This window comes from Benincasa hispida, chromosome 9 (assembly GCF_009727055.1).
Source record: "Benincasa hispida cultivar B227 chromosome 9, ASM972705v1, whole genome shotgun sequence".
NCBI lineage: Eukaryota > Viridiplantae > Streptophyta > Magnoliopsida > Cucurbitales > Cucurbitaceae > Benincasa > Benincasa hispida.
This window is the reverse complement of record NC_052357.1, coordinates 17874517-17945944: the sequence shown is the minus strand read 5'-3', so window position 1 is coordinate 17945944 and position 71428 is coordinate 17874517. Positions and strand designations below refer to the sequence as shown.

The following is a 71428-nucleotide window of genomic DNA, read 5'->3' as shown; positions in this document are numbered from 1 at the left end:
ATATCTCATTTATATAAAAATATTACAAAAATCAATGTGTCCCACAAGGCAGACGTCGTTGATTTCGAGCTGGTTGTCGTCGTCGACTTCGAACTTGAGGTTGTTCGGGTTCTTCTTGATGTTGCTCTGGTACCTCTGCAGGCGCTTCATAATATAAATATTCATTATGATCTCCACGACCCCGACCATGTCCATGCAGACGAAGGACCAACCTCTGAGTCATAATGTCCTGAACCAAATGCTGGCATTATCATCATCGGACTAACATAATCAGTTTGACTCTGCGTTGCATCATAGAGAACAACTCTTCCACATTATGAGCAATCTCATCAAACTCATCCTCTTCCCGAACAGGTCCTCTACATCTAGGAGCTGGTGGAGGAACAATAGGTATATCGTATATATAATGATTTCCACTGTATAACTTTTGGTTGTCACTAAATATAGCAAGAACCTGGTCGGATCATTCGTAACCTCACGGAGTCTACTATTGTTCGATCTCTGTGAATTATAAAATAATTAGACAATATTTAAAATAAATTTAAATTAAAAAAAAATTAGATAATATTCATTCATTTACCAGATGACCCACAAGCTGTCCCGGACAAGTGACGTAGCGCCTTGTGATATTATATACCAATGAATATATTCTGGAGTGACATTGTTGTCAAACTGTTCAAGAGAAACCCCATGCAATAAACCTTGCACGATAGTGCCATTGCACTACCAATATGCAACTTTTTCGAACCAATCTCCAGTCTTTAGGTCAATATCATGTGTACGGGTTCAGTATTACAAGGCGATGGGACATCCTGCTGAAACGAATTCCTCGTCTGCATCATTTGTGAGCTCACGGAATTGTGTTCCTAACCATATCAAACTTAACCTCGATCCTTTAATCTTGTCGGTAGTTGGAGTCGCACCGAGGTGCAGTTGACAAACTTATGACCAGTCATCGTACATCACTCCGGTGACCGGCTCACCGTCAACAGGTAACCCAACAACACTTCTATGTCTTGTAGAGTGATAGTGCACTCTAACAGACATATGAAATGTATGCGTCTTGGGCCTTTTAATTTACACTTTTTTATTTTTATGAGATATTATTTTTTTAATTTATTTTTTTAGAGTTTAAATAAAATAATAAAATATTTTTAGAAATTATTTTTATAAATAGAAAATTAAAGAAAAAAAAAGAAATGAAGAAAGAAAGAAGAAGGTGGAATGTGTAATAATTAAAAAAAAAAAAAGATTCGGCAAGGTCGAGGGTTCAGAATTCGACCTACCTTAATTTTGAACCCTCGAGTTATTAAAAAAAAAACAATATTTTTATAAATAGTTTGAAAACAACCCTATTTTTCTAAAACTAAAATATCTTTTTAATTTTCCCCATTTTTGCTTTAGAATGTTTTTTAGGTTTCAAATTTGTTTTCTACGTTTTATATATTTTAAAAAACAAAATCTTCGCTCAATAGTTTCCGTAAATAATTGGAAATTATATTATTTTACATGTTGGATTTTTTTTTTTCTTTTTTCTCTTTTCTTTTTTTTTGAAAAGATATGAGTTGGAAAATTATGAAATATCAATATTGTAAGATTATTCAATTTTAGAATTTTTGTCATGTATCTGAATGTAAATTTTGAGATCTTGAAGTTAAAGTTAAAGTTTTCAAACTTCAAATTCATTACATTTGAAATATTTTGGAACAAACACAATAATTCAAACTATGAAGTTTTTTTTTTCTTCTAGCATAAAAAACAAAGGGGTGAGTTTTAAAATTCAAGACTAAAATGATGGATCATTCCTAAAGAATTAAGGCAAATGATTAAAAAATTAGGGGAAAAAATCAAAGAAAAATATTGGGGGAAGATCAAATCAGATGGATTATAGTAGCGAAAGAGTGGACAATTTTTTTTTGGGTAGTTTGTTGTCAAATGGAATAAGAGAATATATTATTTGTTTTTAATTTAATGCTACCTTGCATTTTAATTTAATTACCCTATTTGACTAGGAAGAAATTTGGATGTAGTTTTAGCTACACTCATCTATTGTGAAGTTTTTATTGCATCGAATTAAAGTCACCATATAATTTAACTACAACTTAGGCTGTACATAAATAATGCTCATTTGACAAGACTTCCTAATTGCCTTTCTCATATTCAGCTCGTTTGTCAATTATATTATATTTGGGAATAGGTTGCATGTTATGTTGTTTGCTTTTTTATTTCTTTTCTTTTTTTTTTTCTTTTTTTTTAACTTTTTCCAAATCTAAAAATTTAGGGAGAGGTTGAGTTTGTAGTTGTTGCAAATGGCAGGACCCTCAGAATGACGAACAGTAAATAGTTAAGGCACGACGGTCAAGCAAAGAGCAAAACCTGTAAAACAAAAACTCGTTATAGGCTGAGTCACGGAGCTCGCTCTCTTTAAGACGTTTTACGGCTCTGCCTAAGTGTGCAAGCAGGTCTGAAAATTGTCACGTCGTCCCCAGGATAAAATAGCCAAGGAAACCCGATCGGACATGCACCATTACCGACCGGAATACACACCCTTTCTAACCCACTGCTCGAAAAACTAAAATGGAAGAGTTAGGAAAGGAAAAATGGAATGAAGTGAAAATTAGTTGTATTTTCGAACGGTTGAGGGCCATGCCTTTAATAGGCCTTCAGCGTAGAACAGTAGAGAGCGAAATAGGCAGTGAGTCTCAGAACGTGCACAGACAAAACGGACGAAGCGCGAACGAGGAGGACCTTTTCTTTTCTTTTTTTTTTTTCTCGATGAAAATAAATAAATATAAAAATAAAAATAAATATATTTTTTATTAAAATTAATAATCACACACACGCGCGCCTCGTTGACATCATTTGACTCAATGATCACTTGGTTCGCTAGATCATAGAACCTGTAGGCTTTACTATTTAAGGCATAACCTATAAAGACACACTTGTAAGCTCTACTGGCCAACTTTCTCCTTTTTGGGTCTGGAATCCTTACAAAGGCTAGACAACCCTATGTAAGTAGGACAAGTTTGGTTTCTTATCTATAGAATTTCGTAAGGTGAAGTTTTGTTTTTAGACTTTGGGATTCTATTTAGGACATAATACATGGTAAGGATGATTTCACCCCATCAATAAGACACGGCTCCTGAACTAAGTAAAATAGCAACTACTAGCTCAGCTAAAGTTCTATTTTTCCTTTCAGGTTTTTGTTCATTTCAGGAGAATGAGGTGCGGTCTTTTCGTGTATTATTCCATGTGAGTTAAAGAACTCATTAAACTGTCCGAGTCATACTCGATTCCCCTATCACTACGAAGTATTTTAACATTTTCTATTAAACTGATTCTCAATTTCAGAAACAAAAAGTTTGAAGGCATAAAAAGCATCACTTTTGTTTTTCAGCAAGTATACAAAAGTAAAATCAGAGCAGTTGTCAATAAAGGTAATGAAATATCTTTTACTGTTCCTACTCGAGATGTCATCAAACTCACATACATCAGAATGAATCAAATCTAGAGGCTCAGAATTCCTAAGTACAGATTTATGCGGAGTTTTAGTAATTTTAGCCTGACTACTATACTGGCATTTATCAAAATCATTCGTGGATAACTTAGGTATCATTTCCAGCTTAATCATGTTACTAATTAAGTTCTTATTCACATGACAGAGTCTAGCATGCCAAATATTCATAGAACACAACATATACACAGAAGATTTTATTTTGTTAAGTTCTAAATTTAATTTGAACATTCCTTCAGTTGCATACCATTTCCCTAAAAATATATTATTTTCTGTAAGGGTATATAGGTTTGCCCCTATAGTTTGAGTAAACCCAACTTTGTTGAGGAGATAGCCCGAAACCAAATTCTTTCTTATCTTCAAAGTGTGCAGAACGTCCTTCAACGTGAGGGTTTTCCCATAAGTAAACTTCAATTCCATCTTATCGGTTCCAGCAAATTTGTGGAGTGGTGATCTCTCAACAGAATATTCTCATCCTTAGATTCAGTATAAGTTTTAAATAGACTAAGGTCGTGACAGACGTGGCGCATAGCGCCAATGTCTATCCATCACCCTTCACAACCACCGATCACATTTACTTTTGTGATCATGACGACTAACGGTTCTTCTGTCAGGTTCGCCTGACCAGCAGGACGACGCCTGTTCCTACAGTTCCTAGCCATGTGCCCAGGTTTATTACAATTAAAGCAGAGAAACTGTACCGTTTCTCCTGAAGGAGCTTCTGTTTTTTCTGTTGATTCTAGTTGTTGGAGCCACGGTTCTGACCTTTCCTCTTTGTCCTTTTAGATTTTTTGTCAAGTTTTACCACGGTAGAGGTGGGTTTCCTAGGTACTGCATTCACCTTTTCCCTCTGGTCCTTCTTCCGAGCTTCCTCCTCGATCCTTAGTCGGGTTATAAGATCTCCAAGGATAACTCCTTGGTCTCTTGCCTCAAAGTGTTCTTAAAGTCCTTCCACAAAGGGGGCAGTTTATCAATAATAACAGTAACTTGGAATTGTTCATCTAGCGGAATATCTTCAGTAATTATCTCATGTGCTATCTTTTGGAGTTCATGGGATTGGGCATCCACGGATTTGTCATCCGTCATTTAAAACTTGAGATAATGGCTAACAACATATTTCTTCGACCTGGCCTCCTCGGTGTCGTACTTCTTTTGCAGGGCATCCCAGACCTCTTTTGCTTTCTTCATTGTACTGTAGTAGTTATACAGATCATCAGTCAAACCATTTAAAATAAAATTCTTATAAAGAAAGTCTTTCTCCTCCGAGTCAGCAGCTTCTTTTACTTGTTGTTCAGTTGGTTCTTCTAAAGGGACGATCGGCTTAGCTCTGGTACAAGTTTTGGCAACTTTCTTGACGGTGAGAAAAAACATCTTTTGCTTCCACCGTTTGAAGTTCGCTCCTTCGAACTGGAATGGACGGTTGAGGTCAGATATCATAATGTCGGTGTTGCTACTGAGGACCATTGATGATGTGGCAGAAACATCTTAAAATTGTTGGAAACGGCAGGACCCTCAAAATGATGAACAGTAAATGGTCAAGGCACGACAGTCAAGCAAAGAGCAAAACCTGCAAAACAGAAACTCGTTATAGGCTGAGTCGCGAGCTCGCTCTCTTTAAGACGTTTCGTGGCTCTGCCCAAGAGTGCAAGCATGTCTGAAAATTGTCACGTCTTCCCCAGAATAAAACAGCCAATGAAACCCGATTGGAAATGTACCGTTACCGACCGGAACACACACCCTTTCTAACCCACTGCTTGAAAAACTAAAATGGAAGAGTTAGGAGAGGAAAAATGGAATGAAGTGAAAATGAGTTGTATTTTCGAACTGCTGAAGGCCACATCTTTTATAGGCCTTCAGCATGAAACGGTAGGGAGCGAAATAGCGGTGAGCCTTAGAACGTGCGGACGAAACGGACGAATCGCGAACGGGGAGGACTTTTTCTTTTTTTTTTCTCGGTTAAAAAAATAAATAAATAATAATATTTTTTATTAAAATTAATAATCACACACACACGCACCTTGCCGACATCATTTGACTCAATAATCACTTGGTTCACTAGATCATAGAACTTGTAGCCTTTACTATGTAAGGCATAATCTATAAAGAAACACTCGTAAGCTCTACTAGCCAACTTTCTTCTTTTTGGGTTTGGAATCCTTACAAATGCTAGACAACCCCATGTTCTAAAGTAGGACAAGTTTGGTTTCTTATTCTTGAGAATTTCGTAAGGTGAAGTTTTGTTTTTAGACTTTGGAATTCTATTTAGGACATAACACACGATAAGGATGATTTCACCCCACCAATAAGAAGTGGCTCCTGAACTAAGTAAAATAGCAACTACTAGCTCAGCTAAAGTTCTATTTTTTCTTTTGGCTTTTTCGTTCATTTCAGGAGAATAAGGTGTGGTCTTTTCGTGTATTATTCCATGTGAGTTAAAGAACTCATTAAAATTGTCCGAGTCGTACTTGATTCCCCTATCACTACGAAGTCTTTTAACCTTTCTATTAAACTGATTCTCTATTTCATAAACAAAAAGTTTTGAAGGCATCAAAAGCACCACTTTTGTTTTTCAGCAAGTATACAAAAGTAAAATCAGAACAGTCGTTAATAAAGGTAATGAAATATCTTTTACTGTTTCTAGTCGAGATGCCATCAAATTCACATACATCAGAATGAATCAAATCTAGAGGCTCAGAATTCCTAAGTACAGATTTATGCGGAGTTTTAGTAATTTTAGCTTGACTACAATACTCACATTCCCTCAGTTGCATACTGTTCGCGTGTCAAATGCTTGTTGCTTTGCGGCGGATGTAATGCCATCGCAAAGACTGATGATGTGTATGATATGTGTTGCGTTGTCTTAATCACACTTCTAGATAACGTATGTGATGCTACAAAATACTATAGAATGCGTTCATGTAGTGTATGTGTGTCACAAGTTTTCTTGCGTTGGAACCAAGTATAATTCCACCGCAAGTTTCTTAGAGTGATCTGAGGTCGAACACGGGGATTGCGATGCTAGATGCGATATTGATGTGATACATGCGACCAAAATCAAAATAATAGTGTGTTGTGTTTAAAAAGTAAAATGCAGCGACAAACAAATAAACAAACAAATAAATGAATAAATGTAAAGTTGTGCAAGTGTATGAGGGAATGCGATGACAAGTCTTGTGAAATTTATCAAAATGAGAATGGGTTGGGGGAAAGGATATCACAAGTTTGTCAATCCTTTTGAGGACGCAACTAAGGTTCCGTCTTTCCTTGGCTTACACCTCTCAGTGATTGGCCGCGTTCCCATATCTCTATGGTGAGCAGGGATGAACGTTACAAATGCAAGGTTGTTTTCATCTCTAGAAATACTTCTTGCTTTAGTTAACACATTCTATCAACCTTCTTTCGAGAGGTGGATTAACATCTTCACTTCTGCTCTCACAGGTGAAGATTCTTTGAGCATGCGTTAGCTAAACTTAGCTGACTTCTTCAACATGGATTAACTTACTTGCTTAATCCTTCCCCCTTACCTTGGAGGATTAGTTACACATGGTAAGAGAAATGGATGATGAATGTATGGTGGTGAACAGAGAGATGAAGATGAACATGATAATGATATTACGGATAAAGATAAAGCGTTTGTTACATATAGATAAATGAAAGATCAGAAATGAATAATAGTTGATGAACAGAAAGTAAGAACAAATGAGGACAGCGTGTCAATGTCTTGACACGGATCCCGATCAGAGTTGTTTTGCTTGCCGGCATGTAGGAGGAGTGAGGTGGAGAACTTCCTTCTCAGGATAATTCCCTAGATAGAAATGACCCTTGCACAAAGCTTCTCTTTAGGATTGTAAATGAATTTCTGGCTCCTGAGACTTCCTTTTGGACTTGTCTCGTCTATCTCCCGGATCTATGAATGTCTCTTTAGACCAACCTCCTTTCTTTTGGTATTTATGTAGCTATTTATAGACCTTAGCACCTTCTTCATTAGTGGTCCCACTCTGAAAAGTTACTTTTTCTACTGAGGCTTGGTGGAAATGTCTACTCTGCTCCTCAATTTGTCAGATCGTACAATAGAAAAGTTGTACAATTTTATAAATCCCCGCGAATGCATCACTCTTTTTATCCACAATCAATCGTTGCATGCGGTGCAATGCATTGCTCTTTCTTTGTCCATAATCAATCGTCACATATGTTGTGAATGCGTTGCTCTTTTTGTCCACGATCGATCGTCGCATGCGGTGCGAATGCATTGCTCTTTTTGTCCACGATCGATCATCGTATGCGGTACGAATGCATTGCTCTTTTTGTCCTTGAGCGATCATCGCATGCGGTGATACCTGTTTCCTGCAAAACAAAGACTTGGACATCCCTTTTTGCCATCGCAATGGGGTCAGCGGGTGTGCTTCCGATATTTTACAACCTTTGCATTTCTAAGTCAATTTCTATATATTTGATGCAACTTTTTCCTTCATTTTGCCACATATTCTAAATAAGATGATATAAACAACTTGTATTTCTATAAGTTATCACATACCCTTTCCCTACAAATACATTATTTTTTGTAAGAGTATATAGGTCTGCTCCTATAGTTTGAGTAAACCCAACTTTGTTGAGGAGATAGCTCGAAACCAAATTCTTTCTTTTCTCTGGAATGTGCAGAACGCCCTTCAACGTGAGTTCCACCTTACTGGTTCCAGCAACTTTTGTGGAGTGGTGATCTCCCAACAGAATATTCTTATCCTTAATTTCAGTATAAGTTTTAAATAGACTAAGGTCGTGACAGACATGGTGCGTAACGCTAGTGTCTATCCACCACCTTTCACAGCCACCGATCACATTTACTTCTGTGATCATGGCAACTAACAGTTCTTCTGTCAGGTTCGTCTGACCAGCAGGACGACGCCTGTTCCTGCAGTTCCTAGCCATATGTCCAGGTTTATTACAATTAAAACAGAGGAACTGTACCATTTCTCTTGAAGGGGGCTTATATTTTTTCTGTTGGTTCTGGGGGAGCCACGGTTCTGACCTTTCCCCTTTTCTCCTTAGATTTTTGGTCAAGCAAAGAGCAAAACCTTCAAAACAAAAACTCGTTATAAACTGAGTCGTGCTCTTTTTAAGACGTTTCGCGGCTCTATCCAAGTGTGCAAGTAGGTCTGAAAATTGCCACATCGTCCCCAGGATAAAACAGCCAAGAAAACCCGATCGGAAATGCACTATTACTGACCAGAACAAACACCCTTTCTAACCCACTGCTCGGAAAACTAAAATGAAGAGTTAGAAAAGCAAAAATAGAACGAAGTGAAAATGAGTTGTATTTTCGAACTGCTGAAGACCATGCCTTTTATAGGCCTTCAACGTGGAATGGTAGGGATCGCAACCCAAATTGGTCTATCTTCTCACTCACTCCCTCCAAAACATGGGTACACCTTGGGGCCCAAACCCAAAACTCAAGATTGGAGTACATAAGGGAGGCTTCCAATACCAAAATTTTCAATGTGGGATTCTCCAATCAAAAGGTTGGTTCCCTCTTCTTTTGAAAGTTAAAATTTCACCCAACAGTAGTATCTAAAATTAGATTCATGAAACCATCATGGATTGGTCTAGTGGTAAAAAAAAAGAGACATGGTCTCAATAAATGACTAAGAGGTGAAAGTTTCAATCTATGGTGATCACCTACCTACGAGTTTCCTTAACACCTAAATGTTGTAGGGTCAGACAAGTTGTCCCGTGAGATTAGTCGAAAGTGCGCATAAATTGGTCTGGACACTCACGGATATAAAAAAAATGGTTGGATTCATGATGTGATTTATAGTGATTTTTTTTCTCAATGCCCTCTTGATGTTTTTTTTTCTTTTTTTTTTTTTTTATGTTTATGAAGTTTATTTCCAAAAAAATTAGAAAAATACTTGAATGCGTCTTTTGTTATATCCATCCTTTTGCGCTCCTCACATGTTCAATGGTGTGTGACAATTTTTTTTTAATATCTTTTACTTTTTCTTATTGGGGTAAATCTCAAAAAGATAGATGCAGCTTAAGATATCCAAAATATTGCTCTTACAATTATAATATATCACCCACCCAACCTTTATATTTATTTATTTATTTATGTGATCAGATATTAGTGCCTTTTATTTATAGGTTGTAAATTTGAATATCATCTTTCTCACTTGTGATGCAACATTTTGGAGAAAAGTATGCTGTGATTTTGTTCCTAATACTTCGGTTTTACGTATACATAGTGTTATTTATCAAATTTTAACATGAAAGTTTGATTAGTTTATCAATTTAAGCTTTAAAAATGAGTAGTGCAATAATATTTTAGATTAATTTTTAAACTATCACATCTTTACCTTCGTCATAAGCAATCAAGAAGAAGAAGAAAATTTCTTCACTAAACCATTGTTCAGTTATTTAAAATATTTTTCTGTTGTCATTGTTTTTTTCTTTTTCGAAGTATAGTTATCTATTAAAAAAAATTAAAGACGTTAAAAATATATTTACATCTTTTTTTTTTTCCAAAGAAGAAAAAAACATCTCTACTTATAAGAATTATAAATAAATAAAAAAATAAAGATGATTCATAATTTTTTTACTGAGTTGAGACGAATCATATTTTAGCTAAAGAAAAATATGAATTATTAGTAAATAAAATTTAAAAAAAATGAGAATTGAAATATATATATATATATATATATATAAATATATTATCCAACCGAATCTTTATACACGTCTTTTTGTGAAGATGAATTGAATTCATCTCAAATCTATCTCGATCACAATGATTTTGATCACTTGGAATTAAAGGAAAAAAAAACATTAATTTTTTTTATTTACATATTACTTTATTTTTAGTTTTGTTTCATTTTGAAAATATAAAAATGTTCATTTTGATTCATATATTTTTAATTTTGGTTTATTTTGGTATCTATACTTTAAAATTGTTTATTTTAGTTATTATACTTTTAACTTTGGTTTATTTTGATTTTTATATTTTTAAAAAATTCTTATTTTCGTCCATTCATTTTCACTTTTAAAAAGTAAAAATGGTCACTTTTTATAAAGTTCAAGAACCAAAATAAATCAGAGTTGAAAGTACAAGAACAAAAATGAACATTTTAAAAGTATAACGATCAAAATGAATCAAAATTAAAAATATAAGAACTAAGATGATAATTTAAAAAATAGAGGAATCAAAAGGAATAAAAACAAAAATTACAATGACCACTTTTAATAAAGATTTGAATATCTTTTATATTAAAAAGAAAAAAGATTAAAAAAAAAAAGGATTGAAAGAGATCGTGAAAGATGGGCAGACAATGAAGCAATATCGGGATTGAGAAAAGCAAAGAGGCAAAAAGAAAATAAAGGGAAAAAAAATTATATTTATTATTACGCATGCTGATAAAACGACTCCGTATTTATGATTTCGCCGCATACACTTCACGTGCGTCAAAACCCCGTTCAGACCGACTGGTTACCGGTCCAGTACGACGTTTCACACCTTCTCCTCTGTTCCGTCGGTCCACGTATTTGTTTTCCACTCCCCTTGTCTGGTCCGTACAAAACTATGACCTACAATTGCCGGTCACCTCCCCCTAATAAAAAACAGCCTCCTTTCTCTCCCAATCCCCATTTCCCATTCATTATTCCCATAATCCCATCTCCCAATTTTCCCTCTCTATAAAAGTCCAATTCTTCTTCATTCTCTCTCTCTAGATTTTTTTTTTTTATGATGACGGAGGAGGTGGCAGCAGCTGATTCATTGCGATATCCGTTTCCTGATTATGACGAGAATAAAAGTCGTATAGGATTCATGGAACTTCTCAGTGTCGATCAAGATTTTTCATTGCAATTTGATATGTTTGAAACATCGATGTCTTTATCGTCTTCTTTGATTTCAAATCCTGTCATAAATTCCGAGAATTTGGAGATTTGGAACCAATGGCCGACCACGCCAAATTATTCGTCGTCGATCTCGTCCACTTCGAGCGAGATCGTCAATGGTGAGCCGACCGAGCCAAATTTAGAGGGAGGAGAGAAACAACATCGCCAACCAACTGTAAAAGTTGACAAGCAGTGAGTGTTTTATTTTCTGATTAAAAAAATGGGATTATAATTAAAATTGGATTAATTACACAATATTTAAGCAAGAGAGAAGTTTGGAGTGTTTTTTGTAGTCATAAACGACAGAGATTTTATTGTTTCTGAAAATAATAAGAATCTGGGTTTTTCTGCACTTAATAAGAACTTTTTTTCCCCTCTTTTTATTTAAAAAAAATCTAAAAGCCCTATTTCACATATATATATATTATACTCTTCAGTTTTGAATGATTTTTTTTTGTCTGGTTCCAATAATTAGTTATTGCCAAATTTAGAAGTAGAGTTTGGATACAGCTTTTCAGTTTGATTATTATCAGTCCACTTTTAGTTAATAGATCATCGAGAAATGAAATATTTAGACTATATTTGGTAATGATTTGGTTTTTTAATTATTGTTTTTTATATTAAGTCTATAAACACTAATTCCACTTTCTAATTTTTTTTATTTATTATCTACTTTTTATTAATGGTTTAAAAAATCAAATCAAAATTTGAAAAATAAAAAAATAATTAGTTTTTAAAATTTTTTTGAATTCAACCATTGTACTTAAGAAAATGTAAATCATGATAAAATAGAGAGAAAATATACTTAATTTCTAAAAATAAAAAACGAAAAACGAAATGATTACCAAACGAAGTCTTAATATTTGATAAATTATCATTTCTTTTATATAATGATTTGATATATCTGGTGGGAATAGAATTGAAATGTTGAATGATCATGGACTACTATTGTTTATATATTTATAATCAGATGGTTAATCCATTATTTGGTTTGAAAAATCTTGCTTTTTTTTTTAATTTTATTTTACATGAATTCATTTGAATTTTTAGCAAAATTTGAAATTCGATAAATCTTTTTTAAGAATTCATATGGTCTAAGTTTTGTGTTTTAATTTTATTTTTTGGGTGCTGATTATAGGTTGAAAACAAAGAAGACTAGTCCAAAGAAGAAAGATCAAGAACCACGATTTGCGTTCATGACAAAGAGTGAAGTCGATCATTTAGAAGATGGATATAGATGGAGAAAATATGGTCAAAAAGCAGTAAAAAACAGCCCTCATCCTAGGTAAATTTTCAACACAATTTTCTATTTCCAAATTTTGTTGGCTCTTGATCTCAGGTCGTGAAGTCTCTTATTTTATTGTAATTTCAACCATCTTTGAAAAAAAAAAATATTAATTTGGTTTTGTTGGTTATCTAATTTTCAAAATATTTTCAAATTTTAAGTATATACAGAGTTAATACTTATGTTTCTTAACTATACCATCTTTCTTTTTTTCACACTGCATTCCAAAAAGAAAAAAAAGAAAAGCACGAAAAATACTCAATTATAGCCTAATTCTTTTGAAAAGGGAAAAAAAAGTAATATGATGAAATTATTACATAAGTTTCTTAGATAGGCCAAACTTTAGAAAAGATAGACAAAAAGGAAAAGAAAAAAAATATAGGAATTGCATTTTTCTAAGATCGCATTTGATAACCATTTGATTTTTTTATTTTTGTTTTTGAAAATCAAGCATATTTCATTCACATTTCTTTCAACGATTTTGCATCTGTTTAAGTACGATGGTTGAATTCTTAGGCAAATTCTAAAAACAAAAAAGAAAATACTTTTTAAAAGCTACTTTTGTAGTTCTCAAAATTTGACTTAGTTTTTAAATCATCAGTGAAAAATATATAACGAGTAAAAAATTTAGAGGTGGAAGTAGTATCCATAAGTTTAATTTTTAAAAATAAAAATAAAAAAACAAAATAGTTACTAAACAGAGCTTAAACTTTTAGAATCTTATTAAAAATTTTAGATATAATTTTTATTTTAAAAAAAATTAAAATTTTAAAACATATGAATTGTTAATGAACGAACTTACTATGAGTATAGTTCAACTAACATAAACTGTGAACTATCGACTAAGAGGTTAAAAGTGTGAACTCACAACCCATATATTGTTGAACTAAAAAAACAAAAGTAATAAAAGATTATAAAAAATATATAATAATATTAGAAAAAAATTAAGATATCATTTAATGATCATTCAAAAAAATACATGATCTATTATTATATGAAGAGTGAAGTCCCTTAATTTTTTCAATGTGAAATTCTCAACAAATAGTTATTAAACAATAATTAATAAAATATAATAAAAAATACTGCAAAAGAAATACCATAATATATAGGAATGTTTTCAAATAAAGAAAAATGAACCAACTTTTTTACAAATATAACAATATGTCAATATTTATCAGTGATAGATCGTGATATACATCTATCAGACAATGTCTATCGCGGTCTATCACTGATAGACAATGATCATTGATAGACAGTGACATTTTACTATACTTATAAATATTTTAAACAATTTTACTATTTAAAACAATTATCGTAATGCATGATTTATTTTTTTTTATCAATAGGTTATATTTTTTAAAAATCCTCTTCTCCTAAATTATTGTACTACAAAAACATCTATAATATGAAAGGGAAAATTAACCTCTTTTAAGGGGGAAAAACCTGTCTTCCACACCCAATATTGCCCTTGAAGTAAACAATAAGTTACAAAATCATGCATTTTTTTTTTCTCCAATAAAAGAAATTGCCAAAATTACCAAATTGGTATAGAAATAATATTCTCACCAAACTTGTCATTGTCATTGCATCTACCAATGTACAATATGTTCAATTTTTTTTTTCCTCTTTAGCTAGTTGATCAATTTTTTGGAGCAGTATCAATTTTGGATTAATTAACTTTATTAGTTGGATTGTTTTTAAATATAGAAAAATAAACCAAAATATTTACAAGATATAGCAAAATTTTAGAATTATCAATAATAGATGTTAATAGACATCGATAAACTTTTATCAGAGTGTTTATCATAGATAGTTTAAAATTTTATTATATTTTATAAATATTTTCAACAGTTTTACCATTTGAAATAATTTTTTTTTTATTAATTTATGTAATTAATATTTAGTTATCGACTAAATACTTTCTACATTATTAGATTTAGAATTGCATCTAACTATCGAGAAAATATTTTTGTTTTGTTCATCTTGTTTATGATTGTACCACTTTTACTCAATTGAAAAAAAAAATCTAATACATATGTAAATTTTCAACGTTACACTTTGTTTTTTTAGTACAACTAATGGAGATATAATAAGTTTGAGCCTCCAATTTTGGAGAAAGAATATATATGTTACTTACCATTGAGTTATCTTTATTTTAGTAATGATATATTTTATAATAACTTAATTATTTCTTTTAGAAAAAAATACCTTTTAAATTCCCAAGTTTTGAAGAATATATGCAATCGGTCCCCGAGTTTTAAAAATATATCTTTTTAGTCCCAAAATTTATAAAAATAGGTCTATTTGGTCTTTGAGTTTTCAAAATATATATTTTTAGTCCTTAAGTTTATAAAAATAGGTTTAAAAGGACCTTGAAATATTTTTTGTTTGATCTTTCAAAAAATAATTATATGATATTTAAAATTTTAAAAAAATAGTTTTAAAGAGGATTTGATTTTTAAAAATTATTATTCTAATTTAAAACGTAATAATTGTTCAAAATAATAGTATGAAGTTATTTGAGGGATTTTTTAAACCTATTTTTAAAAACTCATGAACTAAACACAGATATATTTTGAAAAGTCAAAAATCAAGTAGGTCTATTCTTATAAATCTAGGGACTAAAAATGTACATTTTGAAAACTCAGGATCAAACACACATAGTCTTCAAAACTCGAGGACCAAAAGGGTAATTTTCTCAAAATTTTATTATAACACTAGACTATCATGGTCTATAAAGTTTTTTGACATATACATATATATTTTTTTCAATAGGAGCTATTATCGTTGTACTAGTGTAGCATGCAATGTAAAAAAACGAGTGGAAAGATGTTTGAATGATCCAAGCATTGTTGTAACAACCTATGAAGGCCAACACTCACACCCTAGCCCCATCATGGCACGACCAACCTTCTTTCCTCCGCCCATCTCGGTCACCCACTACAATGATCACTTATACCAAAATGGTCATAGTTCAAATATTATCAGCCACCCAAAAGGTTTCCTACCATCATCGTTTTATCAACCGTGTGGCATTGCTTCTTCCAATCGAGCTACTCAATTGCTTGGTACCACCGTTAATCATGGACTACTTCAAGATATCACCCCTTCCCAATATGATGGGTTGGCATGGGGTGATGGTTCGATCTTATCAACTCAACCTAATTCGATTGGTCATGTTTAGAAGAAATTATATATATAGTAGTAAACATGGTTTGTATACTTATTGGACTTGTCCAATGTTTTTTAAATAGTGTGTCAATGGCCATATTATAATTTTTGTAGGTCTTTCCTTTCCTTCTTTGTTAGCTTTTTAGTCTACTTTTAATTGGGATTTACCAGAACGTAAGCTTAGTTTAAATGTTGATTTTTTTTATATAATTAAATTTGACTAGACTTTCTAAAGGTATAAAATGAGTCATTTTAAGTGAAAAAAAAAAAGGTTTTAAACACCTAAGAATAAATCAAAACAAATCTTATGTGTGTTTTTGAAAACGAAAAAGAAAAAAATTATGGGGAAGGTTTCGGTGACCAAGAAATGTCCTAATATTTTGGACATAACTATTTGATTTTTGGTTTTTATTTTTGAAAATTAAGTCTTGCATATTTCTTAACTATAATTGTTGAATTCTTAATCAAATTCTAAAATTAAAAACAACTTTTTGAAAACATTTTTTTTAATTCTCAAAATTTGACTTGAATTTTTAAAAGATTGGTGAAAAGTAGATATCAAAGGAAGAAATTTAGAGATGGAAGAAATGTCCACAAATTTAATTTTTTTAAAAAATAAAATAATTACCAAACAAGACCTTAATTTTTCATTTTAAGTTTTTTTTTCTGACATATTTTTAATCTTTCATTTTTTACTAAATATTATCTTTATAATTCATGATTTTGCAACTTCAAGTTATTGATTACATTGGATACATAATTTTCTTCCTCGAGTATGTTCTTTTTTTTAAAAAAAAAAGGTCAATATGATGTGAGGTTATAGATTCGAATGTCCGTAAATATTTAATATATCATACTTTAATTAATATTGAAAGTAAGTGCGAAAATTCAAACATCTAATCATTAAAATAAATATTAAATTGGACCATATTTATATTTTCCTACTGATATTTTCGTAAAATCGAGGCATTGATATTTCTTTTTTAAGAGTAATGGGGGTGGTGCAACTACAATAGAGAGTCGACAATGGCTGACCATCTTTAATTAAGTTTTGTCGACATGTCGTTTTTCTTTATCTCCCATTTGTGAAGTGAAGTGAGATAATTTGACTTAATACATTGAATTTGGAAGAGCTTTAATTAGCTATGGAAAGTGACATCATCTTTCACATCTCCCATCACTACTACCAACCCATTCACAACTCAACTTCATCTCATCTATCTTTCTACAACTCATAAATAATAAAATTTATCTATTTGGTGAACATTTGAAAGTATTAAAAAAAACTTTATGTTGATATGTTTTGGATTTAATTTTTATTTGGTTTATAAATTTCAAAATTTACTTTTTGTAGTTATTAAGTTGTAAGTTTGATTTCAATTCAATTTGTAGATTTAAGTATATTATAATTTTATCCTTGAGTTTTGAATTTTGTTTTAGTTTGGACTTTACTCTCTATGTTTTATGATTTATACTTTTAACATTGATTTTTCATTAAATACTCATTAAATTTACTCGATATCACAACGTTGGGCACAATCGAAAGACATGTTGAGCTTGGATTGTAGACAATGATCAAAGTCATTTTTCTTGTTATTTTTCGTTTGGACGATGTAAATTTTTATATTTGGATACATTTGGACTATGAATGGTTAGGGTAGTTTATTTATGTATGTGATATGCATTCTTTTTGTTCACTCTCTGTAAATCTTGAGCCACATTAACACCGAGAATAAAAATAGAATGTAAATCTCGAGCATCTCGGGCCAATTGCCTCCCGAGATTTATAAACAAAATGTTCTAAGGTTGAATTCTAGGGCTACACTCGGGACAATAAAGATCCCGAGAATGAAAATAGAATGTAAATCTCGGGGCATTTCGGGCCAACTGTCCCCTGAGATTTACAAACAGAATATTCTAAGGTTAAACTTTCGGGCTGCACTCGGGACAATAAAGATCCCGAGAATGAAAATAGAAGGTAAATCTCGGGGCATCTCGAGCCAACTGCCCCCCGAGATTTACAAAGAGAATGTGCTAAGGTGAACTTTCGGGCTGCACTTGGGATAATAAGGACCCCAAAAATGAAAATAGAAGGTAAATCTTGGGGCATCTCGGGTCAACTGTGTTGGGGTTGATGCCCTAAATCTCGTAGGGTCCTGTAGTTTGTAAACACGTGTATGAACAAACATTTGTGATGTAATAATATGAGATATTTTCTTCACTATTGCCTATGAAACATGAGATATTTTAGTTGCATTAACCACAAACCAATAAACTAAGATCCCTGGTTATCGTTGTAACTTAAGCATGTATGTTGAAACATACAAATGGATCATGCCTTAAGTCTTAACCTAAATGGTCTGTAGTATATAGATAAAGGAGGGAAACCTTATCTTGATGACACTACGGATACGACCCGCTTCATAGATGTTACAAGTATTGTAAAGTGTTATAGATGGTTTGATCCTAATCATTCATGTAGAGACATGCGGGTGAGGGTATCCTACACAAAGAAGTTTGTATAAGACTGAACCACAAAATGTTTAGTCTCGTTATATAACGCCATTCATGACAAAAACTTTCATTTCACTAGGATGACCATAGGTAACATGACCTTAATCCTGAATGAGTTGGGAACTCCTGCCTATGAGGGTGGTTCTTTGATTTGCATGGGTGAGAGTGGTCAGATCGCCGACTCAAACCTACCACTTTGGAGATTCATCTGATTGGGGAGTTGGGAACTCAGCTACACAAGACGGAATTCACTCCTTCCCCGAACCAAGGGTAAGTAGATAAATTTCTCCCTTAAGGGCTGATTATGGGGCTTGAACAATGTGGCGCCACACCTTCTCATGGTCTGAGAAATGTTTACTCATAGTAGGATTATGATGTATTGTTCATTGGTTATATCCAATGGACACAAAATATATCTATAGTGTGAAGAGCGCAGCTGTTGGTCTTTAGTGGAGTGCTCGTCAATTAAAGGATGGTAGATATCGTGACTAAAGAGTTTAGTCAGTTATTCACATACTGTTGGAGTTTCAAACTACAAGTCCATAAGGTTCCCTTGGTAGCTCAATGGATTCAAGTTAAGAATCGGTTAGTTTGAAGTGTTCAAATTAACAAGAGGAAATTTTATTATATATGATATAATTAAATTGATTCAATTATATGTGATATAATTGATTTGATGTATTAGATACATTAATTATGATTTATATTAAATAAAAGATAATAGAACTATGGTTTAAATATTACATATGATGTGATATTAAAACTATAGGTTATAAATATAATATGATAAATTAGTTATTATACTTATTATAATAAAAAAAATTATATGATAATTGTTGGTTGGTTATTCTCTCCATTAACCGATTGCAAGTGGGAAGTTTTTTCAGTTTTAATAACGGAAGAATAAAAGTGAAAATTGTTTTTATTTTTCATAATGGTTGAACATCTTGATCGAGTGAGAAAGAAAGAGCTATACGATAGCCCTCACGGAGTGTGAACGACGAGCGAGTTTACTAGACGACTATCTCTCGTCTGCTAAACGATCAAGTACCCAGTGTTTATACAATAGACTTAAGCCTTTCTCCCACCTACTCGATCGTTTAACTCGATCGTATACTTCCTCCTTCCCTCTACCAAATCCACATAGAGCCAACACCTCCTGGATTCTAACACCGAGAATACCAATACAACCGAGTGGTAGTGTCGAATGTTGCTGTTCGAGAGTCGAGGATTGAGTTTTACTCGATTGGGTTAAAGGATCTAATAGTTCATGAATTGCACTGGTTGTTTGTTGCGTTCGTGTTTGTGATTGAGTTTGCTAGGATACGTGACTGGTGTAGTGGAATTTCTATATCTTCAATAACCTTCATATGAGCACCATCAAAGGCTTTAACCACCCTAGAACTTAAGTTCAAGTAGAAGGGGACTATGGGGAGTTTCATCAAAGTGGATCTCTCTTCGAATTGAGCATTGATGTCGTTAATTTGACTCCAAACCGAAACAAAAGAATATTTGTAAATATCAAACTACTCCTATCACTACAAAGACATAGCAACAGTGGTAAATCCGAGTTGATCCACAGGGAAGCACAATTTGTTTCGTTAAGATAATGTTCTAACTAGAGCGGTAAATGGAGGGGGGGTGTGGAAAAGATATATGCGCGAAATTAAAAATAAAAATGTAAATATAATCTAGAATATGAGTCTATCTAATTTTTAGAGCAAGAGAGAGTTTCCTAGGTAATTTCTTTCATTAGGCATTAATTAGTTACACTGAATCTATCAATCCCTCAATCTATTAGAAAATCTAATAGCACAATTAGCCAAATTCGATATTAAACCAAACTAGCCCTAATTCAATTAACAACTCTTCCTTCTTAGTGACATACAAGTTAAAATCGAATTACATTACGAAAGGGTTCAATTGTTGAGACATACTACAAGCTGAAAAATCTTTATCTTATAGCATGATTTATTTGGAAAGATTATATCAAGGCATTCATGAGTTTGGTTAGAAAAAGTCTAGACTTCATACATGCGATCCGAATTTGCGCAGCTAAATCAATCAATATATGCATAAGCTATGACGATTTTGCAAACAAGAATTTCGATAAACTAAGTTGTCAGATCAATTTATAAAAAATCTATCAAGATTCAATCAAATCATCCTAAAGAGTTCACAACAATTCAGTTAAATTAATTAGAAAAACTTCAAGAAAATAAACATAGGGTTCTTGCTAAAAAAAAATTAAATAGGAGTTACCTCTTAACTCATAGACAAATCCGAGATACACATCCAATCCATCAATTACAACCCAAAATAAAAAAGAAAAACTAACATAAAGATACTAAATTCTAAAGGGAAAGGAAGAAGAATGAAGGTTAACTTCAGCCTCCATCGATTCGGCCTAAAAAATTCAGCATCCTCTTGACCTAAAGATGAAGAGAAGAATTTATAGAAAATGAGGTAGCGTCGCAACACTTGAAATAACGTTACAACGTTGAAGCATTCGATCAGGAGCGTCAAGGAAGAAGTCCAACGCTGGTCCCAACGTTCACTTGCGCGTGCTTTGCTTCTTCATCCATCAAAGATCGTAGCGTTGCAACACTGATGGGTAGCTTTGCAACATTACCCATTCTATCCACAAGTGTTAGGGTTGGAGCGTTGCATGGCATAGTGATGGTGGCGTTGCAAATATTCACAGTGTTGCAACGCTCGAAGCATTGCTGCAATGCTGCTGCACTTCAAGCTACTGCCTCCAAGCATCTGATGAGCATCAGACTTAGGCAAATCACAAGCACTATGACGCTCCGGTAAGGGCATTTTGGTCTTTTTGATTCTTTTAAAGCGAAAATGGTCAAATAAACTCCAAATTGCTTCAAATTAACCCCGATCGACTTTAAATCGCCCACTATACCTCTTGGTTGCTCAATACCTACAAAATAAGGAAAATAAACACATAAAATTCAATAATTAGCCCAAATTAAGCCATGAATAATAGCTCTTTTTGAGAGCTATCAAACACCCCCAATTTAATTCTTGCTCGTCCCGAACAAAATAGGAACACACAATCAAATAGCATATAAAAGAATTAAAAAAATGCTAGCGTAATTTGCAATGTTGTTACTCCAGTCTCAACAGTCAATTTGAATGAAATTTGAAATCAAGAACAAAAATCAAATATGATCAATCAATGAAGCACAAGTTTAAGAATGATTCTCAATCTATTGATGCATGAGTGAGCCTAGAGTTTTGTTAGTTAAACTTGCACAGCCCGGAAAAGTTTTAAAATTTCCTCATCCCATTTTTTCCCTACACTGGTTCGATTATCGACCTTGGACATATCACACTTGCAAAAAAGAGAGCAATGCTAAGACAAGGGTGCCTAAACACACACACGTAAAACATAAAAAGCATTTATTTTACCTAGAGGGCTGCTTTCACACCCCACCGCCGGAAACCTATCACTCTTTACTTTCGGTCCCTAACTAGACACGGCGGAGGTAACTCTTTTCACCTCTATCCATGCACACACATACTTTTTTTTTCTTTTTTTTTTTGCGGGCACGCTAGCATATGTCTCATTTTTTTATGCTTTTTTTCTTTTGTTTTTTTAGCTGACTTTTTCTCTTCTTTTTCTTTTTCTTTATTCACAGTAGACCCTATTTTATCTACTTTGTCTGGTTTTGCTCTAAAACTAGTGTGGTTACTCGTAAGTCAAAGGTGTATCTTTCAGGATGACAAAAAAAAAAAATACAAACTAGACAACCCAATTCTAAGCATGCAATGCTTTAATTTCGCAAAACAATGACTTAAAGATGCATGAGAGATAAGATTTTTTAAAAAAAAAAAATTGGGCTAAAATCATGATCATGATTTTCTTACATTCTTTCATGTAAATTTTATTATAAGAAGAGTGTGCCATAAACTATCATGATAACAATAGAGCAAATAGCAAGCAAGGCAATTAATCACACAACATTGTCCGAGCACAACGCTCAAGGACCCCAAGCTAAAAAAAACTACTCGACGAGTACCCCACCCCCAACTTAAAATAATACATTGTCCCTAATGTATCTTAAGTGAAGCTCAAAAAAGAAAAATTTCAAGGAAACAGAAAACCTCCCTTGAAAATGTGGTCGCACACGGGATGGTGGTGGTCGAGCTCACCTCTCAAAAAGATGTTCATCTCATCTAGGTCGTCCCTACAAAAAAAAAAAAAAAAAAAAAAAAAAAAAAAAAAAAAAACTAATCTAGAAAACAAATAAAAAAGTAGTAAATTTCTTTGGTCCCTTATTGGATGAGTTGATATAGCCCGGTAAGGCTATAAGACTCTTCATCTTTTGAAGAGAACTAACCGGGTCTAATTTCGTATTTTTCGTATTAGACAAAAAAGGTAAAAGGAAAGAATCAAAAGACTCAAGGAATGACTCTACAAAAAATAAAGACTCTGACTGGACTGAGTCAACCGACTCTTGAGAACAAGAAGAACAAAATTAAAAAATACACGATATACCAGACGACAAAATAGGTCGAGGTTTTTCAACCTCTAATTCTATCACCTAGAAATCGACGGTTTAGGCTTAGATTCTCCATAGTCCTCACAAACTGGCTCTAATGGCTTGCTATCCTCCAACTAATCCTCAATGTCGACATATATTACCTTATCGCTGCATGCCTCGGTGATGTCATAAGATGTGTGTAACTGGGGTTCCTATCTTCTCTCAACTGAATCAGAAGATTGAGTGACTGAGTCTCTCAAAATTTGAAGATTAGCTCTAACCTCAGCCTGAAGAATAAAGCTCTCGTGAAGGTCACAGATCTCCTGCTAAAAAACAATATTGTTAATAGCAAGTTGACTAATCACATCTTTTAATGACATACCTGAGTCGGCGGTGTGAGCATGCATCGTCATGTCGGATGTAGCAGGGTGTGAATCATAGTGGAACTGGTCCCATCCTAGGTTTCTATAGCCATAAGACTCCTCCCATCTAGGCCGATGAAAATCGTCATCCATATAACTAGGATACCCTCCCATGGAGTAGTCTCGTGGCATAGTGCTGCACTGTAGACTTGGGCATGCTTGCTTAGGGTGATCAGTCCTACATGCTTGCACTTGTTGTGGGTTACCTATAAATAATTGACTAACCAAAGAAGTTAACTTAGCAAGTTGATCTCGAAGGTCACGAACTTCGTCACTAAGACGAGGTGCTCCACTCGATTGTCCCCATCCTTGTTGATGATATCTGTCCATGCTTAAAATACTGACACAAAAAGGAAAACAAATCAAAAGCAAAAGAATACTCTAACTGAAAATTTAACTAATGAAACGTCAATGGCGTCCCCGAAAATGACACCATTTTTGTTCAACTTTAGAACAGATGTCGTTAATTCGACTCCAAACCGAAACAAAAGAAAATTTGTAAATACCGAACTACTCCTATCACTACAAAGACGTAGCAACAGTGGTAAGTCCGAGTTGATCCGCAGGGAAGCATGGTTTTTTTTGTTAAGTTAATGTTCTAACTAAAGCGGTAAATGGGGTGGAGGGTTGTATGGAAGAGATATATGCATGAAATTAAAAATAAAAAGGTAAATGTAATCTAGAATAGGAGTTTATCTAAATTCTAGAGAAAGAGAGAGTTTCCTATGCAATTTCTTTCATTAGGCATCACTAGATCTATCAACCCCCCAACCTATTAGAAAACCTAATAGCCCAATTAGCCAAATTTGATATTAAACCAAATTAGCCCTAATTCAATATTAAACCAAATTAACCCTAATTTAATTTACAATATTTCATTCTTAGCGAAATACAAGTTAAAATTGAATTGTATTACGAAAGGTTTCAATTGTTGAGACATACTACAAGTTGAACAAGCCATATCTTATAGCATGATTTATTTGGAAAAGATTATATCTGGGCATACATAAGTTTGTCAGAAAAAGTCTAGACTTCTCACATGCGATCCTAATTTGCGTAACTAAATCAATCAATATATGCATAGGCTATGACGATTTTGCAAACAAGAATTTCGATAAACTAATTTGTCAAATCAATTTATAAAAATTCCATTAAGATTCAATCAAATCATCCTAAAGAGTTCACAATAATTCAGTTAAATTAATTAGAAAACCTTTAAGAAAATAAACATAGGGCTCTTGCTCTAAAGAAATTAGATAGGAGTTACCTTTTAATTCATAGAAAAATTTGAGATATACATCCAATCCGCCGATTACAACCCAAAATTAAAAAAAAAAAAAAAAAACTAACCGAAATATACTAAATTCTGAAGGGAAAGGAAGAAGAATGATGGTTAACTTCAGCCTCCAAAATTCAGAATCCTCTTGATCTAAAGATGAAGGTAAGAATTTATAGAAAACGAGGCAGCATCATAATGCTTGAAATAGTGTTGCAACACTGAAGCATTCGATCAAGAGCGTCACGGAAGAAGTCCATCTTTAGCCTCAATGTTTTCTTGCGTATGCTTCACTTCTTCGTTCGTCAAAGATTGTAGCATTGCAACGATGATGGACAGCATTGCAATGCTACCCATTCTGTCCACAAGCGTGAGGGTTGGAGCGTTGTGTGGCGTTGTGATGGTGGCGCTGCAAATATTCGCAGTGTTGCGACGCTCGAAGCAGCATTGCAATGGTGCCCTGCACTTCAAGCTACTGCCTCCAAGTGTTAAGTATGCATCAAACTTTGGAAAATCACAAGCATTCTGACTCTCTTGTAAGGGCATTTTGGTCTTTTTTTTGACTCTTTTGAAGTTTGGATGCTCAAATCAATTCCAAATTGCTTTAAATTAACCACGATCAGCTTCAAATCGCCCATTCTACCTTTTGGTTGCTCGATACCTACAAAATAGGAAAAATAAATACAAAATCCAATAACGAGCCTGAATTAAGTTAGGAATAATATTTCTTTTTTAGAGCTATCAACCTCGACATTATGTTCAAGGATGATAATTATCAACAAGGACCTTGGCTACATGGTGATCCTTACATTTTACCGATATGTGCAAAGCCTTCATGTGCCCCGTACCTTCTAAAGGGATCTCTTCATCTATAAAGAAGATACAATTTGTAGGAGTTATAATCTCCATAGCCTTCATGTGCCCCGTACCTTCTAGAGGGATCTCTTCATCTATAAAGGAGATACAATTTGTAGGAGTTATAATCTGCATAATTTGACTGAGTGCATTCACTGAAATATCATGACCCACATGCGCTTGATTCAAGACATCAAGCAGAATCTTGTGGTGTGGTTCAGAATGCATGGATAATGAAAAAATCCATATATGAGTTGGAGTACATTGTAATTGCTCTATTACTTTGTACTTACTTTGTTTAATAAACTTCAGAAATTCACCCACTTCTTCTTCAGGGATGGGCTTGAGATTCTTTTTCTGCCTAGCTAGTGTGGTGTTTTCTGTAAAAACTTTGCTCAAATCATTTAGATCATCCTCATTCGTCATCTCCACAACTTTACCCTTATGCTGACGGGCCTTATCTTCTTCCGACCCATATATCAAGTTATCTGATGTATAACATCTTTCACTACGAGTCATTCCTCCAACTACTATAGAATTAATACTATTTGTAATGAATTGGCATTCATACCTCCACGGTATAGCTCGATTGTCGTTGTAAGCAAATGGACTTAGTACTTCAAAAGTCATTGCCTTTAGCATCTGGATACATGGATGATGGAATAAACATGCATCATCTTCAATTTCAGAAATTGAAGTATTTATTTAACATAAACATGCAAGCATTAAGTCCTTAAGCCATTTAACACTTCAAATGACATTAACATAGTAGGCTAGGTGTTGATTTTGGGATTAATCCACTAAAAAGTTGAAATCTTGGACAATTCCAATAAACTCATTTTCAAATTTAATTTAATTCAACTTTTCAACTTAATTAAATTAAATTAAAATTCAGTTTATGAAATTGAATTTTCTAATTTAAAATTGATTTAATTTTAATTAATTTAATTAATTAATAATTTAATATCATATATTAAATTAATAAAACACCTAATTCAAACATGAATCCTATTCATGTAATCGATATTTAAATAAATATTTAAATATTTTAAACTCTTAAATTACGTTTCATTATGATAAATTTAAACGTTTAATTATATCGAATATAATTATCCAAGCCCTAAATTGAATTTGAACATTTAACAACATGCATCAACTAGTCGTTAACCACGACGATCTCCTCGTTGTAACATAGGATTTGGAACAACCTAGGCTTCAGTAAAATGAATAGGGTCTTACAGTTCCATGTTGGGCATTGTCTTCTATTTCGGAGGCATACTTATACCGTTATGTAAGATCTGAAAATAGCGAGTCTACACTTACAGAATTATTAAGTGTTAATAATTTCTGACCAATCTAAATGACTATTGGAATATGAGTTATTCTGGAGATACTATTTAGTCAAGAATGTCTTGATGTAGTATCGTTGCAAAAGAATAATCTTGGGTACATTATTAAAATTGCTAAAACTTGATTGGATTTCAAATTTCAGAATGACGAGTTCAATAATACAAGTGTTGGCATTGGATAAACTTATTGGGGATAATTATGTGAATTGAAAATAAAATTTGAACACGATACTTGTGATAGACGATTTGCGGTTTGTTTTAACTGAGGATTGTCCTCCCATTCCTAGCTCTAACACAAACCGAAATGTTCGAGATGTGTTTGACAAATGGGTCAGGGCTAATGATAAAGCCCGTGCTTATATCTGTAGGATTGTATCAACAGCAGCAGAAGCACAAGGATCATCTAAGCATTGAAATTCACTAATTTTGGGAAAATATAAAGCATACTTTTGCAGAAAAAGTGAGTTTCAAGACATACCTCTTGTAAAACTTCTTCAAAGCTCTTTCACCACCTACAATCTTCTTCAAATCTTGTTGTAGACCACCTCAAGATCTTCCCCATTATTCTCTTGGTGCTTTAGATTGAGTTGTGGGACTAAAAAAAAGCTTGAATCAAGAGATGAAGGAGAAAAGCTCATTGCTGCAACCTTGTTGAAGAACCTTTCTTCAAACCAGTTTTTCTTTAAAAAACTCTATAGATTGTATGTCCGATTTTCACTCTCATATCTTCATTATATTGCAGATCAACATGCAAAGAGAAGAATTGCATGAGTTGCAGCTCATGTTTGGAGAAGACAAGGCAATGTTAATGTTTCATGTATAAGCTACTTAGGTGATGGAAAATGGAAAAATGGAAAAAATCCATTTTTCCATTTTCTGTTTTTGTTTTCCAATTTTCTATTTTTATCTAAAAATCAAATTTTGATTTAAAAATCTATTTGATTTTAAAAATGAAAAATTAATTAATTTCATAAATTAATTATTAAATAAAACTTAATTAATTTGATATCAAATATTAAATTAATTTTAACACATATCTATCTTTATATATTTAAATCATATTTTAAATATATAAATTCTCCTATTCCATTTAATTCTAAAATTAAACATAATTATATCTCTTATAATTATTCATTCCCTTAATTCTAATTTGAACGTTTCAAATTAACTTATCACACTATTCTAGAGCCAATCCATTACGAGCTTTGGGGGACCTCACGGAATCTACAGATCATTGGACTCCAACGATATGAGATTAATTGGCTAAACTCATTAGACCAAATTAATCTTCATTCGTTAACTAATGGGTCATTCTACTAAAGCCCATAGTTGCCCTCCCCTCACTGTAGATATATTATGTCTAGATGATTTAACCATAATCAGCAAGTCGACCCTTCACAGGTTGTTTCGTAATAACGGCTAGGTCAAATATCTATTTTACCCCCGAGATTACGTCTTATTCCTCAAGTCCCTACTGATCCTCTAATGAACAACTGGTTTGTGATCCAATCACCAAACCAAACTCTCTCAGCCCAGTGAGAGGGTGGGACCCCTTGTTCAAGACCTAGATTCAGTAGTATTTGCGAGAACAACTTTTCTTCTATCCCTAAATCGGGTAGGCGTGAACTTCGTCTTGCACCCTATGTCCCCAGCTATCTATCCAGTCTTACCCCTGAAATGGGAGTCTTATTAAGCCGGCGCTGTTGAGCCAACCCTCAACTATGCAAATCTAAGGGCAATCCCGAATAAACAGGAGTTCATAGTTAGCTTAGGATTAAGATCGAGTTACCTAGGTCATCTAAGTGAAATAGTCAGTCTTAAATAGTAAACAACGTTATAAAGTAAGAGTGACTTTTTTCTTGGTCCTGATCTTATGTAAACTCATTGCATAGGACACCCCCACTCCTTATGTCATAACATGTATGAATTAGGATCACATCATATGTAGCACTTTACAACTCTTTGTAACACTTACAGAGTAGGCCGCATCCAATGGTATTACCAGAATAAGGTACCCAACCTCATTCATGTACCATTGATCATTTTGACTATTTACTTGAATTCGATCCACTCTTATGTCTCCACATAAAGTTCAAGTACTCATACAATAGTTATGGGGCTTAGTTTATTGGATTTATACTTTCATACAATTTATGAGATCAATAACAAGTATATTGATAATAGAAAATGTTTATCATTTTACATACTGCGGGTTTTAGGGCATAAAACCCAACAATAACCTCGCCAGTGTATCTGATGTGTTGGCAAAGAAACATGAGGATATGAGTACTGCCAAAGAGATTATGGAATCTCTGCAAGGGATGTTTGGACAACTGTCATTTACCCTGAGGCATGATGCCATCAAGTACGTTTACAACAGTCGCATGAAAGAAGGGACAAATGTTCGTGAACAAGTCCTAAACATGATGGTCCATTTAAATGTGGCAAGGGTAAACAATGTTGTCATGGACGAGAGAATTTAAGTTGGTTTTATTCTAAAATTTCTTTCCAAGAGTTTTCTGCAATTCTGTACGAATGCATTGATGAATAAAATTGAATACAGCTGGACTACTCTACTGCATGACCTACAAGCTTACCAGACAATGTTGAGAACAAAGGGTCTGGAGTCAAAATTAAATGTTACTACTGCCGAGAAGAGAGGAATGTCCTCCAAGCCTGATGTTGTCTCATCTTCGAAGAGTAAGAGTATTCCTATGAAAAAGGGCAAAAGGAAAGGGAAAAAGAAGCCTGCTGAAAAGAAAGGCAAGAATAATGTTGTAGATAAAGGAAAATGTTTCCACTGTAATGAAGAAGGGCACTAGAGGAGAAACTACCCTCAGTATCTTTCCGAGAATAGAGCAGAGAAAGGTAACAAGGCTAACTAGTCCCTAGGACCATTTGCCCAGCTCGACCAGTGGGAGAAGTTGCTACTTGATGTTATCAGTTTTTGTAAAGCTTGTAAAGAATAGATTTTATATATTTTTGTGATAAATGAAGTGTTCATTTTGAAAAATTATGATTGTTCAAGCAACTTCTGTTAAGAATCAAACTGTTAAAAGTCATTTGTAATATTCATATATTTAAATGGCTAAGTATAGAAAGTTTAAAGTTCAGACGGTTTGGGTTCGGTTCGAGCGGTGCTAAAGTTGTTTTTGTAATAGTTAGGCTTTTGTTTGCTTGTTTTATCCAAAACTAAAATCATATATGTCCGTGTTTAATTATTTATGCATTGGATATATGTTATAATTAAATAAATCTTGTATGTGCATACAGTATGCCATTTAGATTTAATATCCCACCGTAGGAAGCATGCAACATGCATTGAAAGTTTGTTATAATTTGTTATAATATATAGTATGCATGCTAGGATTTCTTGTATTTAATATAAGTGTTATATTCGATATTGAATGCCTGTATGTGTTTAGCATGTCTATAGTTTTATAAGATGTTATAAAATGGGGTTAGACATTTAAAATCCATAACAAAGAACAGTTGCATGCTCACGTAGGTTAACCACTTGTTTTAATAGTTAAAATAGGTAGTTAAACTTGTAAAACTAGGGTTACAAACTCAACCGGTATATTATCCTATCGAAGGTTGGAGGTATTTAAGTTGACGATCTACGGAACACCTCCTACCTGGGGATTATGGCCGAATAATTGAGCATTTGTAACTGGTATTATGAGTATTTGTGAGTGATGTGAGGTAATAAACGGGTTTATCTCCTAGACATCGTAGGTTTAAGTCCATTTATAAGTATTATACTTGGATAAACCACATAGACTTAGGATTATTTTTATTAGCTGGAAAAGAACCTAAGTATAAATATATCTAAAAATTAGAACACTTCAGTGGTAGTCAATAACTTTTATATGATAAGAGTTATTAGAAAACTTCAGCAGGAGATTAATAACATATACGATACGTTATTCTTAGCTCTCGCATCCTTAGAGTTCACAGTCTGGATTTAAGTGGTACTTCGTGTCATCCTAGAAGTGATCTCCATTCGGAAAGTATTTTTTAGCTTAAATTTAGACTTTGGTGAATAAGGGGAAGTTGTTCGAACAGAAATCTAGTGTACGATTTCAACTGCCATGTCTCCACATAGTTCACACTGCGAGATTCATATGATGCTTCATGTCACTTAGAAGTGACCTCCATTCGAAAAGTGAATGTATGAGTCAATACCAAGGTGAACAGGGGAAGTAGTTTATAGTAAGTGGGTGAAGGAAATGTGTCAACATATTCTACGGTCTCCTCAATTAGTCTGAATCGTGAAATTTTTATATTGTGCCTGTTGGTTAGCTTTTAGCGGCCCTTTGCTAATCATCTAATGATGGCCATCCCCTTGGAGGGTTATAGTTTCGTCTTGGGTATTGTCTTCTATTTCAAAGGCATACTCATACCGTTTTGTAAGATCTGAAAAGGGCGGGTCTACACTTACAGAATTATTAAGTGTTAATAAATTCTTACCAAAAGCGGTACCTAAATGACTATCAGAATATGAGTTATTCTGGAGATAGTATTTAGTCAAGAATGTCTTGTTGTAGTATCGTTGCAAAAGAATAATCTTAGGTACATTATTAAATTTGCTAAAACTTGATTGGCTTTAAACTTTCAGAATGACGAGTTCAATAATACAAGTGTTAGCATCGGATAAACTTATTGGGGATAATTATGTGAATTGGAAATCAAATTTGAATACGATACTTGTGATAGACGATTTGAGGTTTGTCTTAACTGAGGATTGTCCTCCCATTCCTAGCTCTAACACAAACCGAAATATTCGAGATGTTTTTTACAAATGGGACAAGGAAATTCTGTACGAATGCATTGATGAATAAAATTGAATACAACTTGACTACTCTACTGGATGAGCTACAGGCTTACCAGACAATGTTGAGAATAAAGGGTCTGGAGTCAGAAGTAAATGTTAGTACTTCCAAGAAGAGAGGAACATCCTCCAAGCTTGATGTTGCCTCCTCTTCGAAGAGTAAGAGTATTTCGATGAAGAAGAGGAAAGGGAAAGAGAAAAAGAAGCCTGCTGCAAAGAAAGACGAGGATAACGCTGCAGATAATGGGAAATGTTTCCACTGCAACGAAGAAAGGCACTGGAGGAGAAACTGCCGTCAATATTTGTCTGAGAAGAGAGCGAAGAAAGGTAACAAGGCTAACTAGTCCCTGGGACCGTTTGCTCAGCTCGACCAGTGCGAGAAGTCGTTGTTTGATGTTATCTGTTTTTGTAAAGCTTGTAAAGAACAAATTGTATAGATTTTTATGATAAATGAAGTGTTCATTTTCAAAAATTATGATTGTTCAAGCAACTTCTGTTAAGAATCAAACTGTTAAAAGCCATTTGTAAATGTTCAGATATTTAAATTGCTAGATCAAAGTATAGAAAGTTTAAAGATCTCTAGATTTGACTTTTAACAAAGGGTTGTTAAAGATAGGTAAAATGCATCTTACTCAAAGAGTTGAGAGTACCTCAATGTCGTGGAAGGAAAATGTGCTTCTTGGTCATTACTAAGATGCAATCCCCATATAGTTTTTTCAAAAGCCTATTGTATACTAACTTTTTTATAATGATTCTCTCGACTAAAGTGTTTGAGAATTACCTAGTAGGACTATGAATACCAGATTAATAACCAAGGGCAAGTGGGAGAAATATCGGGTTTGGGATACCGAATGGTAAAAGATGGGTATGGGATGCCCTAGTTTATTGTATTTCTCTATAAAACTCATAAACTCAGTCTTATATATTGGATATATAAGTTACCACTGGAGTTTTAGTCCAAGTGGGAGTTTGTTGAGTTTTATGTCCTAAAACTCGTGGTACGTGAACAATAGAACTTATTATGGAAATTCAATAAAGATGTTATTGAATAGATGTTTTGCATAATAGAAATCCAATAAATCTAAAAAGTCCCTTGGCTATTGGATGAGTACTTGAACTTTATGTGGAGACATAAAGGTGGATCATGTTTGAGTAAATAGTCAAAATGATCTATAGTATATGAATAAGGTTGGGTACTTTATTATGGTAACACTATTGAATGCAATCTGCTCTGTAGTTGTTATAAGGAGTTGTAAAGTGCTACAAACGAAGTGATCCTAATTCGTTCATGTCTGGACATAAGGAGTGGGGGTGTCCTTGTGAAAAAGGATTTGTACAAGATCAGACCATGAAATCAGTCACTTTTACTTTATAACACTGTTTACTATTTAAGGATGACTATTTCAAAGCGATGACCTAGGTAACTTGACCTTAATCCTAAGCTAACTATGAACTCCTGTTTATCTGGAATTATCCTTATATTTACATAGGTGAGGGTTGGTTCAACAGCGTCGGCTCAATAAACTTTCCATTTCAGGGGTAAGGCTGAATAGATAGCTAGGGACATAGGTGCAAGATGGAATTCACTCCTACCTACTTTTAAGGATAGTAGAGAGGTTATTCTCTTAAGTGCTGATTTTGGGTCTTGAACAAGGTGTCCCACCCTCTCATTGGACCGAGAGGGGCTCGGTTTTTATTGATTGGATCACAAAACAATTATTCATTAGGGGATTAGTGGGGATTTTAAGGAACAATAGGTAATTTCGGGGGTAAAACAGAGATTCGACCCAGTCGTTATTAGGAACAAACCTGTGAAGGGTTGACTTACTAATCATGGTTATATCAAGTGGACATAATATATCTACAATGAGGTGAGTTTAACTATGGGCTTTAGTGGAGTGACCCATTAGTTAACGAATGAGAGTTAGATTGGTCTAATAAGTTTAGCCGATTAATCTTAGATCATTGGAACCCATGATCTCTAGGTCCACGAGGTCCCCCTACTAGCTCGAAAATGGATTAGCTCTAAAGTAGCGTGACAAGTTAATTTGGGACGTTCAAATTAGAAATCAAACAGAATTGGGAATATATATTTAAATATCATTTAAATTAATAAGAATGGAATTGTGTAAAATTAATTTAATATTGGATATTAAATTAATTAGAATTATTTAAATTGTTTAAATAATTATTTATTAATTTTATTACAAAATCGATTTATGAAATGAATTTGTAATATTAATAAATTTTGATTTTATAAATAAAATATGATTTTAAAATCAATTTTGGATTTTGGAAATAGAAAAACTCAAAAAGGAAAATTGGTTTTTTCCAACTTCATCTTCAACTAGCTCAGAAAGAACCCACCATCTTCAACCTTCAATAACTCCAAGCATGAGCTGCATCCCATACAGCAAATCTCTTTGCATGATAGTCTTCAATATATTGAAGTGATTGGAGTGAAGTTGAAGTGATTGCAACCGATTGAATTTTTCTGAAAATTCGGGTAGAAGAAGGTGTTCTTCTTTAGGTTGCTACAGTGAGCATTCCCCCAGTTCCTTTTGATTCCAGCTTATTTTGAGTCCACAACTCAATCTAGAGCACCAAGAGTATAGTACGGAAGATCTTGTGGTGGTCTGCACAAAGATTTGGAGGAATTAATAGCTGAAAAATCGAGATTTCAACGGTTCTTTAAAGTTATGTCTTGAAACCCATTAAAGTCTATTTAAGCATGTTTTCATTTCTGCCAAAATTAATCAATTAGAGTGTTTATCGATCCTCATCACTTCCGCTGCATACTGCTATCAATCCAACAATAGGTATCAAGCATCAAATAAGCATTCAATAGGTATCAACAATATGAAAATATGAAATTGTTGTACTGATATGGTTTTCTGAAAATATAAACCATAGTGTTTTCTCCTCCACTAGATATAAATCATATTTATATCCATTTTCCTCCAATTAATATATCTCATACATAAAGTCAATCATATCATATATAATTAACTAGTTCAATCATATCACATATAATCAAACTCCCTCTCGTCAATTTGAACATTTCAAACTGACCCAAAAACTGATTCTCAATTTGAATCTATTGAGCCATTAAGGGGATCTTATTGACCTATGGCTCGAAGCTCCAACGGTACATGAATAGCTTACTAAATTCTTTAGCCATGAGATCCACCATCTGTTAATTACTAGGCATTCCACTAAAAACCGACAGCTGAACTCTTCTTACCACAAATATATGTTTGTGTCCATCGAATATAACCAATCAACAGTACGATAATCCTTCACAGATGCTCATTGATGTGTGGAAAATGGAGTAAATAAATATGTGTTCATTGTTCGTTCTCCATTCGTCGCTGGTCATGCGTTAGACTAGGGGATATGCAATATGCATCTGATGACCATGCGTTCTTGTCACAAGTTTTCTTGCTCTCTCGCGAAGTATAACGAGATCGCAAGTTTCTCGGGGTGATCCGAGGTCGAACTAGGGACTGGTAGCCAAATGTTATAAGGTAATGTGTATGCGGTGAAGAATAAAAGACATTGAAGTTTAAAGCTATGTGCTACTCCTACTCCTAACTAAACAGATTAAGCAATGGAAGTATGACTATGAGAGTTAGAGACATGGTATCTGTTAACGCGTAATAAGATGTTTGGGAAAATAGATAAAATGGCGGGGATGACTTCACCACATCATTAAGTTTGATCGCAAGGGTAACCCTAGCCAGTGCAAGCTATGCGATTATTCTATCCACAATTGACGAAGACGCATGCGATGCATATGGGATACTGTCAATAGAGCTTATGCCTAAGTCTCTATTCTTGCTCACGTGCTCCCACACATAAACAAAGTGACCGCATACCACCATATCCTACTTCTGGATGCATGGATGAGACCGCATACTTTCATATCCTATCTATAGGATGCATACGCTGTGTAATAGCAAAAAGAACTTATTCCTAAGCTTCTATTCTTGCTTATTTGTTCCAATCTGACTCTCTCAAGCCTAGATTTGGTTTTTAGTTTACTCTTCCAAGTATGCCCAAATGATGAATGATGCACTCATAAGACAAGGTAAACACATAAAGCATGGTTGACATAAGATTATTCCAATCTCTAGGAACACTGCTTACTTTGCTTAATGCGTTCCACTACTAACCCTCTCAGACAGTTAGTCGCCGTTGATCAGCTCATAGACAAGCGTTGCTATAGCTCACACCAAGCAAATAGGATTTTCTCACAATACCCGTGCAGCACACAGGTCTTGATGGTTTGCTACATGCTTGATATGTTTATGCCGCATGATTAAGTATGGGATACTCTAGCAATCTTACTTAGTCGTTGCACTAAAAGTAAAGGATGATAAGAAGAAGTGAATGAAGATGGAATCGAAGGAAATAGAGAAATGCATTGATCACAATATGTATTAATCTCTTAAGCCATAATGTAATACAACACAGAGATAGAAGAGATATGGAAGGCTAGATGGGCAATGTCTTGTTTCCATCAGATGTGTGTCAAGGCTGCCGGTGGTATCTTGGATGGGCAGTGGATTAGTCTCTCTCGAGATCTATCTCCAGCGGAGCTCCGATCGTCACTCAGAATGGTTGAAGGAATGAAGCACTCTCAAGAATGTCTTCTCACGTTTTCGTCTGGATCACAAGGATCTGCGCTAACGTAGAAGCTCGGATAAATTGAAGTTGGACTCTAAGGCTTTTATTTATAGAGCTTGATGGTCGACAGCATTAATGGTCCTCTTCTGAATTTCTGCTGCTAACGGCGTGATGGACATGCTCTGAATCTCTGCTACTAACAGCATGGTAGGTAAAATGTCAACATCACCTTCTGATGCTCCCAAGGTATGCGTTCATGCTTGTTTTTCGAAGTATCATTGCATTCCACTACCCTTGCGTTTATCCCTCTATTATGGTTATTACTCTGTAGCCGCAACCTTTATGTAGTTAATGGCCGCAACATCCATGCGTCGAACGTATGTGATCGCCTCTGTGATGGTGAGATTCACCGCATGCGATCAATTCCTACATTAGCTACAAAAATAGACAATTGGATGCAAAATAACGCATAATAGTGAGTTAGCGAAGATTTTCATTGTTGATCGATGCAAGCTCACTTTCTCATGAATTCTTAGTATAATCACCGCATATTCTACTTATCAGCCCTCATAATTCTAAATAAAGGACCTATAATAACTTATATTTCTGCCCGTCATCACACCCCCAAACTTAGAATCATGCTTGTCCTCAAGCATGCCTTATACTTAAGAAATTCATAATTCACCCTCTAGCTTTCCTTTGTGATGACCAGCCTCTCAAAATATAATTTACTCATACCTCTAACCTTGGTAGCAACGATATCTTCAACTTCGGTTACTTTTTCAAAGAGATCTTTTCTAAGCTTGAATCTGGCAAGCCTCTGCTCAAAAACTTTTTATTCATATCCCGCAACTTTGCTTTCAGCTTTTAACAATGCGTTTGTTTAAAACAATTCAAAGCTTTGCAATTTCTTAATAGAATGTGGTGTTGAACCTGGTTACGCTCTTCGTTTTGGCTTGCCCCCACGAGTGTCATGCGGACAACCAACTTCGATTGCATGCCATATTCAATTCAACTCTAGCCTTGGCTTAATTTGGCTTGTACCAGACAGAGGAGTTGCTCTTATGCGTTGATCATGGCCACTTACTTTCGTTTTGGCTTACTTGCACGGGTGTCATGTGAAGTATCCAACTACGGGTAAGTGCCTTTCACAACTTAACTCTTATCAGCTTGAGTTTCCCCTTTGCGCTGACAGTGGAGTTTTTATTTACGAACGTTTTTGTTTTAGAGAAGAAACATCGCAATGTGATGAACGCATTTTCCGTGACCACTGTCACCCCCAAACTTAGAGATTAGCAGCGCTCTCGCTGAAAAGCTAAAGACAAACTCATCAGGAATGCGGTACCAAATGTTTGAGCAGAGGTTTATATATAACAAAACTTACACTGCCAAACCTTGAATAAGCTATTAAAAGTGAGGTGAGCCTTGCGATTTTTAGTTAGTAGATGTAGTGAAGTATATGTACCATCATAGATGCAACGCAAAGGTAGGCGAGCGAGCAAAAGAAAATTTCAAAAGGATAATGCGTACAAGATAACGAGAAAAGAACCTTCGAGTACAATAATACTTACGACCATGCTTTAGAATTCATGCGGTCAAAGCCATGCGTTGAATGATGGAGAGAATTCTTCCATTGTAACAGTGCACCGAGGAGAATTATTGTTGCACTTACAAGGAGCAAATGCACCACATCCAAGAAAGCAGCCGCATATCCAAAATAACAATAAAAATAAACTAAACTAGCAAAGCAAGGTAAAGATAGAGTAGAAGACGTCCCTGGAAAAATTGGAGTGAGGCCACCGCAAGAAGTCTTCCATGCAGGAGATTGATCTCAACTGCCTGGGTAAAAAGGCTCGCTCTACCATGGAACTTCCGGCAATTGTTGGGCATATTGTTGCTTGGCCACACGATTATAACTGCCTTCAGCTCATGCGACTGATTGCCTTTCTATCTTGGGGTCAATACTGGCTTTTGGCGCATCGCTCACACCTCAAATATTGTTTGCAACTTGGTCGCACAAGCTACAATACACCCAAGGTAAAAAGGTTGCCTGCGAATACACAAAACTTAACAAACTATTACCTACCAAGTGCCCGGCAACGGTGCCAAAAACTTGATGTGTTGTAAATATGATGAAATAATGATAAGAAATTGCGGGGATGAGTTATGGTTGCACGTGCAAGTTTTCCTAGTAAAATCCAAGTATAAATCTCACTAGGTTTTCTGGTAAGTCCAGGGTCGAACACAGGGACTACTAAATTACTATGTGAAAATAAAATTGATTCTTTTGCGATGGGAAAAATAAATAAGTTGATTGGTGTGTTATTTGAGTATAATTCCTATGCGACGGATTCGAGTAAAGAGTTTATGAAAATGAGAATTACATTGAGTATGCGGTGAACGGGTTGAGAAAGGATTTAGCTAACACTTCCTAGATTGCGTTCAAGCTATGCGATGCTACACACACACAACAACATGTCATCTCTCAATGCAGATGCCATAGTTCCTATTTCTAGGATGTGATGTATACGATAATGTCGATAGAACTTATGTCTAAGCCTTTATTCTTGTCTATGCGATGAGGAATGATACACACATATACAAGGTGACCGCATACTATCATGTGCTATTTCTAGGGTGCATGCGATGCATAATAGCAAATAGAACTTATGTCTAAGTTTCTATCTTTTGCTTATGCGGTTCTAATCTGACTTTCTCAAGCCTAGATTCTAATCTTACTCTCTCAAGGCTAGATTCTTTCTTTAGACTACTCTCTCAAGTATCTCTAAAGGGTGAATGACGCATACATAAGGCAAGATTATCACATAAAGTGAAGATCTTAGGTCATGCTAGCTAAGTTCTTCTCAACCCATTCGGAAATTTAGCTACTCATGCGAAATGTGGAGAAATTGAACTGATGTTGAGATGAGAATTCCATTTTCTATAAATAAAGTGCAGAATACAAAACAACAATGGAAAGTAGGGATAAGAAGCCCGGTAGCAATGTCTTGCTTCCTGTCTTTTTACTCTACTCTGCCCAGAAGAATATCCTTGCTTTCACAAGTTATAGCCCTCCCCCCGTTTATAGCACTTCCCGGTAGTCTTTTGAGCTATCCAGGAATGATCTCTCGATGTCTTTTTTTCTTCACCCGCCTTTTCCTTCTAAGTATATGAATAACTATAGATTAATGGCTATCTATTTGTATATGATCTTTCTTCTGTATGTCTGGCGAACTTCTTTAACGATGGTGGCCTTTATTATTTATAAAGCTCAAGGTGAAGAATCTTTTCACTCTAATGATTGCAATGATGGGCGATCATTAAATCTTCTGCTCTGATGCGTCGATTAATGGTCACCAAAAAGTTGAGTGTACTTGCTACAGTATGTCGTTAATGGCTTGTCAACTAAAGTCGGATTCGACCGTCATCAGTTTTCCGTCCCATCATGATTTATTATGCTTTCACCTTGATGTGTCGTCTTTATGTGGCCACCTTCTTGAGCAAATCCTCTTACGAGTGCATACGATCACATGACTTTGCGGTCGCAATCTTTTAATGTGCGCGGACGCCTAATTCCTTGGATCGCAATTTATCTTGCGCCAACGCATTTTTCCTGCACAAAATAAGTAAATTAGCTGCTTTTATACGATGGGCGCATGCGATCGCAATATTCTCGGTTTACTATTTTCGACATGATTTTGTATACCGTCGCATTCCTTCATTGTTTTACTTATTTGCACTGTAATAATGTGCATTTCTACCCAGTATCACTCATAAGTACAATTGAGCCAATTTACCGTTTTGCTTCTGTAGTTACATCTTCTTAAGTACCACTGATCCCTCTATTGAACAATACAACATAGTCCTACTATATGTGGACACCTCTCGGGCCATGAGAAAGTGTGTGGTGCCGTATCGTTCAAGCCCTGGGATCAGCCTTTAAGGGAGCATTCTATCTACTTACCCCTGCTTCGGGGAAGGAGTAAATTCCATCTTGTGTAGCTGAGTTCATAGCTCCCAAATCAGATGAATCCCTAAAGTGGAAGGTTTGAGTCGATGATCAGGCCACTCACACTCATGTAAATCAAAGGACTGTTCTCAAAGGCAAGAGTTCTAAACGCACTCTGGATTGAGGTCATGTTACCTATGGTCATCCTAGTGAAATGAAGTCTCTGTCATGAATGATGTTATATAATGAGACATTAATACTTCGTGGTCAGGTCTTATACAAACTCTTTTTATAGGACGCCCCTGCTCGCATGTCCCCACTTGAATGATCGGGATCAGATCATCTGTAGTAAGTCACAGCACATGTAACTATTCTACAAAGCGAGCCACATCCGTAGTGTTACCAGGATAAGATTTCCCTCCTATATCTATATACTACAGACCATTTTGGTTATCACTTAAGACATGATCCACTTGTACGTCTCCACATACATGTTTAAGTTACATAATGACAATTAGAGATTTTAGTTTATTGGTTTGTGGTAAAGCAAATAAATCATCTAATGTTCAAAGACAAGTAGTGAAGAAAATATCATATATTATACATCACAAGCGTTCATTCAAAACTATGTTTATAAACTATAGGACACGAGAGTTTAGGGCATCATCCTCAATAAACAATTCTCAATAGAGTGCCCCACTGCCCCAGCATGATATTCACACCTTGCACTATGGTCGTACCACTTAGGATACGACGGCTGTAAAGGCTCTTAAGGTATAATGGCTACTTAATGATTTTTTAACAATTGCAGCAAAAGTTAAGTATATGACATGGGTATAGGATTAAAACGGGTTTACTTCCAATTATTCCTTGCATTTCTCTGATTTGATTGAACAAACCAATTTTGTCCTCCATTCTGATGGTTAGAATAATTTATTTGTCCAGCAATTGGTGAGGATATATGTGTTATTGTTCTTTGGGTTGAGCTTAACTTGTGCACCTCTTTTTCCTTCTTCTTTGGAGTCCTCAATTTCTGAAGCAAAATTGGTGAGGATATATGTGTTATTGTTCGAAGGGAATTTATGAACATAGTTGTCAATTCTCTGCCGGTCAAAGGGGATTGCACTTGTGTGGCCATTTCTCTCCATCATCGCGCATACTCTTTAATTGTTTCAACATTCTTCTTCTCCATTCACTAGAGATCTAAACGGTGTGGTGCCATATCAATATTATATTTGTACTGCTTTAGACATGAATCAACGAGATCCTTTCACTTATGCACTTGTGAACGATCTAAGTGCATATACCAACAAGAGGCCAGACCGATTAAGCTATCTTGGAGGCAATAAATCGACAGTTTATCATTATGAGCATAAGCCCACATTTTTCGGTAGTATATAACAAGGTGACTTTTTAGACATGTGGTTCCGTTATGCTTGTCAAAATTCAGAGTCTAAACTTGGGTGGGATCACTACATCTGAGATTAAACATAGCTTATTGCATCAACATTCCCATATATATATATGCATCTTCAATTGCTCGTAGTCTTTCCTCCAAAAACTCTAGTCTTCTTTTGTTATCCTGATCTTCTGGAACCTTCCTACCACCCTCTATAACTGGGGTGGATATGGGATCATTGGGAACTGCTTGTTGTGAGATTTGATTAGAATTTTATGCAAGAGATGATGTAGTATATGACATTCCCACTAGGTGCAGGCTTGACGTCATTTGAGGAGTAAACTCGGGGGGTAAGAAGGCATTTTTTCTAATGTCTGATTCTGACCAATTTCAACTTATGATGAAGTTTCGACAATATTTATTTCCCTTTCCAGCGGTGAGTAATTCTAGTATCTTTGTCAATTATTCCTTCAACTCTTTTACATCTTGACGCATTGCCTGAACCTCTTTATTAACTTAATCATCCATCATTCTCACATTTCTTCTTATCTAATAAGGATGATGAGGAGGTAAACTTTGAGCTATTTTGTAAACTTTGAACCTTTTTATATTTTTAAGAGATATAAATGATTAAACAGAGGAAGGGGGGGAAAGAAAAAAAGGAAGTACTTTCATTAAAAAAAAAAAGATTGACACAAAATGAAAAATATCAAGGTTTGTCTCCATTTTTAATGTGAAAGCCTACAAATGTATGATGAAAAATACTATGACTCCATACTCTAGTGGTAGAACCCAAAGTGACCAAGATATTGCCTTATGATCCCTAGAAAACGAGACAACTCTTTGTTGTTAGGACATGTGTGTACAATGCCTTGTCAGAGGGACGTAGTTTGTGTTGAGAACTGATTTTCCATCTTTGCCATCTACCTTAACTTCTCGGCTCCTTGCTCTAACTGCCTCCTGACGTTTTCATGACTATGCCTCAATATGCTATACTCATCCCTCCATATTGCAAAATCTGCCTACATTTCCTGATATTTTTTCTTCAACTGAATATAGTCATCCGTTACCACCTCTCGTGCATTGTGGCATATCAACAATTGGTGTTCAAAGCTTGTAACAGCTTCCTGAAAAAGCATATTTTTACATTCTACCTCAGTGAGTTGGGATTTGTACTCTTTAGCTGAATTCTGTAGATTCTCAATCTCTACAACGATTCTTTGGGATGATGTGGCTTGCTCATCTAAGGCGCTCTAGAGCTTTGCCACAACCTTATTCATCTTCTCTAACTCTTGTTTTAATTCTTTGATGTACTCTTTTTATGTTTCTGCCTCATTGTGCAAGAAAACAATATCTCTTAGTAATATCTTATTCTTCTTTTTCATTTGAATCGCTTCAATGTTCATTCCTTTTCGAACTCTTATTGCATTTGGAGACATCGTTTTGCCTCCTCCAATTGTCTCTGGGCGCTTGTAGCATATTGGACCCATCTTTTAACCTTTTCTCTCAACCCTTCATTTTCTATTGCTAGGAATCGATTCATCTCCTTTAATCGCTCCAAATCCTTTTCTCGATCGTTGTGACCTGTTGTAAAAATTCTACTTGGATCTAATGGTTGTGATACAATAGCAATTTCAATCCCGCTTCTAGTTACCCTCTAATTTTCGTACAAACTTGTAGTTTTCTCACAATGTTACAGACTCTTCACTCTTTTGACAAATTTCCATGCTTCAACTGCTTCCTGCACCTTGGCAACTGTCGCGTCTACCTCGTACAAGAAGTCCCAATCTTCCAACCCATAGACCACTGGTGCAAATTTCTTTGACCATGCTTGGTGCAATACCAATAGAGGAGAGTAAGCAATCCCTCCCCATAAGCCTAATAATGGGACAAACGAAAATTGTCCACATTAGTACGTCAAAGGGCTCGTGGGGACCTAGAGTGCTCTCCATACTACATTTTCCAATGTCACGTGACCTAGGAATCGCATCCAAGCTGCAAGATCTAGAGTATTTGGATTCTAGAGCGCATCATTGAAGTCTCTAACGGTGTTCCTCATGTTGTTCCAAGGGCTGTTAAATTTTATTTGAGAACACCCAAACTCAACTGGATACTTTAAGTGACTAGAAATCCATATAAAAAGCACTGGAGCACAATCGAAGAACTTTCCTTTACCTTGAACTCGATAATAACTTGATGATCTAAAGGTTTTTGCAAGGATTGGGATGATAGAATTTACTTCTCGCTCTATTTTGACAAAATGTTTAACAACTTCTGCTTCTATATACCCCTTTATTCTTATGAAGGTGACCATCTGTATATACATAGTGCCAAAAGAAACAGATCTTTCCTTTATGGCAAACTTCCACATGTAAAACTAATTAAGTAGTCGATCAATATACAGTTTCTCCCCTCTTTGGCCTTCATCTGCTTTTTTATATCAGATGCATGAATGTCACCCATAAACATAGATAATGACCTTTGTAGAATCAACTTTCGGCCAAACACGTATACTTTACTTCCGGTGCAAGGTGGTATGCTGATCAAAGCTTGATATTATTCCATAATAGGAGTTAAATCAAATATGTTGAATACGAAACATTTCAACATAGAATCTCGGAAATGCTTCAAAGCTTGCAATGCCCGTGTATTAATGCTTGCATACATGAGGTTAGCTATGTTCCCATATGCCTTTGCAAAATCCATTTTATGCTCCTCCGTTAAACTCTCCCATAAGCTTTTCAAATCCTCCAAGTCGTTATTGACGAACTCTAGTCGAGGAGACTGTGGAAGTGAAATCTCGAACCTTCGAGGCCAAATGAATCTTGACTTTGGTTGGAGTTGTTCTGACCATTGTGTCACACCTTCCCACGAGTCTTCGCTAGGGATGGTTTGAGCAAATATTCCAAGCGCATGAGTGTCTACCATCCTAAGACCAGGCCTAATGAAAGATGAGTCTAAATGTGTGCTTACATGTAAATGCCAGATGCAAAAAGGATACAAAGAAAAGGTTCAAGCAAACTAGTGGGGCTAATACCTTAAATGACAAAGCCCCCAAAATGGTGTATAATCAACGTGATCCTACAACCATTTTGAGCAAAAAAAATTCGTGTGCTTGTACGGAAGCATAAGCCCCTTAAGGGTCAACACTACTCCGTTCTCAAATCTAAACTTAATGGGTGCAGCCTAGGTAGGGGCTCATGATGGTGTGTGGAAATAATAAACATAACAAGCAAATAAATTAATAAGATAAGAAGATTAAATAAGTGAGGTTAAACGTAGGTCTTAGAGGGTAAAGGTCCCCTATTTGGTAAAAAAAAAACTCACGAGATTCTATGAAAAAATCGAATGAGGTTTTTCATGTGCCTGCACAGGAGCATAAGCATAGGCTCCTCGAAGGTCAACACTACTCCATCCTTGTTTTTGATCCTAGAGTGTAAAGCCTGGGGTAGGAGGCTTTGATTGCGTGTGCAACAACAATAATAAAGCAATAAAAAAAAAAACAAATATCACTAAAAATCGATGTAAAATCAAGATAGAAAAAACAAAAGGTCAAACTCTCAAGGTGGAACCTCAAGTCCCCGCAGAGTTGCCAAGCTGTCGCCACGTGGTTGAGACGACGTGGAGCAGCCGACATTCAAAGAAATGGGTTAATTTTAAAATAAAATAAAAAGAAATCGCCACCAACCATTTTCTACGATGTGATTGGGCACCAAAATAAAATAAATAATTTTTAATAAAAAAAATAAAAAAAATCTGCAAAAACCAAAGTTGAGTTCAAGAATAGTTTATGTATGGAGAAGCTGCTGGCACTCCACAACATCCGTTTAAAAAATGGTGGCCAAATTTTAAATATTAAATCATTATTTTTTTTTTTTGAAGAAATTCATTTGGAAAGGAAAAAATTCTAAAACAAATGTCTTATACCCATTACTCTAATATTTGAAACAATGGTCCCTAAAATAAGTGGATAAATTCCATTGATTAGGCTATATTAGATTAAGGAAAAATTCCTCACCTCAAGAATGTGAGAAGTTATTACAATTTCTCAAAATCTGTCATAGGAATAGTCTTTTTAATAAACGATTTTTTAAAAAAATATTAACTAAATTCATTTTTCCTTGGGATCACATCTTTGATTAAATCTCGGACTTCCAAAGATGTGATCCATGGCTTCAACAATTATAAGAAATCGGACTCCCAAATTTTTTAGATTCCATCGTAAGAATTTTTTAAGAAAAATAGTGATCTTAAAAAAAAAAATTATTAGAAAACATTTTGAAATAATATATTAGTTTTTAAATATTCAAAAATACACAAAGGGTGTAATTTAAAAGATTTTTTTTTTAAAAATGACTTAAAAAGAGTTTTAGAAAGAGATTTAAAAACTTAAATAAATTTAAATTGGATATCAAATAAGATTTAATAAGGATGTTATATAAACAATAACATAATTAAAGAAACATAATAATAGATTAAATAAATACAGACGCGCATATTAAAATTTTAATTAAAAAATATATTAGAGATTGATCTCGGACTTCCAAAGAATTGAAGTCCTCGCCTTAAAAAATCTAGAAAATTACTCCCAAATTTTCTAAATTCTATCGTCAGAAATTTCCTCTAAAAAAGAAAGTTATGAGTAATAGAAAATAATAAACAACAACAATATAATTTATTAATTAGAATGCATAATTGAAATTTACAATACTTGTAAATATATCATTGAATATATTGCATGAAAATAACAAGTTAAATAATATTACAAAAATTAGATAATGTAAGTAAGGAGTAAACAAGAATAATGTATTTTTTAAAAGTAATGATAAAAATAGGGTATATTGAAAAGAAATTACAAAAGTAAGGTAGAGGGAGAAAGTATTAATAGAAATAGGGTAGCAAAATCGTGTACTGGTACACGATTTTTTTTTTTTTATTACTTTTTGATTTAAATGGATACAAAGGGGAACAAATCTATTTGAATTTCACGGTAATACGGTAAAACAAATCTATGTCAAAAAAAAATAGATTTAGCTTTCATTCGTGTCTAGAAATTTGATTCAATTTTTATTTTACCGTAGGCCTTTAAAAATTTGAATTTCACTACAAAATTCTCCAAAAATACAAATGAAAGAAGAACAACAGTTTGGGAAAATGTGAAAAAAAAATAGATTTAGCATTAATTCGTGGTTAGAATTTTGATTCAATTTTTATTTTACCAAAACCCGTAAGAATTTGAATTTCATAATAAAAGATTCTCCAAAAATGCAAAAAAATACTAAAAAATAAAAGAAGAAGACGGGAATCTTAATTCGTGGCTAAAAATTTGATTCAATTTTTATTTTACCATAGGCCTTTAAGAATTTGAATTTCACCGAAAATGCAAAAAAAAAAAAAACACTAAAAATAAAAGAAAAATAGAAGTTGGAGGAAAATGTGAAAAAAGAAATATTTAGAATTAATTTGTGGCTAAAGATTCAATTTTTATTTTATGTAGACCTTTAAAAATTTGAATTTCACACTAAAGAATTATCTAAAAATTAAAAAAAAAAAAACACTAAAAAATAAAAACAGAAGTTGGGGAAAATGTGGAAAAAAATAGATTTTTCGTGGCTAGAAATTTGATTCAATTTTTATTTTATCGCCTTTGAAAGTTGACTCAAAACTCGTAGACTCCGTCCACGATTTCACAACCCTATTTTTGTCAATAGTTTTAAACCAACTATATTTTTACTAGTAAATATTAAAATAACATTATTTTTAATTAAAAAAATTCGAGTAAAACAAAATAAATAAATAAATATATAGGCTAAACATAATAGAAATAAAAGAAGTTATTTTATAAAAAAAACAACTAAATAATCCAATAGTGGGAGGGAGTCTACGTAGTGGTAGACGCCAGATTGACGCAGACAACACCAAGGAGTTAAAAACAAATATACACACATATATATATTTTAAAAAAAAGGTAAATAAATTTTTTAACTCATTTTCTTCTTCTTCTTCTTCTTTTGTAATAATAATAATAATAATAATAATAATAATAATAATAATAATATATTTATTTATTTATTTAAGCTTCAAAAAAACATTCCTTTAACTGTTTTCTTTCAAACTCTTCTTCCACATTCTCTCTTAAACTCTCCCCCACTCAAACCCTCTCAATGCATTTTTCTTTTCCTCTTTTTTTTAAATACTCTCTCAATAAGTTACAACTAATTCCTTATGGCAAAAACACAACTCCTTTCCTTCATGGTATGTTATTCTCATTCTTTTTATTTTATTTTATTTTATTTTTATCTACACGCATGTTTCTACATTGTATAAAAAAAGTTACAACATACTAATGTGTATCATTAACAAAGAAAGATAACAAAGAATGAAAACAAGATAAATAATAACACATAAAAATGGAAAAATTAATAGATTTCAAATAGCTCTACTTCTTTTGTTTGGATTGAAGAGATAATAGAAAAGGTTGGGGAGATCGAAGAACACAAACTCCTACATCGTTCCTAAGGTGCAAATGCTTGGGACAGAATCCTACCAAACGTAACCTCTGACTCATATCAGGATTTTTTGTGTTTTTCGGATCTCCTCTTTTTCTTGACTACCTTGTAATATGTTGGTCTCCCCATATTTGCTTCATCTACAAATTAGGTCTTTTTTGTTTTTACTAGTGGAGTGATTTCTTTTGTGGTTCAAATTTTCTAGGATTTTTCTCTGTTTGTGGTGTCAATGTTTTTTTCCTTTTGTTGAGAAAGATGAAGTTTTATAGTCAAAACTAATTCTTCATTTGGCTAAATTTTTACTGGCAAGTTTCTTTTACATTTGAAAAAATGTCATACTTAACTTATACCTTAAAGAGGAAATGGGATTTTTGGCAACCAAAAACTAAATCAAAAAGTTACTTTTTTTTAAGTTTTTTTCCCCACCAATATAGTTACTTTAACTAAACCACACGTAACAGTTTTAAAAATATACATGCAAAAACAAGTTTAAAAAAGAAAAAGGGGAGAAACAAAAAAAAAGTAGAAAAATATGTCAACGTTAAACTATAATTAGATTTATTTTAAATAAAGCTGGACAAAAATAGGTGGCCATAAAGGGACGTTGAGAAATTGAGTAGCTGGTGCACTTAATCACTTGTTACGATTATGGTATAACTGCCAACGAGTATTAAATTTAGTGATTCCAAAGATTTAAGATAGACATTATGAGCCCAAACATCAATTACAATTTACTATCTTATTACATAAATGATCAAAGCCATTGGTGGAAGGTATACTTAAAATTGTCAAATTACTCACTAACCCGAGAATGACTTGAGCTTTGAAGTGTGTGTGACTTGATACCACACTGATACTCGATTTCTTTTGTCTTATTGGTACTTGGATTATTTTTCTCTATAATACAAATTTATGGTTGATTTCATTAGTATTATTATTATTTTTTTTTTTTTGGCATCAACTCTTTCTTATTATTGACCATTTAAAACTTGTTATATAATTTGCCCATTTTTAAAATTTCTTTCAAGGGATAGCCACTCTAAAATATATAATTTTAATATAAATATTTTATTATAGTTTTACATGCTTTAAAATTTATTTTAAATGACAAATTTGTTTGGATACACTATATTTAGAGGTGATTCAAAAGTGAATTTAGTATCTATAAATATGTTTTTATTTCTTACCACATATCTTAGAATTTTAAATCATTTTTTAGATAATTCAACGTTTCTTTCAAATAGATTTTTAAATTAATCCAATTCTTTTAACTACTTTACACTTATTCCTTTAGTTTAGAAAATTCACAATTTGTTATTCAATCTAGTCTAAATCTAGAATCAAAACTCAATGTATATAATTAATTAAATTTAATTTCACACCCAATTGTAAAATGTATACATAGACAAGAAGAAAAAATGAACGTAGATGTTGGAGGATTGAGATTTCTTTTTAATGGCAAATATCATAAATATATAATACTAAATTATTTTATCATATAGAAGGAAAAAAACATCTTATCAATTATGAAAGAATAGTTGGAGTTGGAGTTAAGACTAGGCATAACACTGCAAAAAGAAAACAAAGAGTTATTAACAAAATAGAAAAAGAGAAAAACATGTTACCAATTATGGAAGAATAGTTGGAGTTGGAGTGCAGACTAGACATAACGCTGCAAAAAACAAAAAACAAAAAACAAAAAATTATTAACAAAATAGAAAAAGAAAAAATACGAGAAAGTATATATATATATATATATATATGAGGAAGAAAAGAGAGAAACAGATAATTTAATGAAAATATGGAGTGTCAGGATTGATATGATACCATTCACATTAAAACGATGCTAATTTTTTTAAAAATATTTAGTAATATTCACGTTTGATGCTAAAAAAATAGAAGAAAATTAGATTTTTTTTCTTCTTCTTTGTGTGTGATGTAAAAGACATGGACAAAATATTTTTTTTAATGATCTTAAACGTGAAATTATCTAGTATAATCCTATAACCATCCACTAAAAAGGGTAAAAGGGGAAAATCGAATGCTTCTCCCCATAGCCCATTTTAGATTGTACTAGATGAAATTAGTGTGTGTTGTGTCACGATCATGCTTGTCTAGGGCGTGTTGTCCATGGCCGCATGTCTGCCTCTACCTCTTTTTCCTTTTGCTAGGTACTTTACTTTCTATGTACTTTTCTTAGTTTGCGACCACTCGCCCATTTTCATATGCAAGGGTGGCATATGTGTTTTTGTTTAGAATGCACTATATGGGAGTATGACTAATCATCATATCCTCATATCAATGAGTTGTATGCTATAAAGCTATGTTGTTGCTTATTGCTTTCTAGTTGTACGACTAATGTTCATTGCTTAATCATGCTTTCAAATGTTTGCGAAAACCTTTTCCTCTAAACCCCTTTTCTAAAACTTTTTCTCAAGAACGGAGGTGGAGGTTGTAAGATATGTTCATTGTGCCATCAACTATTCAGATTTGGATTGGCTGACTTGTTTGAGGACGAGAACAAGTGCCGCACAATCACCTCAAGACTCTTATGAAGGTGCGACTGTGACAGTTGGTATCAAAGCCAAGTCAATTTGTGGAGTTTAGAAGTTGTGATCATGTTTGCTACGAAATATTTGGGCAAGTCTCATGTTGACCGATTGATTGAGATAAAAAAGCAAATGCTCTTTCTAAAGTCCCTGATCAGGTTCAGTTCCTAGAAACTCGGTTATAAGAAGTCTCAAGCAAGGCCGATGAAATCGATGTGGTGGTTGGCCGCTTAGACGGAATGCCCCGTCAGGGAATTGTTAACAAGGGTTGAGACCCTAGAGGCAAAAGCTACGAGAACTGGCAGTTTTGAGCATCGGGATGGCACATCCGGCTCTGTTTCCCCGGTGGAGGAGCGTGTCGAAGAACTAGACAGCTTGCAGAAAGTTATAATTCAGATGGTGACTGAATTATCTGAAGACTTTCGAGCCACCCTCGATGTTGTCCGAGCAGAGATTGTGGACATTAGTTCAAGAGTTAACCTCACCATGAGAGAGGTAGAAAATCAAGCCTCAGTTTGGAGTGCAGTCCAATTCAGCAAGGTAAAAGTATCCGAGCCTAAGCCCTTTTGTGGGGCTCGTGATGTGAAAACGCTAGAAAATTTTATTTTTGATATAGAGCAGTATTTCAGAGATACGAACACAACGACAGAGGAGTTAAAGATCACCTTAGCGACGATGCATCTAGCAAAGGATGCAAAATTATGGTGGAGGTCCCATTTCATGGACATCCAAGAGGGTCGGTGCACCAGCGACATATGGGATAGACTGAAACAAGACTTACGTTCTTAGATCTTTGATAGGCCTCCAATTATGTTGCAATATAAAAAAAGAAAGAATAAAGAAGATAAGGGAAAGTCGGCGTGTGAATCGGTTAAGGATTACTTTCAATTCTGTTGGGAGAAGTTGAGGTTTAAAAATAGGAAAGAAACTGAAAGAGTGGGCAATGAAGTCTGAATATCTGGAGTGAGGAAGGAGAGCTCTCGAGAGTGGGAGTTCAGAAGTCTCTATCATGTAGAATTCGTCGTAGTATGCCGCTCATCGCCTACCTCTTCTACTAAGCGATCGTGTAGCATTTGGTAGGCGATCGTATAGAATTTGGTAAGCGATCGGGTAATATTTTGTAAGCGATCGTGTCGTAACTTGTAAGCGAACATGGGGAGTTTTGTAAGTGATCGTCTAGTATTACTCAACGATCGTGTAGAAACTTATTACTCAACGATCGTGTAGAGACTGTAAGTGATCGTATAGAGTTTTGTTAAGCAATCGTCTAGTCTCTGTTTGACTCATACTGTTTGATAAAGAATCCTTTCATCTATTCCGGGAGATTGTACCAACTCATTAAGTTAATAACGTCTTTTAAGAATCAGTATCCTAACAAATTGATATCAAAGCAACCACCTGGGCAAGCATGATTCAGAAATGTTTTGAAGAGAAATTAAAGTTACTAGAACAAGAGAGCTTTGGATTCAGAGTTGAAATGCAGAAATTACCAATCATAAAGGAGAATTTGGCATCGTTAGCAAAGAACATTGAGAGATTGAGAATGCAAGCAGAGAAACATCAACAAATGCTCATTTCTTATGTTATGGAAATGACCAAGGGAAAAGCAAAGGTGACAGAAGAGGCAGAAAGATCGAATACCAATAATGTGTGCAGAGCAAATAGTTCAGTGAAAGCCGCCAGAGGAGAAGCGATTTGCGATCGAAGTATATTTAAGAAAGTAGAAATGTCGGTGTTTAGCGGAAGTGATCTAGATGCGTGGTTATTAAGAGCAGACCGTTATTTTCAAATTAATAAGTTGACTGAATCTGAGAAGATGACGGTGGCGGTTGTGAGTTTCGACGACGCCGCATTAGATTGGTACCGATTGAAGGAAGGCAGAAAGTCGTTCAAATATTGGGAAGACTTGAAGAAAAGGATGTTAGTGCAATTCAGATATTTAAGAGAGGGATCGATCTGTGGAAGATTCTTGGCTATTAAACAAGAAACGAGTGTGGAGGCATATCGAAATCTGTTCGATAAGTTAGTAGCACCGTTGCCTTATCCGCCGAATGAAGTTTTTGAGGAAACATTCATAAACGGTTTGGCGCTGTGGATAAAGGCTGAAATTGAGTGCTGGGATCCCACTGGGTTAGCACAAATGATGTTGTTGGCACGACGTGTGAAAGATAGAGAAAATGTGTGGGTCGAAACGGAATGAACGTGAACATACAGAGGTAAGATCCAAAATTCAAACTCTTCAAAATTCAATATAGAAAATATGAGTAAGATAGTAGGCAGAAGTGAACCGAATGAGGGAGGAAGATCGGAGAGTCATTCCTGATAAGAACAGTCACGTTGCAAGGGACGACAGATAACGATAACTGGAGAGAAATTATGGCAAGAAGATTAACAGATGCTGAATTTCAGTCGAAGAGAGAAAAAAGGCTTTGTTTTCGGTGCGACGAAAAGTATACTGTTAGGCATCGATGCAAACGGCAGAAGTTGAGAGAAATGACATTGCTTGTAGTGCAGATGTCCGGTGAGGAATGAAGACGATGAAGCAAGAGAAGAGAAATTATAATTGAATATGTTGACGCTGAGTGAGAAAATTTCACCTATTGCTTAACTGTCTGTGAACTCAGTTGTGGGATTGACGAACCCACAGACAATGAAGATTAAAGAGAACATCAAAGGAGAATCGGTGGTGGTGTTGATAGACTATGAAGCTACACATAACTTCATATCAGAGGGTCTAGCAAATCGTCTGCAGTTGAACATCACAGACACGACCAATTACGAAGTAGTTTTGGGATTAGGAACTGTTGTGCGAGGTAAGGGGGTATGTAAGAATGTGGAAATGAGGCTGGGTGATTGGAGAGTGTGTGATAGTTTCCTGCCATTGGAGCTAGGGAGTGTTGACGTGATTTTGGGGATGCAATGGCTACACTCTTTGGGAAAAACAGAGGTAGATTGGCAGAACTAACAATGACGTTGGTTCATGAGGGTCGGAAGATTACTCTGCAAGGGAATCCAAGTCTGAAAAAGGCAGGGGTTAGTTTGAAATGTACGATGAAAACATGGGATGCTGCCCTAGGAATACTTCAGAAGCATTTGAGGATGGCTCAAGAGAAAATGAAAAAGATTGTCAAGAAGGTGGTTAGACAGCTAGAACTTTACCTTGAAGACAAGGTAAAAGTGGAGGGGGGAGGTAATGATAAGCCTCAAATTATGTTGCAATATCAAAAAAGAAAGAATAAAGGAGATAAGGGAAAGTCAGTGAGTAAATCGGTTAAGTATCCTAATAATCTTCCTCGAGAATGTTGAGATTTTGGCAAGACGTAAGCTACGGGAATTGAAACATACTGGCACTATTAGGGACTACGTGAAATAATTTTATGGGTTGATGTTGGACATAAGAGATATGTCCGAAAAAGACAAATTTTTTGTTTCGTCGAAGGCTTGAAACAGTGGGCAAAAACAAAATTATATGAACAGAGAATATAAGATCTCCTAGTCGTGTATACAGCTACCGAACAATTGTTCGACTTAACTGATGAACCTCAAGAGACGAGGCAACACTCGAGATCCCTTAATAGAGGCAGAAAGAGAAACAGTTCGAGCCCATCGAGAAATAGTAGGGGAGATAGAGACACTAGTGGGGATGACAAACCACTTCAGCAAACGACTAGAAATACATGGCAGCGGTATAATTTTTATCGGTCCCTATCCTGTTATATATGTAAGGGGTAGCACAAGTCGAGCGAATGTCTGAAACGAGCAGCCTTTAACGCTTTTCCAGCCTCATTGGCCTCGAATTCGAAAGGCAAAGCTATTTAGGTAGAGGATGAGAATATACAAGTAGAGGAAGATGGAACCCCACGAGTTGGGGCCCTAAGATTTTTAGCCGACCTCTAGAAAGTATGGGAGAAACAAAGGAATCCTAAAAAGGCGAACTGATATATGTAGATGCTTGGGTCAACCATAGATCAGCCAAAAGTACCATGATCGACTCAGAAGCCACCAATAATTATAAGTCTGAAACAAAAGCTAGACGGTTGAATCTTCGTTGGGGAAGGAGGCACAGGTAAAATGAAAGCAGTGAACTCTGCAGCCTTGCTTAATATAGGAATGGTAAAGAGAACAATCGTAAAGTTGGGAGATTGGAGTGGCCCTACCAATTTCATGATCGTCAAAATAGATGACTTTTACGTGGTGTTGGGGATGGAATTCTTGCTTGAGCACAAGTTTATACTGATACCCCTCGGCAAGTGTTTAGTGATCACAGGGTCTACGCCGACCGTTGCGCATGCTAGGATCAAATAGCTAAATGGGATAAAGATGATTTTGGCCCTCCAATTGAAGAAGGATTACTCACGAGTCAATTGAAACCACGAAAGAGAAGGCCCCTCAAGACATTCTGTGTGTCTTGAAAAAATGTTGTGTTTTTGAGCCGAACAATTTACACAAGTCCTTGCCTCAAAGAGGAGGAGAAGGAAGCCCAGACGCCGAAAGTTCCTACCAGGGGACAAAGTTCGTGTAAGATTGTGCCTAAGATATATGTAAGACTAATCATCATATCCTCATACTAGTGAGTTGTATGCTATAAAGTTGTGTTGTTGCTTATTGCTTTCTAACTGTACGACTAATGTTCATTGCTTAATCATTCTTTCAAACGTTTGTGAAAATATTTTCCTTTAAACCCGTTTTCTAAAACTTTTTCTCAAGAATGGGGGTGAAGGTTGTGAGAAACATCCATTGTACCATCGGCTATTCGGATTTGGATTGGTTGACTTGTTCGAGGGCGAGACCAAGTGTCGCACAATCACCTCGAAACCCTTACGAAGGTGCGATGTGACATATTGCACATGTAAAAATTATATTGTAACTTGTGATTCTCACGATGTATTCTTATTTATTATAAATTGGATCGTGGTCCAAAAAGAAATTGAAAAAAAAAACCTCAAAAAGATGGAATTCAATGCTCTTAAGATGAAATTCAATGTAACAATTTAAATTTTAAAATAAAATAAATTTATAAGAAGTTAAAAAAATTGACATACCTTATGTCAATTAATTGAACACAAAAGAATACTTAATTGATAAGTAAGTATGTCTGTAAAATAGTATGAGAATATTTAAATGAAAAAAAAAATGCAATATAATAAATACTTTTAAAAAATTCGAAAACAATAGGAATTGTATAGTTATCAATTTTTTTAGAATATATATATGAAATGTGACAGTCTAAATTATAAAATAAAACTAATTATCAAATTAAAGAAATTAAAGGATTAACATATACTTAAAAAAATTTGATGATCTTTATCTAGCAATGACATCTTAATTATAATACAATTATGTATAGGGAAGCAAGATGTGTCCTATACTGAACGATTTATTTTTGTGTTATAGAATTTGAAAAAAAAATAAAATAAAATACTGATATGTTATTATATATTTTTTATTATATTATAATTATTATAATGAAATTAATATTTGAAAGAGGAAGAAAATAGTTAAGCTAATTAATTATAATTATGTATCTATATAAATAATAAATAATAAATAATAAAGAACAGTCAAAATCCCTCATCCACCTAAATTATGTAACTATTTGTAACCTTTTTTCAAATTCCAAACTTCTTTGTTAAATTATAATAATTAATTAAGGGACATATTGGAAAATTGAAAATTATCACTTGAAAAAATAGTAAAAAGTATTTTTTTTCACTAAATATACACTTTTTATCCTTATTTTGAATATCCATTAATTAATTTAAAAAAATTATACTTAATTAGATTTTAGTAATTTCTCATAATTATTTTGAATTAATTAATTAGAAGCTAACGTCGAAGACAAAAATGAACATCAGTAAAATCTCAAGGAGTAAAAGTGTATAGTATTGAAAAGCTTAAGGACCAATTGAATACTAAACTTAAAACTTAAAAAGTAAAATTGTAAAATTTTGAAATTTAGGAACAAAATATAAATTAAACTTAAGATTTAAAAAAAATAAAAGGGTAAGATTTGAACCCTAGAACCAAATTCAAAGTTTAAAAGTTAAGTTATAATTTTTACAAATAATAATAAATCTAGAATTATTCATCGAGAGAAATTATTTTAAGTAACAAAACCATTGAAAATATTTTAAAATAGCAAAATAGAAATTTTGCCATTGTACTATATTTGTAAATAAGTCGACTATTTTGTTATATATAAAAAGACCCCCTTTATCGAAATATAATCTACTGGCACATACTCCTTGCCCCTTGACCCTTCATAAATCCATCGTTATATATATAATGATTTGGTCTCGACTTTACAATTGACTTTCTACATCATTTTCCTACACACATACATATCTTTTAAGTCTTCTCTTAAATTACATATAGTAAAACGAAGAAAAACAAACCTAGGTAAAAGAGAGTATTCAAATGTTTTGGAGAAAAATGGTTGAAGAGAGTTGCAAAATCTTTTGGAATCTCATCATTAAATATAAACTCATAAATTTTAGAAATTAATTTGTAGAATTGAAGAGATAAAACTTTTCATATTCCAACATCTTATCTCTTAAATAGTAAGTTAGGTATGGATGTGAGAATTTGAAAAGATAATAAATAATTAATGTTATAATAAATAGTTTTTTCCACAAAAAACAATGTTGTAATAAATATTAATGTTAAATTTATTTTTATATTAATTAAATTATAATAAATAATAAACATATTCTAAAAATTATATAATTAATAATTTTCTTTAAAATCCCATAAATACGTGGGTGGTAATTGTCAAAAAAAAAAATGTGGGTACTTTTTTCCCCAAAATTTTCATTAGTTTAAAACGACCTAATAATGTTGACTAAGATTTATCTAAAATTATGGGATAAAATCGGATGAAGTAGTCTAAAAATGATTATTTCTTTTAGTCACTTTTTAAGTAGTAAGATAGATTAATGTTTTCAAATGTTTTTTTTAATAGAAAAGTCAATTTATTTAAAATACATTTTTCCAAACTTATTCCAAACACACCAAACCACTAAATGATGTATGAAAGAAAATTCTCACACAATTTATTAAGGGAAAGAACTCTTCTTATGCCATTTATGTTCTCCCTCACTCATCACAATTATTTATATACATTATAATTTAAAAGATATTATAAATAATTATTTAAAAAAATAGAAATGATTGGATGGAAAATTTAGTAGGAAGTAGAGATTGAGAGTGGGAGTGAGTGAAAAGGGGAAATTTTTGGAGAGAGATTCTTGTTAATTCCTAATATAGTGAAAGGATTTTTCTATTTCAAAAGAAAAAAAATAGAAATTTTTCTTAATTCCTTTAATTTAGTTTTAGATTTTTTTTAGTACAACCATTATAATGGTAGGAATCGAACTTTTAAGTTTTAAAGGAATGATTATAATTAAATTCAACACTCTTGCATCTACTTTTTAAAAACACATCTTTTTGTTTATGAGTTTTTATTTATTTATTTTTTCGTTAATACTATGGGTTTCAAGTTGTATAGAAATAAAAAATTAGGTTAAATGGTTTTATTGTTTAAAAATTTGGTTGTAACAATCTTTTTACAGTTTAGGAATAGTTCACTATATTTCAAATATATTTTGTTTTCAATTTTCTTTTTAAACTTTTTCTTTAAAGAAAAAAATGAAATAAAGTCTGTATAAAAACATAAAGAAAATACAAAACTATAAACTTAGTCGTTGAATTTTCAAATTTACGTCTATTTGGTTCCTAAATTTTAAAAAGTGTATACTATCCTAAATTTTTAATGTTTTTTTTGTCTAATATGTATCTATTTTTTTTAAAAATATCTATAGTTCATTTGTTTTAAATTTTGTGACCAATAAGCCATATTCAATATCTTTTTTAAGGAATTGATTGAAATGTCGAATGACTCTCAAAACTTTCAATGTAATTATTAGTACATGAATTTTAAAATATGTAGAATGGATCAATGACTTATTAGACACAACAAATTGAAAATTCAAAGATATTTTAAATTTTTCTTTTAAAAAAAATTATGAATCTATTATATTAGGCACACAATTAAAAATTAAAAATAATTCAAGGAAGAAAAATAAGGTTCCAATTTTGAGGGGAAAAATCTATTTTTCTACACACAAAAAAAAGCCTATATTTTCGCAAATTATTGAAACTAATTTTTAATTCAACATAACAATTAGCATAATGAAACTAATTTTCTCATAAAAATTAAAATAATTCACAAAAAAAAAAAAAAAAAGAAAAAAAAAAAAAAAAAAAAAACCCCAAAACAACAAACTTTACCGGTTCCAGAAATTTCCAAATGTGGCCGACGATTTCAAAATCAAATTTCATGGGGAATTATTGTTTCCATTGGTTTTTGACCCGTTTCAAGTGAATATAAATATCATCTAAGGATTGACTCAGTCGTCGGTCGCCGTCTCCGATCAGAACAAATTCTCTCGCCTGATTTTGACAAAGAAAGGTTTACTTCCATTATTTTACGATGACCCATTTCATTAAACTATATTTTCCTTTTTCCTATAATGCTTGTTTTTAATTTTCAGATGATTAGAAGAACAGTATCGAAATCGATTTCGATTTTGTCGTTCTACTGAATCCTTGCTATTGGGTTTCTGGGTTATTCGATTCGGCTCATTTTAGGTTATTGTGCGACTTGTTTGTTCCATTTTATGTTTGTGTTTAATGGGTTTCTTTTTAATTTCTGCTTGCTTGGATCCTCTGTTTAGTTTTTCTATTATCATTGCTGGGATGATGGGTTTTCGGGGATTTTAATGGTGTTGTTGTTTGTGGATTCTTGTTTTTATCATTTTTTTTGTGTGTTTTGTTAAGTTTGTTTGGGCATTACCAAAGTTGTTGTTTGGTTAGTGGTATCGAAATATTGGTGTCGGCTCATTTCCTGTGTTGTTTTTTTTTTCCTTCTTCAACTATTGCTTTTATGGGGTGGGCTTTTTTGTTCTTTTTCTATTTTAACCAATGCTATGTTAATTATGTTGTTAACCTTTTTTTATATGTTTGGGAATTTGTATTTTTTTTTTCTTGTTTTGATTGTTTTTTTCTTGCTTATTTTGTGTTAATTTAGGAGACTCATGGGTTAGATTCTTTGGAGGCCCTTTTGATGTCCTTGAGATTGACTTTCTGAGTATGGTTCGGTTATTTCAAGACTTTTGAAGTTTTGCATTTGAAGTATGTTGAAATTTTCATTTTATTGAATTGCTCAGTGTTTTTACATTTTCCCTTTTCATAGCTTTATAGCCATTGTTATGTTACAGCGATTCAGAAAGTTGATTGGAATTGAACATTCATAGAGGAGTTTCGACTTCCCTTTTCTCTATTCTTTTGTTGTGTGGAGTGAATTTTGGCTTTTACAGTCAAAAGGCTATGAGATTGGGTACATGGCTTTAAGAGAAAGGGACCTCACATCCGATCTCGAAAGTGGGGGGAAGATCGTTAAAGAGGTTGGAAGTGTGGAACCAAGTTCAATCAAAAGAGATGTAAAGAATATTTGGAGTAGGTTGACCGATGATTCACTGCTAAAAGATGAGCGACTCGTAGCCTCAAACAGTAATTTTGCTAATTCTGTTGCCAACATCATTGCTGACGAGAACATAGAAGTGTTGATAGATAAGAATTTGGAAGGGGAAGACGATCATGAAGTTTTTGTGCATATGGAGAAAAATAATGCTAGAGGTAAGCATAAGAATAAGAAAAAGGCTCCGAAGCCACCACGTCCGCCCAAAGGTCCTTCACTTGATGCCGCTGACAGAATGATGGTGAAGGAAATTGCAGTACTTGCCATGAAAAAGCGTGCAAGAGCAGAGCGAATGAAAGCATTGAAGAAAGCAAAAGCAGAGAAAACATCTTCTTTCAATAGTTGCATACCTGCCATGATTATCACATTCCTCTTCTTCCTTGTAATCATCATTCAAGGTAAGCTTATTATAAGGTCCTATTACAGTATAACTTTTACTTCTAGGAACTGCTTGGTCTTAAAAACTTGAACTGCTTCGATTTATCAGCCTCTGCTATATTACTGCGGTTTGGGAAGGGCATTCATATTGTTGGATCCTTCAATCTGGTTTTTAGTTTGCCTCTTTCTAGCATTATGGTCTTAGGGGCATTTTGTTTAACTGTGTTTACAGGAATAAGCTCCAGAAGCAGTTCGATATTGCAGGGGTCACCTGAACCTGCTGTTGGCGGTAGTAGTGGTTTCATTTCTGTTCAGTACATTAAAAGCTTTCCCCCAAATGAAAGCAATATATCCAATCCCCCCTCGTTTAAGTGCGTATTTTTTAGCTACTCGTTATGATTGATGGATCGAATAGAAGTTTCCAAGTATTCCTAGTCTGATTTTGTACTATCTTGTTGATGCAGTTCTGCTGCATAGCTCGTTTCTGGTTTTTCTCATCTAGAAGGCAAAAGGGTGGCTGATTTGAGGAGTTTTTTGAAGTTGAGATCCTAGGTGCCAGCTTGGTTGCTCGTATGGCCTTGATTTTTGAATAGTTATTTTGCTACGCAGTTCTGGCTGACGGTTTCTGTAAATAAATACGAAGAAACATCGTTTTTTTTTTTCCTTTTCTGTAATCAAATGCTTTTATATTTTAATTTATGTTAATAATCTATAACGAAAAGTTCATGGTGACGTTCTAGGATGTAGATAAGCTGAACCTACTAAAGGTTAAGCAGACAGTCCTGCTTTCTCCAGGCTTTCTTTTAATGAATTGAATTGTGAACTTTTTCCTTTTCAATTTAGATAACAAATCTGCAGAATTATGACAGCGTAGCTGATGCTTGATCCTCTGCACATTTGATTGGCTGCTGGTAGTCGATATCTAATCCGTTTGAAAGCAGGTACGGTCACTGTCCAGTTGTTTCTTAAATTTGTTAGATTTACAGGCAAATCTCTCGAGTTTCGAAAGTTTCCAAGATTTCAGGTATTAGACAGCAAAATGATTTGCTTTGTTCATATAAACTGTTTCACCACTCACTTGCAATGCTAAGGTCACATTTGATAACACTTTAGGGGGTGTTTGGGGCAAGGAGTTGGTTATTATAATCCTAGGTTATAATAGTTTGTATTTGGGGTGTAGATTATTTTAATTTGGGTTATAATAGTATGTGTTTGGGGTGTAATCTATTTTAGTTTGAGAAGAAAATAGTAAACACTGTAGCAAAAATAGAAAAATGATGGATGTAAAATAATAAAAACGGTAGTAAATAGTTAATACTATAGCAAATGGGGATTTTGAAATAGTGTTGACTGTAACTAGTTGGGGATTGCAAAATAGTATTTATTGGAGCAAGATGTGGTTATTACAGTTTAGGATAATTCTTGCCCCAAACATACCCTTAGTTTTTGGTTTTTTATGTTTGAAATTTATGTTTGTTTTTCCCTCGTTCTAGAAGAAAAAAGGTTTTTAAACTATTTTTTTAAGTTTTAAAAAAATGACTTTGTTTCTTAAAAGATTAGTAGAAAAGAGAGAACAAAACATGGAAACTTGTGGGTTCAAAACCAAAAACTAAATGTGTTATCAAACAGGGGTTTAAACAGAAAGATGTGGAATCTGATGATGATATTGAGTTCATGAGTTGATTAAATACTATCTTCTTTTACTTACACTTTGAGATTTCATTATCAAAATATATACATTTGAAGAAGTTTATTGGCATAAAGTAGCCAATATGGAGGATCCAAAAATCTCTACCATATATCTTGATTGGTGCAGATCTGAAAAGTACATTTCTTAAGCTTGCGTTATTTCAGATATTGGAGAATATCATCTTTGATGACATGTATTCTTTCAAATATTGAATTCTACTTGATGGGATTTCATGACATCATGATCTTATGTACTTTAGAATTTCCATTGATTGCTGAGTGTGAACTCTACACATAGGCTGTGTCTTGCAGAGACAAAAGCTTCAGCCTTTGACACCAAATTCTGTTTGTTTATCTGTCATTTTCCCCTCTTAACCAATCTTTATCTTTGGTTGCAGCCAATCTCATTGCAGGTACATGTATGAAAGCATCCCGTGTTTACCTCTACATTTCGAGCCTCAGGGTCGATCCTTGCAGCAAAAAGTCGACATGAAAAGGGTACCGAGTTGATCCTCGAAGAAATGCTAGCGAATGCTGATGAGAGCTTCATCAACCATATGACTGATCCCGTGGTGAAGGAATGTGCTGACTTGTAACCACTATGACGATACGAAGCTCAATGTGGCATCTTTTGTCGAAGGAGTATAATATTTACAACGATGTGGATGCACCTCGGGAGGTCGAAGCTTGCAAAGGAGCGATTAAAAGGTCTGTGGGATCGCCATTGACATTATGGAACTTTGCTGTGAAAGCTTTGTTGAAATCTCTGCTTGTGTGGTTTCTATTCTCAAATGATCATCTGTGGGTTGAAGGCAAAATGGTAATTGTCCAATTTGGTTATATTCAAGAATTGGAGTAGTTTCCTTTGCAATGAATTGAATATTGTGAAAAGGCATCAGACATTTAGTTTTTATTTGTTTCAAATTTTCACTTATTTTTTACTAAATACCCACTTCTAATAGTTAGTAATCAGTATCAATGTTTATTGATTATTTAAAAAAAATTAAATTAGTTTCCACTCATTTTTATCATTATCAAAATTAATTAAAATACTTCACAAATATTTTACGTCATAATTATTTTAATTAATTAACTGAAAGTTCATGTCATAATTATTTTAATTAATTAACTGAAAGTTAATATCAAATATTAAAAAAGCGAACATTAGTAAAACAAATCTAGGAATAAAATGAAAATTAAACTAATAATTCAATAGTAGAAATATATCAAGAAACTTGATGATGGAAATTAAACTCAAAACTCAAAGATGATATAACTTTGTTTAAAAAAAAAAAAAAAGAATAATTGCTATGGCTAATAGTTAAGTGTATAACAATATTTTAAAAGAATCCGTAAATATAGTTAAAATCTACTATAAACTTCTATCCGTAATAGATTTTATTGCTAATAAATTCCCATTAGCAATATAACTTATCATTGATAGACCTAAGAGCTCGATTTAAATTTTGTTGTATTTATATAATTTTTTTGCATTGTACTATATTTACAAAAAGAAAAAAAAAAATTTATATTGTACTATATCTACAAATATTTAAATTCGAATGGCTATATTTATAATTGTTATGTTGGTAACTCACATTTGTTGATGTGATTTTCTAAACAAGTTCAAAAAACAATTTAAATTTATTCTTAACTTAGTTTGGAAGACTTTCCAAGTCCTTCCATCCGCTGCGCACGCTCTAACACCACCAAGTCCGAGACCAACTGCCCTCGCTCGAATCCATTGTCCTCATCAAGTTTTTAGTGTATGTTGTCACAACCTCCGTCTCCTTCGATGAATATTTTGATTGAGGCTTTGTTGATTGTGTTAGGTGCAAACATAATCCCCCATTCATTAACGAAAACACACTAACTTTGCTAACCGTGAACGAAAGAGTGGCTATAATTTTTTACCATTTTGGAGAACCGTGTTGCAAAATATTCTTTCACTCACAACGAAAACACACTGACTTTTCTAATGTTGAAAAATTATCTTTTACAATCATTTTTTAAAATGTCAGGAACTAAAATGTCAATTTTGAAATTTAGGAACTAAATAGAAATATATCTTTAAACTTAGAGATTAAAAGTACATTTTATCTATTTTTTTTGTTCGCAACCACGCAATTCTTCCTACATAAAATGAGAAAAATAGAAGAAAAAAAGAAGACGATAAAACATTCATATTATTGAAAGTTATTACTACTTGTAAAGCCTGTTTAGATAGCAGATATTGTTTTATGTGTATAAATATTAAATATCTAAGATTTGAATATATATATTTGAAAAGGCAGAATAATTAATGTTCGGAAGTTAAATATGTGTATTCAATTTGTCAATTTTGTATGTAGAAACCAAAATTAAATAATTACTTAATTAAATACAAGAGACCAATTATCGTAGTCATCAAATAAATTTAGCATCATTTAATCAATAAAAATAGAAATAAAGGAATACTTTTTTATTACATATAATTAATTCATTTAAATTAATTATTATAAATTAATCAAAATATTGATCATCATCATCATGACAATAGTTTATATTAAATAAGTAAGATAACATAAAATATTAATGGTAAAGATGTTAGTTGAAATTTATTAAGTTTAATTGATATATTTATATTTAATAATTAATTAAAATTAGTAATAATGAGTAATTGATAATAATTTATTAATTAATTAGGCTATATTTTTACTAGTCATTTCCCATACATAAAAATCTCACACTTTTGGGCAATTTTGGATTAAGGTTTTATAGATGTCAATAAAAGATATTTAGGAATAAGATGTCTAGAATAGGATGTCTGGGAATAAGATGTTTGAGAATAAAAAATTTTGGTTATGTATGAGAATAAAAATAGGATGGTTATGTATGGGAATGAAAATAAGATGCCTATGAATGTGTTATACTTTTTTATGCAATTATAAAGTATAAAATTAATAAAAATTAATTTCAATAATTAATTTTCGTTTGTTAATTTATTTTTATTACATTAAGTTATTAAATCAATTTTAAGCCATTAAAACTTAACTAAATTTACCCACTCACCCTCCAGTTTAATATATTTATTATCAATTAAATTTTTTTATAATGCATATTTATATTATGAATTTTTATTAAAAAAACATTGATAATTAATTTAAATATCTATTTCCTTTTTTTTAGTAGTTTTGTTAATTAAAAAGTCAAATAACTAATTGTTAAGTCTTCTATACATACAAAAGAAGTTGATATAAACTAATTGATTTTAAATCAACAAACAATGTTTTTAATTAAAAAAAAAAACTATGATTATAGATTAAAACTAGAACTACAAGTGTTCAAGATTGTTTAATTGAAAAAAATTAACTTATTTTATTATTAGTGAACTAATTAATATTTTTTAAAGACTAATTAATAATTTTATAAATAATTTATGATGTTAATATATATTACCAATAAAAAGGGATTTAAGCAAATATAATTATGTTATTCATATTTTTTATAAAAAAATTATGATGTTTCATATTAATTCATAATAATAGAATAAATTATTACATTTGTATTATTAATAATAAAATTAATTATATAGGTCAATTATAAATTTATATTTAAACATATTTATACAAATTAAATAAATTAACCAATATCAACAAAGAACAACAAATAAAATGAAAAGATAAAAAGTAAGAGAGAGAGAAAAATCATTGGAAATGGAGAAAATCCATCTATTTTGATAGTTATGAAAAACCTCCATGGATGAGAATATGAAATGTATCGGAGTAAGATATTCTCATTCCTAATGTTAAAAACTTGTATCAAACATGGTGATAAAATACCATTTCTCATTTCATCTCTTATTTCCATGAACCAAACGGGCTATAAGGTATTAAAAAAACCCATTGTAGGTTTTGAAGTTTTTTGGGATAATAATATACTAAAACTTATGTGAAACAAATAAAGATATTAAATATCAATCTAAAATTTTTTCAATCTGTGAAACAAACATGCAGTAAGGATTTTTTTTTTCCACTTTCAAAATCTTGAAAAGTTTCCTTTAGATGATAAAATGTCTAAATATCAATTTATCACAAAAAAAAGTAAATATTTGTATTTGTTCTACAATAAATTATTTAAAATCATTTCAAATACAATAGATAGATTTGCTTGTACGGCAAGTTCTAAAGAAGAAACATTCAATGACTAGTTTTGTGAAATTAATTAAATCTTATCAAATTTGAAATGTTTATACCTCTTATTGAATTATAATTAGAGTAGTCCTAGTTAACTTTTTTGTGAAATCAAAATTTGGTTACCGAATTTGTATTATTACTTTATTCTAGGCAAATGCACTCATTGAACAAATTTTAGAAAACAAAATGACTATCAATCGAAGTCTTAAATCTTGTTTGATGATCATTTAATTTTTTATTCTAAAATTGTTTGTTTCTTCTTAATTTCTTATAATGATTTTCATTTTTCCTAACTAACACATTTGAATTTTTAGCCAAATTTTAAAACAAAAAATAGTATTTTAAAATTATTTTTCTTAGTGACAGCGGCACACAAGCATATGTATCATAGTAATGAAATCCTGAATGGCATATCGTCCTCAAGGATTGGATTATTAGAAGAATCTTTGGCTAGCTATCGTTAATTGCTAGCTAATTTTATTTTGACAATAGACAAGAAAAGTTTGTTATTAAAGTTCAATTAAACAAGAAAACAAGACTAACAATTGAATGAGATAATGGATCTAGGGTGTTGTTGCGCTATGAAATTCCAATCAATTATTAACATATGAATCAATTATTTAGATCGAATGAACATAGAAGTCTATGATTAGGATATCCTTTTTCAAGCTCAACCCTTTCTAATATAATTATCTCAAATTGAATCTCTTCCTTTTTGTTATAATCATGTCGCATTATGTTCCTTCAATTTTAGTCCCTATTATTCTCTAGTCATTCTCATGCATTATTGAACAATAGTTCAATTACTCATTTTCAATCAAGCTTCTCTTTCAGAACCAAGAAACTCAGCTCAACATACATACGTTCAACGACCAATCAAACAAATGGATGGGAAATTAAGATTCAACCACCATTCAATCTATTCAAACATCAATAGACTAATCATATGAATTCATAGTAATAACAACACCCTACAATTGAGAGATTTAACTGCTCAGATTTCTAAAAATAAGAGATCCAAAGTAGAAAAACATCAAAGAAAACAAGAAAGGTAAATAGATAGATCAATCTCCCTTCACCGCCCTCGTGACACGATCTCGATCTCTAGACTTTCGTTGTTGAGTTTCAGATAAATGTCAACAATGGCACAATCCTCCAGATGGTTCTCTCTCAATTAGGTAAAAAATCTCACAGAATTCGGCTCCCCCTTTCACCAACAGTAGAAGACTCATTTTATAAGCAGCACCCGCAGAGTTATGACGCTGGAGACAGTGTTCCTATGCTAGCGTAAGTAACAGACGAACTTCAATTCGTAGCGTCACGACGCTATCAAAAGTGTTGCAATTCTTTAGCTCTCAGGTCTTCAGCGTAGCTACACTCTAGCCTTACGCTCCCCTGTTTTCAACACTTAGTAAATGATGATTGCTCATTCACTTCTCTTTGCATTTGATGGTCTTAGGGTCCTTATTTCTGTTAGGATTGATGTCCTAAATATAGTGTATTTCATGATTTGTAGTTTTGTTAACACAAATTATTTATCTAATAAAATAAGAGGTCTTTTATTTGACATTTAGATAACATTAATTCAATCCAATAAACTAAGATATATAATGTCACTTGAATAGTATGTGATTGACAAACAGGTGGTTCATGTTCAAGTAATAACCTAAAAGGTCTTCAGTAAATGGATGAAGGTTGGGTGCCTTATCCTGGTAACACCGGAGATATGACCTACATGTAATTGTTACATGAGATGTAAGTGTTACAAACAATATGAACCATATTGTTCATGTAAGGACATGTGAGTAGGGGTATCCTATATAAAGAAGTTTATACATAGACCGGACCACAAAATAATTAGTTTCTCTTTATAATATCGTTACTTGAAAAAACTAATATTTCATTGGGATGACCATAAGAGACTTGACCTTGATCCTGAGTGAGTTGTGAACTCCTGTTTATGACAATAATCCTTTGATCTGTATGGGTGAGAGCGACTATAATAGCCGACTCAATAAGCCTACCATTTTGGAGATTTGTTTGATTAGAGAGTTGGGAACACAGCTACATAAGATGAAATTCACTCTTTCTCATCCCTTGAGAAAGTAGATGAATTGTTCCCTTAATAACTGGTTCTGGGTCTTGAACAATGAGGCTTCAACTTCTCGCTAGCCCATTGGATGAGGCTTCAACTTCTAGCAAAAGTCTCTGTCCACTGACCATTAACAATGAGGCTTAATCTAATATTGGACTATAAACTAATTGTTCATTAGAGGATCAATGGTACTTAAAAAGTTAGATGTAACTATAGGGGTCAAATAATATTTTGACCAAATTATAGTTATGAGCATTTGTGAAATGTCATCGCTCTGTCGATTGGGTATACCCATGGACATATAAATATATCTACAGTGCGAAGAGTGTAGCTATCAGTCTTTAGTGGAGTGATCAGTAGTTAATGAATATTGATTAATTGGATTAAAGGAGTTTAATCAATTAATCTTATATCATTGGAGCTTCTAATATGTAGGTCCATAAGGTCCCCTTATTAGCTCACTAAAGGATAGTAATGAAGAATGATTTAAATTGTTCAAATCAAATGAGGATATTTTAATTAATGAGATTAATATATAATGGTTAATTATAGATATGGTCTATAATCTAAATTATGTAAGAGAGATATATTTGAATAGATTCAAATATTTGATTCAGAGATGTATACATAAATATATGTGATATTTATATGTTAATTAACTACATATTAAATATGATTTAATATATTATTTAATTGATTAATTAATGATGAATTAATTGATTAAGAAATAATGGAGATTGAAGGTTAGTATAAATATACAATATTTATGATAATTAATTAAATGTACATTAAATAAGATCTAATATATGGTTATTTAATTAATGTGTCATTAATTAAATAAGTATTATATAATTAATTAGCTCTAAGGCTATAAAGGAATTTTTTTGGAGAAGAAGTATATAAATATATCCTTATAGCCCATTTAAAAAAAAAAAAAAAGAAGGAAGAAATGGTTTTTTACACAAAAAACTTAGCCTCCAAACCTCCACCTTCTCTCTAACTTCCCTCTAGAAATTTTGTACCCTTTTCCTCCTCAAAAGTTCTTGGAGACCATTCTTCCAAGTTCTTTGGAATCCTAGAGAATAACAAAGTAACTTTATTGGTGGCGTCCTTCTTCATTGGAGAAGTTCGAGATCGTTGATAATGGTGGAAGAGGAAAGCTAGAGGAATCATCAAAAGTGAGTTTTGATTTCTTCTCTTCTTCCTCTTTTCTAACATGCTTATTTTTTCTTTTGTTTGAAAGTTTATCCTACAAATGCATATTTTATTTTACTATTTTTGTTTTCCATAAAAATGAATGTCTAAATGCAAGGTGTTCACACGCTTCCGTAGGAATTCAATTCCTTCAATTGGTATCAGAGCCAATGGTTTCTTGCATTTTGATTTTCTATGTTTTGGAACAAAAATCAGTTCAAGAAGTGGGTTGTTTTTCTACATTTTACTTGAAAATGTATGAGGTTTTCTTGGTAGATAATTTCATTTATTGGCACCATAGATTGTAAAATTTTATGTTGATTTGATCTATTTAAGGGCCTAATGTTTGGATATTTTGTTTTTGCAATTGAGTCTATTTTTTTTTTTTATCGTTCGGGGTTAGAATTGAAGCTGTATGGAACCCAGATTTACAAAGAAAAATAGAGGATTTGCTTCTGTCTCATGGCGCTTGGTATCATGGCATACGATAATGGCTTCCAATGAGATGGCATGCGATGATGGCTTGTGGCTGGATGCATTCCATGCAATGAGATGATGGCCTTGCAAAGTAGAGGAGCTTGAAGATAAGCACATCAACATATACAATGCGTTGACACTCTTTTAATGGCCTTGTAAAGCAAAGGAGATGACTCTACGGGAGAGTTTCATGTTTGTTAGGACACTCTTTTAATGCATATTTTATTTGGGATAAAGTGTTTGTCTCGAAAAAGGGTATTGATATTTGTTCTGAAACAAACGAAAGCCACTTATATGTACTAAAGTTGTTAGTATCTATATGCTCCACAATATTGAAATGTTTAACACTGTAACCATTAAAACTAATAAGAGAAAAAAATTCTCCTAAAGATAATACTCATCTTTGGCATCTAAGACTAGGTCACATTAATCTCAATAGAATTGAGAGGTTGGTTAAGAATGGACTTCTAAATAAGTTAGAAGAAAATTCTTTACCTGTATGTGAATCTTGTTTAGAGGGAAAAATGATGAAACAACTTTTTACTGGAAAAGGATATAGAGCCAAAGAACCCTTTGAGCTTATACATTCAGACCTTTGTGGTCCAATAAATGTAAAAGCTAGAGGAGAGTTTGAATATTTTGTCATTTTTACGGACGATTATTCAAGATATGGACATATTTATCTAATGCAACATAAGTTTGACACACTTGAAAAGCTCAAGGAGTATAAGGCATAAGTTGAAAATTTGTTAGGTAAAAAGATTAAAACACTTCGGTATGGAATCACATCTCAACTCTCGGCACCTAGTACACCTAAACAAAATGGTGTATCAGAAAGGAGAAATAGAACCTTGTTGGACATGGTTCGCTTTATGATGAGCTATGCTTCTCGATCTATCTTGTTCTAGAGTTATGTAGTGGACACTGCAACTTACCTTTTAAACCAAGTTCCATTAAAGAGTGTTACTAGAACACCTTTTGAATTATGGAGAGGTTGCAAAAGTAGTTTACGACATCTCAGGATTTGGAGATGTCCAACACATGTGCTTATGGAAAATCCAAAGAAATTGGAACTACGTTCAAGATTATGCCTATTTGTAGGTTATTTTAAAAGAAATGAGAGGTGATTTATTTTTCAATCCAAAAGAAAACGAAGTATTTGTATCAAAAAATGCTACTTTCTTAGAAGAAAACCACATTAGAGAACATAAGTGAAGGAGCCAAATTGTATTAAATGAAAT

At 33.2% G+C, this 71428-nt stretch overlaps 2 protein-coding genes across 15 annotated transcripts; both read left to right on the top strand.

The window, feature by feature from the left end:
• Positions 1–11141: 11141 nt before the first annotated feature.
• LOC120085316 (probable WRKY transcription factor 48) lies at positions 11142–15967 on the top strand. Its single transcript, XM_039041245.1, has 3 exons — positions 11142–11590; positions 12537–12683; positions 15459–15967. Exons 1-3 carry the CDS (start codon positions 11244–11246, stop codon positions 15865–15867), a joined length of 903 nt encoding a protein of 300 aa, XP_038897173.1. The 5' UTR covers positions 11142–11243; the 3' UTR covers positions 15868–15967.
• Positions 15968–58946: 42979 nt separating this feature from the next.
• Positions 58947–63192, top strand: LOC120085950. Of its 14 annotated transcripts, none has more exons than XM_039042284.1 (6): positions 58947–59111; positions 59730–59833; positions 59920–60577; positions 60790–60928; positions 61022–61498; positions 62645–63192. In XM_039042284.1, exons 3-5 carry the CDS (start codon positions 60043–60045, stop codon positions 61032–61034), a joined length of 687 nt encoding a protein of 228 aa, XP_038898212.1. In that variant the 5' UTR covers positions 58947–59111; positions 59730–59833; positions 59920–60042; the 3' UTR covers positions 61035–61498; positions 62645–63192. The 14 variants fall into 14 exon arrangements, with proteins under 14 accessions (XP_038898212.1, XP_038898216.1, XP_038898217.1 ...); XM_039042288.1 differs by having other exon boundaries at positions 59903–60577; XM_039042285.1 differs by lacking the exon at positions 58947–59111 and adding an exon at positions 59133–59290.
• Positions 63193–71428: the final 8236 nt, after the last annotated feature.

Coding starts and splice junctions, on each gene's coding strand:
- LOC120085316 (XM_039041245.1), top strand. CDS start 11,244: ATGATGACGGAGGAGGTGGCAGCAGCTGATTCATTGCGATATCCGTTT. Junction 11,591..12,536: donor ACTGTAAAAGTTGACAAGCA/GTGAGTGTTTTA, acceptor TGCTGATTATAG/GTTGAAAACAAAGAAGACTA. Junction 12,684..15,458: donor AAAAACAGCCCTCATCCTAG/GTAAATTTTCAA, acceptor TTTTTTCAATAG/GAGCTATTATCGTTGTACTA.
- LOC120085950 (XM_039042289.1), top strand. CDS start 60,043: ATGGCTTTAAGAGAAAGGGACCTCACATCCGATCTCGAAAGTGGGGGG. Junction 60,578..60,789: donor CCTTGTAATCATCATTCAAG/GTAAGCTTATTA, acceptor CTGTGTTTACAG/GAATAAGCTCCAGAAGCAGT.